The sequence below is a fragment of the Pecten maximus genome, chromosome 7, assembly GCF_902652985.1.
Source record: "Pecten maximus chromosome 7, xPecMax1.1, whole genome shotgun sequence".
Classification (NCBI taxonomy): domain Eukaryota; kingdom Metazoa; phylum Mollusca; class Bivalvia; order Pectinida; family Pectinidae; genus Pecten; species Pecten maximus.
Genome location: NC_047021.1, coordinates 26,926,838 through 26,998,926, shown reverse-complemented (window position 1 = coordinate 26,998,926; position 72,089 = coordinate 26,926,838). Strand labels below are relative to the sequence as shown.

The following is a 72,089-nucleotide window of genomic DNA, read 5'->3' as shown; positions in this document are numbered from 1 at the left end:
TAATATAATGTCCCCAATAAAAGGACTTTATTGCTTTACCTCCAAGAATCTCCGTAAATCCGTACATAAGGAAGCACGTATATAGTTTGGACAAACTATCTGATAAAGCCGGTCGTTGGAGCCGAGGGTGGTCACGAGGCGCGTTCCGTATAGTCTGCAGTTAAGAGCATTATATTTTTTTCTATGCGACTGTATAGACATGTTAAAACTATGCGAATAACACCTTAATACTTAAATCCTTTGCACTTTTATTTTAGAGGTAAACAACATTCATTTCAGAGTTAATATTCCTAAATAAAGTGGATTGCACACCAATCCAGTAAGGCATTAAATGGGACAAACACACCAAACATGTCACTGCAAATGCAAAACACACTGGGCTTTATAAAACGCAAATGAAGACCGGATTCACATCCAACAAACAGAAGTATACATATCCATAGTCAGATCCAAATCGAACTACCGTTTTACAACTCATATAAGTGACTTGTATGATCAACAGTTTTTGCATAAGAAAGTGTTACAAATAAAACTAACTTACTCGTAGTTATCCAATCAAAACGCACATTTTCATCCAGTTATCCAATTGGAACACAAATCACCCAATAGGAGTTCTTGTAGTATAATGATCCTACCACAGGACACATGTTCTTATATTTATCCAATCACAGGACACATGTACTTATAATTATCCAATCAGAAGAAAAGTTTACTTCAATCACAAACAGAATGATATGTCTACTATTTGAACTGAACCATTCATCCTTATAGTCCAAGAATATAATTAAGTATCGTCAGCGTCCTATGATGTGATCGTTGGTATATCAATAAGGTTTGATGTACTTCACACAGTCACACGTCCTTCATTGAGAAGCTGGTGTCGGTAGAGTACAGTCGACCGTCAGTCTGCTATATTGTAGCGTGAAAGGAGTGTATTTGTTCTGGTATAAACCACACTTGTGAGACAGTAACGTATAGGTAACTGAAATGCCGCGAGTAATTTGTCCGGAATGAAAACACACTCTCGTAGACGTATCTATTTACGTAAATGTTATCAATCCTGAGGATATCACAATCAGTATGCTGCAAACAAAACCCCCGATTGAGGAATGACACGTAGCTTGTGATTCTCCCATTGACGATCCCATATCCCGGCCGGAACACCACTAAAACATTTATGGTTACGTTTGTCTTATTTTTACTTTCCTCGCTTCTCTTGTTCGTCTTGTACTCTGTATCAAGCCATCCTTATTGTTGTAATTTCTTTCCGGTTTAAATATGATGGCTACTTTTCTTTTGCCTTTGGCGGAAGAAGCGAAGCTCTTTTCTCGTAACATGTACGAACAAATATAGTCATGGTAACCTCGAAATTCTATTCTTCAAAATTCTTTCGTCACGGAAGCAGCGAGTATGTCCTCGGTCCTAATTTTACAATATGATATATAGTGGGGATATGTTAGTTCGTACCTCAAAAATAGATATCCAAGTCTCCTTCTTATCGAGGTTTTTTGTTGCTGTTTTTTTTAGTCTGAACTGGAAGTAACTACCAAATCCGATTGAAATTCGGATATGTTTCGGCTAATGTGATTCTTTTCTGAAAGATTTAGAGAGATCTATCAAAGTATATCATACACGATTTAGAGACAATCAATGTTTATTTTGTCGAGATAAATAACAGAAATTTAATTACCAAAAGGCTTCATTTTTATAATACAGATAATACAAATTATATTTGATAAACAACACACATTCAAATAGAAAGCCTCTCTATGCGGGGGTATTTAAGTCCCAATAATATCGGTCTTTCCTCTAAACTGCATAATTCATTCGAATGCTAATCTTTATTAATGATTTTTCATCAATCGATAAGTCCGTGTTAAAACGAATGAAATAGATTTTATCTAAAACAATATTATTTTAAATAAACGTTATTAACTGCACTTTGTGTGTACTGTAGACACCGCACTCGTCTAAGCAATGCCTATTTACATATTATCATATTCACTTCCTTTTCTCTCATAGCTACAGGTGAAATACTTTATCCCATGCAATAAACTCATGTTTTCTGTGTCTTTATTAGGAGACTAGCTATGTAATAAAGCTTCTTAATTTTATCATGACGTCACCACAAAAAAATAACATGACGTCATTACATGTACGTCGACAAAATGAAAATCTTCCCATCAATTTTTTTAAAATGTCATTCTCTGAAACAAAAGCTGGTTTTCATAAAAATGACAAAAACAACGGGAAAAGTTTCGATTTTTTTGGCGCAATCTCAGGTTGCTATTTTCGGGTACGGAGAAATCACTTCCAGTCACGTTTTCTTGAAGAAAAAAACAGGCGTTTATGGTTGTAAATTTTCAAAATCGCTGAATATATGAATGCAGAAACGGGGAAAATTGCGATTGGAAAGCCAGATATGAGAGAAAAATACTCTTCCACATGTTTTTGGATTGTCCTGAAATTGCAATTACATTTCAATATTGATTATCCCATAAAAATGCTATAATGGCCACACTGGTAAAGTCTATGAAGAGGGCATCTATATCTTTGGGATAGCGTGCAACGTCTTTGATATAAGGTCGAGGGAAACCACAAGGAATCAATAAAGACTACAGAATGCTCGTCGTTAAAAGAGTCCAACCCTGGACAAAACTCGGAATTACATTGAACTCTCCTGGGTATTGCATCAGTCTGGCATAAAATGTTTCATTGGAATTTCATTCAGGCTTTCATTAACTGGATTATATTCGAAGCAGTAACGTAGCAAGCTGAAACATACTTTGAATTCATCTTGGTGAACTGGCGTTCGCCTCAGCTAACTGACTACCGATAACAATGTATAGGTGTGACCCCTTAGGAAACAGCTCCGGCCAACAATGATCACAAAAAGTAGAATGTAGGCATGCACCTGCGGCAGCCGATAGACCAATCTCGATGTGTCGGCATAGGTGTGAAAAAAACGTGACCCTTATTTATCAAGGCGTTGAGATTCCTATAAAAGTGCTTTTTCCCGTGAAATCAGTGTTCTTCATTGAACTCATTCCTTTAAAAAGAATACTTCTAAGTACATAAAACAGATATACACGTTGGGGCTTTTTAGTAGTTAACAGCGCCTCAACATGCTTCTTAGTAGTTAACAGCACATCAACACGAAATAAGATAGTGAATACAAGGCCTCCACGACCGGGATTTTTTTTAGTAAAGGCAAGAGTGCTAAACGTGCTGCAACCTTTGCGGAAGTTCTAGATAGCCCTTATAACTTATAACAATGGTGAGGTTAAAGTGTCTAGTGAAAATCAGACAAGAGGTTAACATTGGTGTTGAATGATTACTATGCAACTCCTGACAACACCTTTGTTCAAAATTGTTGTTTTTGATTTTTTTTTTTATTCTGAGTAAAGAGAATATCAGTACCAGAGATTTTGTACGAGTAGATACATTTTGTATTACCTTAGACGGTACTTTTGTTGTAACTGTCTTAAGCTGATAAAGATGTGTACATCGTCATCACTTCTTCAGTATCCCATGTCAACACTTTTACTTTCGGTTGATAATGCCGAGTCTTCATCCGTTTGAGACACCAATCCGTTCTTGTTCGTGTAGTCGTTCTATATTTAGTTTAAATAAATGTACATAGAAAATGTACATAGAAAATCATACATGTACCTCGTGATCCAATAAATCGAAATATAACATGTTGTAGCGTACTAAATGTTACAACATGAAGTAACTAATGTGTGTTTTCTTCTTCTTTTTCTTCTTTTGAATGCAGGGTTAATCATGCATTTGTGTGGTGCAGTCTAAAGTTAGGAAAGCTATCTTTGGACCTATTGATGTCGACAACACTGATAAAACAAGACAAGTTTTTTAATGTAAGTAAAAGTTATTCTGAGACATCCATGTCAGAATTAGTTTGAGACTCTTTGTGCCTTAATACATCATTTAACTAGGTTTGCGTCGTATTATTCCCATCAACGTTACCGCCTCGACTAGAAATCGTGGGATTACGGTTGATGTATTCTTTTGCATTGCAAATATATTTCTTTTTGGCGATTTAATGACATAACCCCTGCATTTTTTATTGTTTCCAATATCAAAATGCAAGGCATGATTTTGCATAATCGGAATGAGCATTATCTGTAATATGCGTTTGCGTCATAATTCAAAAAAAAAACATGTATAGGTCTTGGGGTCCGCCTTTCTGGTGGTGAGGGATATCCGCAAAGGCATAGTCAACATGTTTGCTCACATAGCAATAAAACATAGTAGTCAAACGCACGACCTAGTCAATATGCAAATTCGTTAAGTTAATGTCCTTATGACATTTTACCTTATGCATATTCAGATTTCCAATAATCCACATTTGATTCAATAAGAGGGATTCGAATTCAGAATCCAGTTATTTATGTTCAAAATTATGTGATAAATTTTCTACGTAATTGACATAATTGATAATCCGACGAAATCGCTCGTTTTAATAACGACAACTTGTATCGGCGAATGATATTTTCGGAATAAACATGAGTAAAGATGAAGCCGACATTTTATCTACTGAATGTCAAGATGTCGTGGTTTGAGAACGCGCAAAAGCGACAAGGCGACAGCAGGCCAAAGCGACATGGTTACAAAACGACAATGCGACAACACGACATGATGAGATTGCTGTAATCAGTCACCACATAACAATTTGGACGATGAACACTTGAAAACAAGACAAAACATCAGTAATGGCAGCAACTTTCTCTGGTTTGTGTTGGATGTCCGTTAGTGTTTCCTGGCGTTTTTACCAGAATCATGCCACTTCATAGCGTAACATATGGAATTTTAGGCTGACCTTTTGTTGGAATAAACATTTTTATTCTTTCGCAGGACTTGGAAATATTTCCCTGTAAACAAAGTAAAATTGGACAGTTATTCGTTATTCGGAATAACTAATATATTTCTATCTTTTTTTTTATTTTATAGTAATTAATGTATTCAAATGGTATCACTGTAAATATTTTTTGTCGTTCCAGAGTTTCCTTCCTAAATGGGAGTATCATGTTTTTTTTTACGGGTTGGACTTATTGTTTATGATATATTGGTAATGTCCGTCTTCACAAAAGGCGACGCCTGGCCATTTTTTATGTTCTACATACATTTTGTAGCACGTCGCCTAGCAAGTAAGTATCAATTTCGGATCACTAAGAGTTCAGAATAGTTAATGTGTCGTCCCATATCATATTTAAAATCAAAAGCACACTTAAATCTCGTACACTTACTCTAAACTGTACTTTATGAAATAAACAGCGCCGAGCATCAGACCCTCAGACGGTAGATCGCTGTAAAATTGACAGAGAGACTACGTGGTACTTTAAATGCCATGTACCCCAAATCTGGCAAAGAGCTTTCTTTTTTTGTTTATGGGCTTGTCTTTAGTTAAATCTATATAAACTTAAAACCAAAGGGTTCAAATGGCCTCTATACAAACATCGGGCTATTTCAAAAGATTGTGTTATAAACTACCACCATGTTATCGACGATAAACAGAAATTTCCTGTAGATATAGGGGATTACCCTTTGATATTCAAATAAATTATCTAATGACTAGACAAGCATTGTTTTACAAAAAGAAAAATACACTAGTTTATTTCCCATAAATGAAGATTACGTAGATATGTTTTAATGTGTGACAGTTTAATCCTAAAGCATCTGGTTTTAATTGGTTGTTTAAGCACAAATATATCCTTCATGACTTCCTTATCACAACGAATATTTTGGGGGTTTTGAAGAGTTTACATTCACTTCGGTTTAGAATTGAGGTCAGAGTGATTCCTAATGATAGATAAATATATTTGATTATATTTTTCAGTATAGACAATATAATCAATGTCATGGGTGAATACTTCAAATTAAAGTTTATTTTTATTATAATATAGCATTCCTGTCCACATATCAAATAGTTGAATAAAAGTTATATTCATATTAAGCTTTTTTTTCAAATACTATTATGAATACGCTTGTCTTCTTTCAACACAAAATTGTAAGGACAAAAAAAATCTCCAAATTCAATTCAACGCTACTACAAAATGGCCACCAGTACCATCGATTAGAGAAGGTTCAGTTGGAATTTAACAGTTAACATTTCACAAACTAGCATTATATATCTCTTTTAAGATAACATTTCAAATGGGTGTAATGCGACAAGGAACTCGCACAAATAATGAGTGTTGACTGGATGAACATATGCTGACATTTTGTCCTAGACTGAATTCATGTTAATCTGTATCAGACTAAATTTGTATTGAAAAGTTTTAATGTACATTTGTATTGCGTGTACAACCCTTTGGCATTGTAGATGGAAGATATAGCTTAGTCCCCGAGGTTTGCCGTAATCTACATGCCGCGTTTTAATTGATTTGAATAGTGGCACCATACAGATGATACACATGTGCTTTGGTAGTGAGAGAACAACTACATGTACTTACTGAAGAATTTATCGCGGCTTGTGGATTATCGAAACATATGTTTAACCTATGGAAACAACCAGATAAATGATAAATAACATTGTGGTTCCCAGAAGTCCTTTTTACACTCAGAGCTCGCGATATCTGCTCGTGGTATTCTATTGTAAACCTCAGTCAATACTGGAAAACAGACATCGCTGAAGGGATCGTCCCGGGGACGCCAAAACTGTTAAATGTGCTTGTAAATATGGAGTATATATCATATTTTCCCGAGCTACAGACACGATGAAAAGTGTTCAGAATAAGATTAAACACAAATTCAAATATAACTGATGGACAAAGGTGTTTTTCAGTACAGAAAAGACACCGAAGTGTCTGAGGATGGAGTTTAACGACAAACTGTAAACAGTGTATTACGAAACCCACCGAAACATATTACATGTATATAGCGTTTTCCACTTCTAGATTGCAATCCTTCATTATATTTTATGGTGACAAAGTAATGATAATGTGATATTATACAGGCCTAAATTATTATATACTAATGTAATCTTGTTAATGACGTGATAGAGGCGATTATGAGACTGGTGGTTCGTACTTGATATATAACCCAATTCTGGTGTGGTGAACGACGGGGGACGTGCTGCCAGGTCATCTTGCTTATTTCGCTGATTGCTGATTTTGCGCTGACTGTATACTCATCCGGTTTGTTCCAGTTTATGTCAGTTAAAACAAAGAAGGTGTTCCTGTACTGTTTTGTTTTAGTTTGCAGGATTTCAAAACATTCCGAGTTATTTTTTACCTGTTTTGTTATTACATGGTTCGTTAAACAACCACTGTACTTAAGTATGTACTATATATATAATTTGTCTTCTGTTTGTTATTTAATCCAGAAATCTACCGAAGGGAGTGACAGGGCCAACCCTAAACCACGTTATATCAGTACACTAGACAGGAGGTAGTGACGGGGCCAACCCTAACCACCTTATATCAGTACACTAGACAGGAGGTAGTGACGGGGCCAACACTAAATCACCTTATATCAGTACACTAGACAGGGGGTTGTGACGGGGCCAACCCTAAACCACCTTATATCAGTACACTAGACAGGAGGTAGTGACGGGGCCAACCCTAAACCACCTTATATCAGTACACTAGACAGGAGGTAGTGACGGGGCCAACCCTAACCACCTTATATCAGTACACTAGACAGGAGGTAGTGACGGGGCCAACACTAAATCACCTTATATCAGTACACTAGACAGGGGGTTGTGACGGGGCCAACCCTAAACCACCTTATATCAGTACACTAGACTGGAGGTAGTGACGGGCCCAACCATTAAACCACCTTATATCAGTACACTAGACAGGAGGTAGTGATGGGGCCATCCCTAAACCAGCTTATATCAGTACACTAGACAGGAGGTAGTGACGGGGCCAACCCTAAACCACCTTATATCAGTACACTAGACAGGGGGTAGTGACGGGGCCAACCCTAAACCACATTATATCAGTACACTAGACAGGAGGTAGTGACGGGGCCAACCCTAAACCACCTTATATCAGTACACTAGACAGGAGGTAGTGACGGGGCCAACCCTAAACCACCTTATATCAGTACACTAGACAGGAGGTAGTGACGGGGCCAACCCTAAACCACCTTATATCAGTATACTAGACAGGAGGTAGTGATGGGGCCAACCCTAAACCACCTTATATCAGTACACTAGACAGGAGGTAGTGACGGGGCCAACACTAAACCACCTTATATCAGTACACTAGACACTAGACAGGGGGTAGTGACGGGGCCAACCCTAAACCTCCTTATATCAGTACACTAGACAGGAGGTAGTGACGGGGCCAACCCTAAACCACCTTATATCAGTACACTAGACAGGAGGTAGTGACGGGGCCAACCCTAAACCACCTTATATCAGTACACTAGACAGGAGGTAGTGACGGGGCCAACCCTAAACCACCTTATATCATTACACTAGACAGGAGGTAGTGACGGGGCCAACCCTAAACCACATTATATCAGTACACTAGACAGGAAGTAGTGACGGGGCCTACCCTAAACCACATTATATCAGTACACTAGACAGGAGGTAGTGACGGGGCCAACCCTAAACCACCTTATATCAGTACACTAGACAGGAGGTAGTGACGGGGACAACCATCAACCACCTTATATCAGTACACTAGACAGGAGATAGTGACGGGGCCAACCCTAAACCCCCTTATATCAGTACACTAGACAGGAGGTAGTGACGGGGCCAACCCTAAACCACCTTATATCAGTACACTAGACAGGAGGTAGTGACGGGGCCAACCCTAAACCACCTTATATCAGTACACTAGACAGGAGGTAGTGACGGGGCCAACCCTAAACCACCTTATATCAGTACACTAGACAGGAAGTGGTGACGGGGCCAACCCTAAACCACCTTATATCAGTACACTAGACAGGAGGTAGTGACGGGGCCAACTTAAACCACCTTATATCAGTACACTAGACAGGAGGTAGTGACGGGGCCAACCCTAAACCACCTTATATCAGTACACTAGACTGGAGGTAGTGACGGGCCCAACCATTAAACCACCTTATATCAGTACACTAGACAGGAGGTAGTGACGGGGCCAACCCTAAACCACCTTATATCAGTACACTAGACAGGAGGTAGTGACGGGGCCAACCCTAAACCACCTTATATCAGTACACTAGACAGGAGGTAGTGACGAGGCCAACCCTAAACCACCTTATATCAGTACACTAGACAGGAGGTAGTGACGGGGCCAACCCTAAACCACCTTATATCAGTATACTAGACAGGAGGTAGTGATGGGGCCAACACTAAACCACCTTATATCAGTACACTAGACAGAGGGTAGTGACGGGGCCAACCCTAAACCACCTTATATCAGTACACTAGACAGGAGGTAGTGACGGGGCCAACCCTAAACCACCTTATATCAGTACACTAGACAGGAGGTAGTGACGGGGCCAACACTAGACCAACTTATATCAGTACACTAGACAGGAGGTAGTGACGGGGCCAACACTAAACCACCTTATATCAGTACACTAGACAGGAGGTAGTGACGGGGCCAACACTAAACCACCTTATATCAGTACACTAGACAGGAGGTAGTGACGGGGCCAACCCTAAACCACCTTATATCAGTACACTAGACAGGAGGTAGTGACGGGGCCAACCCCAAACCACCTTATATCAGTACACTAGACAGGAGGTAGTGACGAGGCCAACCCCAAACCACCTTATATCAGTACACTAGACAGGAGGTTGTGACGGGGCCAACCCTAAACCACCTTATATCAGTACACTAGACAGGAGGTAGTGATGGGGCCATCCCTAAACCAGCTTATATCAGTACACTAGACAGGAGGTAGTGACGGGGCCAACCCTAAACCACCTTATATCAGTACACTAGACAGGGGGTAGTGACGGGGCCAACCCTAAACCACATTATATCAGTACACTAGACAGGAGGTAGTGACGGGGCCAACCCTAAACCACCTTATATCAGTACACTAGACAGGAGGTAGTGACGGGGCCAACCCTAAACCACCTTATATCAGTACACTAGACAGGAGGTAGTGACGGGGCCAACCCTAAACCACCTTATATCAGTACACTAGACAGGAGGTAGTGACGGGGCCAACCCTAAACCACCTTATATCAGTACACTAGACAGGAGGTAGTGACGGGGCCAACCCTAAACCACCTTATATCATTACACTAGACAGGAGGTAGTGACGGGGCCAACCCTAAACCACATTATATCAGTACACTAGACAGGAAGTAGTGACGGGGCCTACCCTAAACCACATTATATCAGTACACTAGACAGGAGGTAGTGACGGGGCCAACCCTAAACCACCTTATATCAGTACACTAGACAGGAGGTAGTGACGGGGACAACCATCAACCACCTTATATCAGTACACTAGACAGGAGATAGTGACGGGGCCAACCCTAAACCCCCTTATATCAGTACACTAGACAGGAGGTAGTGACGGGGCCAACCCTAAACCACCTTATATCAGTACACTAGACAGGAGGTAGTGACGGGGCCAACCCTAAACCACCTTATATCAGTACACTAGACAGGAGGTAGTGACGGGGCCAACCCTAAACCACATTATATCAGTACACAAGACAGGAGGTAGTGACGGGGCCAACCCTAAACCACCTTATATCAGTACACTAGACAGGAAGTAGTGACGGGGCCAACCCTAAACCACATTATATCAGTACACTAGACAGGAGGTAGTGACGGGGCCAACCCTAAACCACCTTATATCAGTACACTAGACAGGAGGTAGTGACGGGGCCAACCCTAAACCACCCTATATCAGTACACTAGACAGGAGGTAGTGACGGGGCCAACCCTAAACCACCTTATATCAGTACACTAGGAGGTAGTGACGGGCCAACCCTAAACCACCTTATATCAGTACACTAGACAGGAAGTGGTGACGGGGCCAACCCTAAACCACCTTATATCAGTACACTAGACAGGAGGTAGTGACGGGGCCAACTTAAACCACCTTATATCAGTACACTAGACAGGAGGTAGTGACGGGGCCAACCCTAAACCACCTTATATCAGTACACTAGACTGGAGGTAGTGACGGGCCCAACCATTAAACCACCTTATATCAGTACACTAGACAGGAGGTAGTGACGGGGCCAACCCTAAACCACCTTATATCAGTACACTAGACAGGAGGTAGTGACGAGGCCAACCCTAAACCACCTTATATCAGTACACTAGACAGGAGGTAGTGACGGGGCCAACCCTAAACCACCTTATATCAGTATACTAGACAGGAGGTAGTGATGGGGCCAACACTAAACCACCTTATATCAGTACACTAGACAGAGGGTAGTGACGGGGCCAACCCTAAACCACCTTATATCAGTACACTAGACAGGAGGTAGTGACGGGGCCAACCCTAAACCACCTTATATCAGTACACTAGACAGGAGGTAGTGACGGGGCCAACACTAGACCACCTTATATCAGTACACTAGACAGGAGGTAGTGACGGGGCCAACACTAAACCACCTTATATCAGTACACTAGACAGGAGGTAGTGACGGGGCCAACACTAAACCACCTTATATCAGTACACTAGACAGGAGGTAGTGACGGGGCCAACCCTAAACCACCTTATATCAGTACACTAGACAGGAGGTAGTGACGGGGCCAACCCCAAACCACCTTATATCAGTACACTAGACAGGAGGTAGTGACGAGGCCAACCCCAAACCACCTTATATCAGTACACTAGACAGGAGGTAGTGACGGGGCCAACCCTAAACCACCTTATATCAGTATACTAGACAGGAGGTAGTGACGGGGCCAACACTAAACCACCTTATATCAGTACACTAGGAGGTAGTGACGGGCCAACCCTAAACCACCTTATATCAGTACACTAGACAGGAAGTGGTGACGGGGCCAACCCTAAACCACATTATATCAGTACACTAGACAGGAGGTAGTGACGGGGCCAACCCTAAACCACCTTATATCAGTACACTAGACAGGAGGTAGTGACGGGGCCAACCCTAAACCACCTTATATCAGTACACTAGACAGGAGGTAGTGACGGGCCCAACCATTAAACCACCTTATATCAGTACACTAGACAGGAGGTAGTGACGGGGCCAACCCTAAACCACCTTATATCAGTACACTAGACAGGAGGTAGTGACGAGGCCAACCCTAAACCACCTTATATCAGTACACTAGACAGGAGGTAGTGACGGGGCCAACCCTAAACCACCTTATATCAGTATACTAGACAGGAGGTAGTGATGGGTCCAACACTAAACCACCTTATATCAGTACACTAGACAGAGGGTAGTGACGGGGCCAACCGTAAACCACATTATATCAGTACACTAGACAGGAGGTAGTGACGGGGCCAACCCTAAACCACCTTATATCAGTACACTAGACAGGAGGTAGTGACGGGGCCAACACTAGACCACCTTATATCAGTACACTAGACAGGAGGTAGTGACGGGGCCAACACTAAACCACCTTATATCAGTACACTAGACAGGAGGTAGTGACGGGGCCTACACTAAACCACCTTATATCAGTACACTAGACAGGAGGTAGTGACGGGGCCAACCCTAAACCACCTTATATCAGTACACTAGACAGGAGGTAGTGACGGGGCCAACCCCAAACCACCTTATATCAGTACACTAGACAGGAGGTAGTGACGAGGCCAACCCCAAACCACCTTATATCAGTACACTAGACAGGAGGTAGTGACGGGGCCAACCCTAAACCACCTTATATCAGTATACTAGACAGGAGGTAGTGATGGGGCCAACACTAAACCACCTTATATCAGTACACTAGACAGAGGGTAGTGACGGGGCCAACCCTAAACCACCTTATATCAGTACACTAGACAGGAGGTAGTGACGGGGCCAACCCTAAACCACCTTATATCAGTACACTAGACAGGAGGTAGTGACGGGGCCAACCCTAAACCACCTTATATCAGTACACTAGACAGGAGGTAGTGACGGAGCCAACACTAAACCACCTTATATCAGTACACTAGACAGGAGGTAGTGACGGGGCCAACACTAAACCACCTTATATCAGTACACTAGAAAGGAGGTAGTGACGGGGCCAACACTAAACCACCTTATATCAGTACACCAGACAGGAGGTAGTGACGGGGTCAACCCTAAACCACCTTATATCAGTACCCTAGACAGGAGGTAGTGACGGGGCCAACACTAAACCACCTTATATCAGTACACTAGACAGGAGGTAGTGACGGGGCCAACCCTAAACCACCTTATATCAGTACACTAGACAGGAGGTAGTGACAGGGCCAACCCTAAACCACCTTATATCAGTACACTAGACAGGAGGTAGTGACAGGGCCAACCCTAAACCACCTTATATCAGTACACTAGACAGGAGGTAGTGACGGGGTCAACCCTAAACCACCTTATATCAGTACACTAGACAGGAGGTAGTGACGGGGCCAACCCTAAACCACCTTATATCAGTACACTAGACAGGAGGTAGTGACGGGGCCAACCCTAAACCACCTTATATCAGTACACTAGACAGGAGGTAGTGACGGGGCCAACCCTAAACCACCTTATATCAGTACACTAGACAGGAGGTAGTGACGGGGTCAACCCTAAACCACCTTATATCAGTACACTAGACAGGAGGTAGTGACGGGGCCAACCCTAACCACCTTATATCAGTACACTAGACAGGAGGTAGTGACGGGGCCAACCCTAAACCACCTTATATCTGTACACTAGACAGGAGGTAGTGACAGGGCCAACATTAAACCACCTTCTTTACGAAGACTGATTGATAAGTTGTGAGCCTCATATTGAAGAATTTGAATTTTGCCGGACATATTGTATTATTTTCTAACTTGCCAGAGGTGTTTAATGGCCTGAATGCCGCTTTTTTAGAATTCCTTTAATTGGCTGTGGAGAAAGTCATCCACTGCATGTTAGGGTTAGGATGCTTGAAAAAGCTGTTTTCAGTTTTGGATAAGGTGGATGCTCAATCAATTTAACCCTTTCACCCTAACCCTAACCCTAACCGATTTTGTCCATTTTGCAAAAGCCGCTTGTCTTGTTAACGTTAGAGTGCTACCTCGTCGATATTAACTAACCAAATGAGACCAGTCCATAGGTACACGGCCCTATATAGTCAGAGAATATTTAGAATCTAAAAAACACCCTTGCGTACCTCCTTCAATACGAGGCTCACAGCATATCAATCAACTCTCGTAAGAACACTAGACGGGGATATTTCCTCTGCGTTCTAAAGTCTACTGCCCAAGGTATCGTGCCATCTTCTTGACGATTCCTGCCTCTCTGATATTTTCGTTGTCTTAGATGAACCGTAACGCGCGATGCTGGATGCGTTCTAGTGTGTCCATGTCTGATCTTTGATAGGTATCCCATATAGCGGTACCGTATTCCATTACAGATCTTACCATTGAGATATACATAAGTATGCTGTTTTCCTACACTCATCGGTACAACATTTGAGATTCCTGCATATGAAGGCAAGATCTACGATCTCTTGGCTACTTTACTTATGTGTGTCGTCCATTTTAGGTCTGATGATAATTGTAAACCAAGATGTTTTCTTGTGTCTAATCATTATGTAACATTTCATGGCATTAAAGTGATAGCCCAATCTGTTTCTAGGTTTTTTGCAGGCGTGTGTGGCTTTCAAACGTTTTGATTGTGCGACAAAATAGGCAGTCATCGGCGAAAATTCTAATTTTAAATGTTGTAATATCTGGTGGGCCGTTGATGTGACGGAGCAACATGAGAGGTCAGAACACTATGCCCTGGGGGGAGCCCGGAGTCCACTTTCACTTCCTCCGATTTCATCCCTTCAGCGATTGTCTTCGTTGGTTTTTGCATAAGGAAGTTGGTGAGCAATTTGTGTATGTTGTTTCCTATCACATATTGCTGCAGTTTGTTTAACAAAATTAGTTTGGAGTTTGTCACATCGCAAAGGCCTTTGTGAAGTCTAAGATGGGTATGTCAATTTGGCTGCCTTTTTCGTATTCTCCGACAAAGTCGGTCAGTGTAATTAATATACATTGTACTGACTTTCAAACGAGTATACTGACCTGAAGCTGTGGTTTAATTAGTATATCATTTCTCTATAGTGTTTTAGAATGTGTCTGAATATGATGTCTTCTAGTAGTTTGCTGGACACTAATGCTGGTGAAACCAGTCTATATTTGCGTCTCTCCAATCTGTTGATAGTTGACCCATGTCTACAGACAGTTGGAAGATGGTCGAGAAACTTATAGATGATTTGTACAATCCTTCAATACTTTGTTTAATATGTTGTCCGGTCCCGATAGTTTGTTTGGGTTTACTTTGTTGAACGGTTTCTTCACTCCCTCCATATCAACATCAAGAGGTGGAATCTCTTGTTTTGCTGTTTTACTCGTTGTTGATTGTGGGCCAGGTCCTTCTTTTGTAAATTCTGATTCATAATAATTTACCAGTACTGAACTTTTTGTTTGCTGTCACTGTTTAGCTTGTTTCCTGATTTCAGTGTTGCAATCGCAAAGGATTTTTTTTCACGTACTTGGGGAATAGTTTGGTATAACCTTAGGAAATGTCCTCTATGGTGTTACTGTTGACATAGTTCCACTCGGCCTGCCTGAGGTGAGGTTTGCAGTCCTTTTGGTAATACCTGTCTTTGGTCTATTTATTTCCAGTCTGTTTGTAAAGATTCTTGAATTCGATTTTTCTCTGTTTGTAAAGATTTGACTTTTCCTTCATTTCTTTCTTTGTGCATTTTCCACTGTACTGAACATTGTGTTTTTGTTTCTCTTGAATGGATGAAGTCATCAATACTCATATTTTCTTGAAATATTTTAATGCTTCTCTCATGCATTTCCTTTGCGGTACTTGCCACCCTATCTAAGGCCTTATTTAGTTTGTCTAATCAGCTCTTGAAAAATTAGCACTTTTAGCTGTGTCGGTTGGTAATAGGCCGTGTTTACATGACTGTTATGACGATGCCGTGGTCTGATATTAGTGGTACACTTATGGATGTTTTAATGATGGATAGGTTTGTTGTTAGTACGATATCTGGTATGTTACCCTAGTTTAAACGTTATTTAATTCAATACACAAAAACATTACGTACACACAAATTACAAATGGATGGGAAAACAAGCTTAAAGATTATATCAATTTCTTTCCCATATATGTTATCTACTCTCGTGGGTTGGTTGTGTAATTAAGTTAGGCCCGCATTTGTTTTAAGGTCTACAAAACCGCTGTTGTTTGTTGATTTTTCCCAGTTTGTATCTGGGCGGCTGAAGTCCCCTGCCTGTATGATGTTTTTGTCTTTAAATTTTGATGTTTTCTTCAAAGATCTTTCAAGTTCCTGTGGGCCCTTCCTTTGTCTATGTGGCATAAAGAAACTAGATTTATAAATATTATTTTTGTTGGTTGTTTTTATACTTTTGGTCCATTCTATCTCAGAATCTGCTTTGAATTCCGGTTGTTCCTCTCGGAGATGGTGTTTTTGTCGATTGACTTAACATTTCTGTATGGGCAGCATATTCATGGAATCCAGATTTTGTGGCGTCACCAGATGCGTTTGCTTCTTTCTGGTTTTATTCCTTTTAACCATGAATCCGTCCCCCAAATTACAATGAGATTAATAGAATCGTTTATCCCTTTTGGGTGAGATAGGGGGATCTCAACCTGAGGTGGGGGTGAGGAGGGGGGGGGGGGGGGGGGAGGGGGAGAGATATTTTTTAACTTAACAATCTGCTCCGAGGGTTGAGATATCCCTATCTCATCCCAAAAAGGGGTGAATGATTATTATTCTCTTATCCTGTTTTCCAATAGTTGTGTGAACCAAATTCAAACGTATGTTAACAACAACACGTGGACGGTAAATGACAGTTCATATGTATGTGTGTGACCCCGTAAAATTAGTTCCGGGTCAGGTCATAGTGACGTCACCCTATCGAGAACAAGAGCATCTTCAAAGAGCACGTGTGGCTTGTCTTTTCCCTAGGGTGAGGTAAGAAAATCTCACCCCGGTAAAACTGCGGATATCCCTGTCCAGGGTAAAAGAAAAGCGTATTCTAGGACTATCGGTTGTTTACATGCGTGCACTCCCTTAGATAGAATACCCGTTTCCAGCTAACACCAATACACACGCCATACAAACTAATCAGCATTTTAAAAAAAACTGAGAGGTCAAACTTAAGTTTGAACCTGGGACATCCGGACTCCCAGACGGATTTTCTGCCAATCTACACTTAAGCTGGTCCCATGAGATCGGTCTAAATCCGTACCTAATCTGTCTGGAACTGTTAAAGCATATAAATTGCCCATGCACCGAAGAAGTACATGCGCGATTATGCAGAAAGGGCATATTTACTTTAACGTTTTGCTTTGCTTGCCGATTTTTCTGCTTTAAATCCGATTATTTCGTTATATAGCAAACAGTTTTTCTTCCTCTACACACATCCAACAGTAAACAAAATTATGTATACACTCTCACAAATTGTTTCAACCCACGATCCATATCACAGGGACTTGACACGTTCCTATGACCCATAATGAAAATATAACCCTATGGTCCGATCCCTAGATAACTATTGCTTCAATAATAAGACACGTTCATGTGACCCATAATGGAAAAAAAAAGCACTATGGTCCGATCTCTAGATCACTTATTACTTCAATAATAAGTGATCTAAGAATAGGACACTAGGGCTTATCATTTTCATTCTGTGTCAAACCCCTGTGGTCATTATTTAACATATAACTATGTTACATACATGATGTATTGGATGAGTGCGTGGGTGTAAAACCCCTGTGCACTCAATAATGTTTCATTACTCAGTTCAGATGAGCGTAATTTGATAATCTTACCTAGAGTAATTTAGTTTCAGATATGTTGTAATCCATATAAATTGTGTATAATTACTCCTCTGTGGTGATATAGCTTTTGGCTTCTCTAGACAACTATATCAATGAGATTGTTGATTTCGACACAGAATATTTTGAAAATCTTGATTTTATGTTAGCTTGCCATATCTTATCATGTATCAGAAAACGAATTGAATCTCATTAAAAACGAACCATTTGTTGATTACTTATTGTCTTGTTAGTTTTGATACAGCCATATTTTCATATCTTTCCAGAAAGGTCGGTTTTGAAAATACACTTAGAAGCAAATATGATGGCATGAATGTTCTGTTAGTAGCCTCTCTAGTCCTATGTCTACAAACAGGCATTTAAGTCCAAACATATATAGATATCATACATGCAAAGCAATAAGCTACATTTTTTAATCCTTTAGGAAAAGGAGATAAAAATGTTATGTATTTTGAGCAGGAACGTGCTCTTTTTACATTAAGCGAAATGTTCTGAAGGTCAAAAATACAACTTTCTATTGCAGTCCATTCGTAATTTTAGACTAAAAAACAATTTCAAAAGGTATAAAATAAATTGCCCAAAAACAGTAATTAGGAGTTCTGTGCGAAATAATTAAAATTGATTGACAATATTATTATGTATTTTTTAAAAGAAAAACAGGCGTATGAAATATTGTAAAGTGAATCGAAATAATGTGTTTATACTTGGTCTAACAACCCAATAAAGTGAAGTTTTCACTTTCAAAATGGCCGCCATGTTCCCTGATAACCAGAAATATTAAATGTTTCAAAAATGCTGATTTTTGACAAGAACACCACATGATAGATTTGTTGGTTTCCACATTAAACCACCTAATCTGGAATCAAATATGGCTTCCTCGCCCTAGAATCTGATTGGCCATGTCAGTATTAGACTACATCGTAGTTCTTATCGAGTCGATCATACCTAATACATGGAAGATGATGGTTGGTAGCGATATCTACATTACTTATGGTTTGTCTTAAACATTTTGACGTTTGGATGCAAAGGCTTACTGGTTTCCAAATACATGTATTATCCTAAATAGTATATGATACTGGCTACATGGGATCAAACCCCCTGGCTCTCTGTCCAGTAGTGGCATTAATAATTATTTATGCATGATGAATGGTGTCAGAGCTGTCATGCTGGATCCAAACATTGTACTTTACACTATTCTAACGCCTTCAGTGGATCTAGCATCGTTGTATTATATCCCGTGAGTGCCAATAGATTCAGATCTCGTAGTCACCATCATGACTGAAGTGCTCACTGATGTAGCCACCTGCCAGTGATACTACAGTATTTGGTATGTGCCACAGGATATCGTCCGAAGGTATTCCATGTCTAACTTTGGAAAGTCAAAATGTATCCGTAGTCGCATCTAAATTGACAAATAGTGACTTGGCCCTTCTGGTAAGATCTGGCTCATCTTTCACACGCTGAGCTAAGATGTTGTGAACAATAAGGCGCGCTTTCATTTTGTCACCAAGCGCCATATCCTTTGCATCTCGCTCTAGTGTTCTAACATACGTACATGGGTCCTCGGATTCCATTGAGACAGGCTCTTACTATTCTAACGAGTACGTCGATGACATAAATGAAATAGTTGGAGGCAAGTTGCGTTTTGAAAAACAGCCACTTCCCATCTGAATTGAGTTACAGATTTATAAAGGTAAGCTTTTAGGTCATCATGATGAGTCTACCCAGGCTTTAGATAAGACGGCCTCTTTGTAATCAAACCACGTGATTCGAAATCAAAAACAAAACATCCGTAAGCCCTCGATCAACAACGACATTGTCAACTATTTCCGCCAGCTTTCCAAAATATGAAGTACAGCCTCGCCTGTCCAGGCTTTACAATCGGCATCATCTAGAGAGGAGAAACGCAAAGTAAAGGAATACTCTTACTTTGATAGCATATGTGATATCTCCAAAATATTATTGATGATTTACTGTGATCTGGAGGGTAGTTGGGAAGTCAACATTTCTCTTTTATCAGTGCGAATTTCACCGTTAGGTTTAAGATCTTTCCCTGTGACGTGACATGAACAAATATGTGAGGACCAAGGACACCACAATTTGGATTGAAAGATGAGTTGGTGTTTTGCGCATTTGAGCAAAATGGCCAAGTTTTGATTGAAACTCTTCAAAAATAGAGTGCATTTGGCGTGGGAAAACTGGTCATAACATAGATCATCTATGGATTATAATGGGGTGTTCGCCACGTACAATCATAAACACGATCTCAGGTTGCAGTTTTCGTTTCTGATAATTCTTGAAAAATTTCGCACACATGCCAATCTCTTGATCCTCAGTAAAGTTATTGTCATCTGCTTTCAAAACGTCAAGCAACCAATTGTGCTGGGAAGTCTTAGGTGTCTTGCAGATTTCTTGGTTTTAGTGTCTCTCCTAAAGACAACTTTACAACCTGCACTTACACACCTAGCTTTTATTGTGAGAACGGTACTGTATCATGTATCTAAAGCCTCCGTCAGGCGCCATTTTATAAATAGGATAGAAGCACTTTAATATAATATTTCAAATCATGGACATATAAGCTATTTACTACAAAAAAGAAATGTCAACAGAACAATGAAATTGGGATGTATAAGGCACATTGTTGCAAGACTTGTTTAGTAACTATCGGTCATTTGATATATCGTATTTAATGTCCTAATTATATATATAATTACAGTGATGTCATTTAAGGACGTGGCCATCACATGACGGCATTGTTTGTATACGTGTTGTGGATTATATATTAGGAAAGTCACATGTCACAGGGTGGTCTGTTATGTCACACCAAAGCCAAACATTGACACTTTAAACAGATGGTAATGTTTTTATCTCTGGGCAGAGTTAGGGTAAGTGATAAAGCTTTCTATGCTCTAAATGATTTTTAATTATGGAATATTATATGGAAGACATTCAAAATGGCATTTGTTACCAAAAACAATCACGTTTTTTTCACATAATGCTTGAAAAATATTGTTTTCAGCGGTATACTAACTGTTTTAGTATTTTGGTTTTTAGTTGATGGCACAAACTTTCCTATTTCGTTGAAATAAATAATTATTTTCCATCTGTTTTGTGACGACCCGCGTTCTTAGTACGTAAGAAGAGCCAGGTTCATCCTCGATTTATTTTGGTTAAATGTATAGCCAAGAGCAACAACTTTGATGGCACAAATTAAGCAATGTATCGGCGAGTGGTCTCTTATGGTAAGCATTCGTTAGGTCGATTCCCTTATGGGAAATAAGCTTTGCTGGAAACCCAACCTTTCCGTTCTCACAGAGCGGTACAGTGTAATTAGCGTTCTAAGAAAGATAACTCGCAGTTTTATGCTAGCACAACCATGTGAATATTTGAGAATTTATTCTAAAATGTTGGCTCTTTTGATTTCCGGAAACATTGTGTACATCAATATTTACCTTTGTTTCAATACGATAAAACTACGTACACGTTTGTTTTGGGGTTATTGGCCTATGAAGGAATTGAATTACAAAGATAAAATACGCGCAAATGAATCTGTACAAAGTAACCAATGGTTCTCATAGACGGTGGAAATTGAGACTGGTAATGTATGAAATGTATGTTATGAAAAGCTATGGTTCAGCAGAGCGAGGCGAAACATTTTTGAGACAATAGTAGCCGACGATCAAGTATTTTTTTCTAAACAAACAAAAACAAAAAACAAAAACCACGCGAGAGAACAACATAATTGACACCATGCAGCTACTGTATTTTCCATCGCCATGGCGATTTCTTATTATTGCATGTTGGGGTAATTCTCGCTAGAGTCTGGTGGTGGGGGAAACGGAACTCTGGCTTCGTGTCCGGACCTTTGTCCGTCAAAGTGTTGAAGACAGACGAAGCTGGCAATTGCCATCCACCACCGCAAGGTAAACTTCACTTTGAACAGCTAGCTAAAGGTCTCTGGCTATTTTTTGGTTCTGACGCCAACCGACCATTAGCAACCGAACCCTTTTTCATAACTATTTGACACTGCGCAAGTTCCGCCCCTATTTAAAGGCGGAAAGAAAGGGACTATAATATCGTCATTTATAAGTCTAAACTTGGTGACAACGGTGTGTACTTACAGTTTAGTCATTATATGTCCCATTTAAACAGTCCAATCACTGATTCACACCAAATTGATAATTCTTTGACACAAAACACTTTGCTACACCATTTCGCCGCTTCAAGTAACCTATTTCGAACATGGTGACACTGGTTATCCTCTAACATGGTTGGTGTAGGAAAACTTGTGTACCTTCCTTGCTACCGACAAGTTAACCTTTGACAGGTACCATAACTGAACGCGCTAGCTAAGCCTAGTCTGGTAGTGGCTCGTGTCCGACATTTGTTTGTCAAAGTGTTGAAGACAGACGTAGCACATTACCGCAAGGTAAACTTGTGTACCTTTCTGGTTCTTCAAGACTTGCCACTTCCGTTTTACCGACAACCTTTGGCAGGTACTATAACTGAACGACTTATCTGTATCCGTGTATGCTTACAATGACTAAAACTATACAAACTTCGTTGTCTCGAACTCTCATAACTCGAAGACTCTGCTAAACTCGAGGTATCGATACAAAATATACTTGGGATATATCGAAGTGTTTTCGTGTTCCAACTAAATTTGAAATAAATAGGTTCATTGTAATTACGGATTACGTCATGGGATATATATTTGTCCTTTTTCAATTTTTGCAAGTGCAGGAGTGCAACCCTGATGGCTATGTCTATGTGCTAATGGTTTAACTCGTGTTCTTTTCCAACTGTTTCCTCAATCGTGATATGACCAATTTTACAGGGAGAAATACACAAAATAAGATACCAGCATATGTATTAACAGCATTTATTTATTGCTATGTAGAATATATAATAACATTATAAAATACATATTTATAACACGGCTCCTTTTCCAAAGCATTACTGATAGAATCACCTAGGCAACTGAATAATTAAAAACAAAACTTATCTGAATCGTATTAGGTTACCAAAATATAAATTTGTGTTTACTCATGATTATTTGAAAAATCACAAAGAACTTTGTCAATCCCATTTCCTCAAAATTTCAAGGTAGGAGTTGTATTATTTCAATGTTCAGTTAAACAATGAACTTGTTCAAACAAAGACCATTAAAACAAAAGATATGTGTGTTGTTTATATGGTATTATAGTTAAGACTTTGGTAGTCAGAGCTCAAGATTCCTTCCATCTAAATAAAATCTGTAATGAATCAGATCAACAGGAAATTATTTTTATCAGATTGCATATATTGCTTGTGGAATCTCATGAAGACAATTATGACATTGTACCTAAAGCTTGACCAAGTGCCATACATCTACTTTGGTGATTCCTTCAGGGAATCTCTCAATATTGATGTTAACATTGGTGGTTCCCACTTAGAATCTACTATAATGTTAACCTGTTGACTACTGCTTACAGAATCATAGCTACATATCACGATTTTAAAGCTTACTAGATTGTAAAGAGATTGGTCAAAAACATGAGAGATGGAATCTACAGACAAGGTTTTAAATACTATCACAAAAGGGCAATAACTCTTTCAAAAAATAGAGAAATGTAAACAAGAAACCTACTTGTTCTAAGCAAAAAATAGAGAAATGTAAACAAGAAGCCTACTTGTTCTAAGCGAAAAATAGAGAGATGTAAACAAGAAGCCTACATGTTCTAAGCAAAAAATAGAGAAATGTAAACAAGAAGCCTACATGTTCTAAGCAAAAAATAGAGAAATGTAAACAAGAAGCCTACTTGTTCTAAGCAAAAAATAGAGAGATGTAAACAAGAAGCCTACTTGTTCTAAGCCTTTGTTTAAGTTAATGACAGAGGATATATCCTCCGTTGTACAGCTTCATTATAACATTTCTAGCACTGTTGATATGGAATGATTTGATGATTAAATGTAAGTAATAAATACAACATCCGTCTGAAAACGACAGTCAAACTTCTAACAAACACTGTATAACATCTATACATTCATATATATCCATATGTGTGTATAACTTATATAAATAGTTGGAAATATCTTAATAAGCACTGATTTGTATGGAATGAATATCATATTTTTTGTTTTCTAATTCTGTTATAAACATACTACTTCCAGGGGATTTTACATAAATATATCACCCTTTTCACATTCATTACAAAACATAAAATCAATATTTGTAATATTCTTTAAAGATATGTGGATAATTGTAAAAAAAACAAACTTAATATACTTTAAAGCTACAGAGATGTATTGTCATTAAAGACATTTTGATGCTTTTCAAAGATGATGGAATGTGTGGGTTTTTATTTTTCATTTTCCAATGAAATTTTCATATTTCGAGATAACCCAATAAAATATATACAAATTAGGTTATATGTATTTCTTAATTAAATTTTAGGCTTTTAACCATTATAAAGTCCACACATTTAATTATCAGGGGTCATTGTTTTTGATTTTTCACTCCAGCCAGCCATGTCAATAATAGAAAATGATAGCCTGATGGTGAAGGGATCTACCACATGGTAGATTTATACAGCTGTCAGGATCTACCACATGGTAGATTTATACAGCTGTCAGGATCTACCACATGGTAGATTTATACAGCTGTCAGGATCTACCACATGGTAGATTTATACAGCTGTCAGGATCTACCACATGGTAGATTTATACAGCTGTCAGGATCTACCACATGGTAGATTTATACAGCTGTCAGGATCTACCACATGGTAGATTTATACAGCTGTCAGCTTAACTTATGAGATCATTACTGACAATCCTACTGGATACCTACACAGCTACATGATCCAGATGACCGAATCATATACCTACCACAATAACACATTACACAGGCACTGGTTGCCATGGAGAACAGAAAAAGCACCATGAGTGACATGAACACGCCTGTCCGACAGAACACTATAGCCACACTTATAAGTTATAACTACCTTGACAGAGTTTTGAACACACATATCATGTTTCATCATTAATGAGCATATTATATAAATATGCCGACTGACAAAAATAAACAGGAAGTATGCTTGTAACATATGTTCTGAAATTTTACATCCATGTCCAAAATAATTTGTACGACCCTGTATGATATTAAATACAATAATGTATTAGGCTTTTATAAATAAGTTCTAAAATTAGTGTTTTACAAAAAACAGTCATGCTGAAATCAGTGCTTTTCAAACAAGTGCAATCAATGATTGCGAAAGCTCACCGGCGGCAGCAATCACACTATGCATTCATTTTTTACGTATGTATAAACTAAATTAGAAGGGTGTGAGGTGTATACTTTTGGACTTACAAGCTTTCCAAAAACCCCAATCTTTCCAAAACTTACCCAAAAAACTTTAAAGTGGGGTGGGGTGGGATGCCGACGCCGACGCGGACGCCGGGGTACAGCATTAGCTCATGGTTACTCGTAACTGGTGAGCTAAAAACAGTCATGCTGAAATCAGTGTTTTACAAAACCAGTTACATTGTATACTGAAATCAATGATATGTGTTATCATTGGCCAATACTACAGACTACAGTATATGATATAGACTGTAGCTTTATTGATACAAAGGCTGATAGGTAGTTCCTTGATGTTTTAACTTGTTTACCTACAAGGGCTCAAAGTCACAGCTTCCAGTACAGAAAGACACAGAAAAGGACATGGGATAGAATGAAAGGCTTCTATATATCACACTTCACAATCAGTGTTACAGTGGTATATAGTATGTATATTACTCATTTATCAGTCTGCATTAAACATTAACAAATTAGGCAATCCCCATACAGACATTATATCAAACATTAACTCTCCAAACACATATACCACATATAAATATACTACTGGATGAAGCTAAAAATTAACACCATGTTTAAAAACAATATCATATATAATGCTTCAAACAACTACTATTCAACAAAGGAATATAACTGAGGTACAGAGAAAGTTTTGTAAGTTGTACAAGTTATAATGCTTATATCTTTGATTTAATTTCTTTCAGTTTGTGATTGATATCCAAAGTGTGAAATTTAATATTGAAGCTTTGGGGGCTGTTATTTCATGAACCATTTTTTAGCTTACTATTTTGAAAATGAAAATTATACAAAAATGAAGGGGCTTATAAGGACAGGGGCTTATTTGTGTGGACAGGCTTATTTGTGGACATGGGCTTATTTATGGATTAGGGCTTGTTTGTGGACAGTGGCTTTTTGTGAACAGAGGCTTATTTGCAGATTAATTCCCTTTATTTACTGAAGTAATGTTTGGTCAATTGCTGCACTTCAATGAAAATGAAAACTACAGTAAATTTAATATGTATAATTTTTACTTTTGACTGTCACTCATTAAATTTTAATGAACTTTTTTTTTTTTTTTTTTTTTATCCAAAAAGTCTGTGAATAAAAAATATACTTCAAAGACTTGATATAAAACTTTAAATATGCACTGAATTATATACTTCTGTCATATTTCTATACTTATAACTTACATGATACAATACAATACGATAGGGCATCAATATTACAGATTTCAAATTGTCCTTGGTTCAGCTATTTGACCAATACTAATGTACAAAACTCGTTCCCATGGTTTATACATGGTTCACCATTTAAAGATCCAAGTAGAATCTTCAAGCAAAGTGAAGAGTTTTGCATAAACATTTTTATAATGTAAATGGTATTCTAAAAAAACAGGTATATAAATATAAACATGCCATTTACATATTTTCACATCTACATGTATATATTTTATATATAAAGGCACTGTCTTATTAATAACACATACCATTTTTTTCCTATTATAAGCTCAGGTGGCTAACAAATGAACTTTTAAACAGAAGTAAGGTTGGTTTATTTCAGGATAAACCTGGTGATTTATTACCATAAATATAGTATACCTGATATAGTCACCTGTATATAGTATACCTAATATACTCACCTGTATATAGTATATCTGATATACTCACCTGTATATAGTGTATATATATCGTGTAAGTTCATACAAATTTTAATATAAGTCATGAAATGTATACAGAGAACTATATATATTTATAGCTCCGGTGTGTATTCTCTATTTGTCCCTACCAACGAAATTGACATTTACACTTCGGTTAATTTAAGACAAAACATAGGAATACATTGTTGACACTGAGGTTATGGCAGACAGGCAATTCAGTATACACACAATTTTTTTTCTAATTTTCACAATTTGTGAATTCATTTTTTTTTGTAAATTATGATTCAAATTCAAAACAACATGTGAATTGAAGCTGTACATTTTTTCAAATTACTCAAAGATATGGAATAAAAAGATGTCATTATTGTGCAAGTATAATCCTTTTTCTTCCTGTAGTTGGGAGCCTTTTCCCTCTTTGAATCAGCCGTTTTGCCATTCTATCAATTGTCAGGTTGTTCCGTTAGTGCGTATGACGTCAAATAAATGAAGTTTCATTTTAAAGTAATGTAAATAGAAAACATGTCAAAATGTTAACTGAGAACTACTTTTCCTTTATCTGTTGTATACTCGTGTGCAAACAGATTTTTTTACAGGTGTTTCAAAGTGACACGCCTCAGCGCGACAATTCAAATACAATACAATAATGTACAAATACAGTTTACACACCAGTAAACATGACCATATTGTTTTTACTATACTATTAATGTGGTGGTCAATCTACATATGTAGCTACACACCAGTAAACATGACCATATTGTGTTTACTATACTATTGATGTGGTGGTCAATCTACATATGTAGCTACACACCAGTAAACATGACCATATTGTGTTTACTATACTATTGATGTGGTGGTCAATCTACATATGTAGCTACACACCAGTAAACATGACCATATTGTTTTTACTATACTATTGATGGGGTGGTCAATCTACATATGTAGCTACACACCGGTAAACATGACCATATTGTTTTTACTATACTATTGATGTGGTGGTCAATCTACATATGTAGCTACACACCAGTAAACATGACCATATTGTTTTTACTATACTATTGATGTGGTGGTCAATCTACATATGTAGCTACACACCAGTAAACATGACCATATTGTTTTTACTATACTATTGATGGGGTGGTCAATCTACATATGTAGCTACACACCAGTAAACATGACCATATTGTGTTTACTATACTATTGATGGGGTGGTCAATCTACATACAAGTATGTAGCTACACACCAGTAAACATGACCATATTGTGTTTACTATACTATTGATGGGGTGGTCAATCTACATACAAGTATGTAGCTACACACCAGTAAACATGACCATATTGTTTTTACTATACTATTGTGTTGGTCAATCTACATATGTAGCTACACACCAGTAAACATGACCATATTGTTTTTACGTATACTATTGATGGGGTGGTCAATCTACATATGTAGCTACACACCAGTAAACATGACCATATTGTTTTTACTATACTATTGATGTGGTGGTCAATCTACATATGTAGCTACACACCAGTAAACATGACCATATTGTGTTTACTATATTATTGATGTGGTGGTCAATCTGCATATGTAGCTACACACCAGTAAACATGACAATATTGTTTTTACTATACTATTAATGGGGTGGTCAATCTACATATGTAGCTACACATCAGTAAACATGACCATATTGTGTTTACTATATTATTGATGTGGTGGTCAATCTACATATGTAGCTACAATCCAACATCTCTGGATCATTCCAACAAGGCAGAAATATTCAGTGCTCACAAGAAAAATCTCAAGATGTATTGATTTTTATGGTTCATTACTTAATAATTAAGCACATGTGGGTTATATAAAGGGAGATAACCACATAACAAGGCATTACAAAGGGAGATAAAGCACGATTAATCGAAATTAGAATGAAAAACCATTATATTTGTTTACAAACAAAAACAAAAAATATCACAAATAAAAATGAACATGTTATGTATAAATGATTTGATTCTCATATGATTCTCATGTTAATAGTAAAAACATGTCATGTGTATAGCACTGAGTTTCTCATCTCAATACTGAAAAAACATGTCATGTGTATAGCACTGAGTTTCTCATCTCAATACTGAAAAAACGTTATGCATAGAGCCGAAAGTAACATAAGTTTCACAAACACAATAGAAAAATACACTTATTTCAAAACACCATTCACAATGTCAAGATTTTGTATATAATAAACACATGGATTTGAAAGACTTGTAATAGTAGGTCGGTTAAAGATTATTTACTTTTAAACATCTTCTTCCATCCTGATGGTTCCTCTTTCTTTCCCATGGGTTTTTGTCCTATTCTCTCATGGAATCCTGAAAAACATGGTCAAATGTCTTGTTTTACCTTAAGTTGCTTTGCCTTTATTCTCAATTTCTGTCTAGTATGTCTATATAATACAACAATCAAATGGAACAACAAACAAGCAAAGTGAAAACAAGAGGCACAGAGGGCCTGCATCACTCACCTGGATATTTCAGCACTTATAACAAAATATTCTCATTGAGATTTAAATCCTCCATTTATACAATATTAGATTTCCTTTGGCAAATGATGGTCCAGACTAAATTTCATTAAAATCCATTGAGATGTTCAGGACTAGTAGGGATTTAAAGGATTACCAGGTAAACTCAATTTCCTCTATTGGGCCCAACCCTCCATTTATCTCCTTTGCCAATGTAATTTAAAAATCAAATTTCATCACAATCCATTCAGACTTTCAGGCCTAGTATGGACTTAAAAGGATTTAAATAAATTTCCCCTATTCGGCCCTGTCCCTCAAGTCCCACTTTGTCAATGTAATAAGTTTTAAGCAATCAAACTCCAAAATTCGCTAAAATTTTATTATTTTCCCCCAAAACTGCCAAAAAAACTCCACTTGATGTATGGAAGCACCCTGTATATATTATACATGAGGAAATGTTGATATATTGTAAAACAAATATCAAATTTTGCAAAATCACTAATTCTCAAAATTCACCCATGTCATGTTTACCCCCAAAATCATTCTTTATGAAAAATGACAGAAAAATACATCTGATGTATGATATGATTCATTACAATTTGTACTCGTACCTATAATGTAAACCAACTGGAGAAGCAATAAAGATGTTAAATCAATTTCTGAATATCTAAGCTTTTTAACGCTTTTTAAAACAGGGAAACATTTTTAGGCAATCTGTACAGTGTAATACAATGCAACTATATTCTAGATTTGGTTCACACACTTATGGGGAAATTGAGCTAAAAATGAACTTAAAAATCCAGATTCACATTTCTAATCAATAACATCCCTGATTTCAAGAGTCACTGGACCATAAAATCTGTATGATATTCCATGAATGAAGGCTGAGTTGAGATGTCCACTATGTGATCTAACTACATATTATATACAAACTTTGGTTAAAGTTGGATTTAAACTTTTTGAGAAACAGAACTTTAAAGTGAAATGTTAACAACAGCACCTTCACTGGCGGAAAAGTAATACTATAGCCTCGGGTTTTTTTGCGACTTTGTTGCAAGTGAGATACAAGGGCCCAATGGGCCCGAATTGCTCACCTGCAATGCAGTGATCTTTTCATATATGGATCCTGCACTTATTTGAAAGCATGCTACAGGACCAATATAATGTCTCTTGGCACTTTGGCTATTCAGAAGTCATTCAAAGATTTAAGCATACTTGATCGACGTGACCTTGTTATTGAGAAGAAGTTGTTTAAAGATTTTAGCCTTTTTGACCCCTGTGACCTTGAATGAAGGTCAAGGTATATCATTTGAACAAACTTGGTAGCACTTCACCCTAGCATGCTACAGACCCAAAATCAACTCCCTGGGACTCTTGGTTATTGAGAAGAAGTCGTTTAAAGATTTTAGCATTTTTTAACTATGTGACTTTGAATGAAGGTCAAGGTTGTTCATTTGAACAAACTTGGGAGCCCTTCACCACAGCATGCTACAGGCCAAATATAATGTCTCTGGGACTCTTGGTTATTGAGAAGTCGTTTAAAGGTTTTAGTCTTTTTGCCTCCTGTGACCTTGAATGAAGGTCAAGGTCATTCATTTGAACAAACTTGGTAGCCCTTCACCCCAGCATGCTACAGACCCAATATTAGGTCTCTGGGCCTTTTGGTTATTGAGAAGAAGTTGCTTAAATGGAAAAGTTGACGCCGGACGGACGGACGTACCGACTGACGGACGCCACGCCACGGCATAAGTTCATTTGCCCTTCGGGCAGGTGAGCTAAAAAACCTTGTTGCTGATTTCAAATGATCATAACAAGATCAGAACAACAAAGACATCAGTACAATAAAGCATTTACATCGAGTCAACATATTAAAGACAGAATTTAGTCACCCATATTGAGAAATGTTAATTTTTCCTAGTATGGCACATACGTGTGTACCACTATTTCAGGTAAATTCTCCCAGTATTCAGTGTCAGACACACAGTATAGCTCCTGTTTATAGTTGTAATGGCTTCCTACATTGAAGTACTCCAGTACATTGTCATGGGATTTTAATGATCTTCCTGATCAGGTTTTGTTGTATACATTTCCTTATGGTATAATGTAAAATGACTGTTTTGGGTAGAACACATGTAATTGCTCACCTTTGATATTGCTTGTATCTGTGTATTGGTGTTCTGTAACATAAAACAGAATGATTTAAATTTTAAACACATAAAATTTATTTGTCTTTTTTTCCCTTGATAAAATTATTTCCAAAGTAACATTAACCCAATTATTTGAACCAAGGCATGGCAGCAAATTATGTTGTAGTCCCCCAATGGATATGAAATAACATGGCAAAAATTCATAAGTGATCATTTTTTAATACTGGTAGATTAGGTGAAACTATATCTCATCTGACAGATATCTGTCATTTATTATGTCATCTGATTAGGTTGTATCATTTGTTATGTCATCTGACTAGAATGTGTCATATGTTATGTCATCTGACTTGGATGTGTCATATGTTATGTCATCTGACTTGGATGTGTCATCTATTATGTCATCTGACTAGAATGTGTCATATGTTATGTCATCTGACTTGGATGTGTCATTTGTTATGTCATCTGACTTGGATGTGTCATCTGTTATGTCATCTGACTAGAATGTGTCATATGTTATGTCATCTGACTTGGATGTGTCATATGTTATGTCATCTGACTTGGATGTGTCATCTATTATGTCATCTGACTAGAATGTGTCATTTGTTATGTCATCTGACTTGGATGTGTCATTTGTTATGTCATCTGACTTGGATGTGTCATCTGTTATGTTATCTGACTTGGATGTGTCATATGTTATGTCATCTGACTTGGATGTGTCATCTGTTATGTTATCTGACTAGAATGTGTCATATGTTATGTCATCTGACTTGGATGTGTCATATGTTATGTCATCTGACTAGAATGTGTCATCTATTATGTCATCTGACTAGAATATGTCATCTTTTATGTCATCTGACTAGAATGTGTCATCTGTTATGTCATCTGACTCGAATGTGTCATCTGTTATGTCATCTGACTTGGATGTGTCATATGTTATGTCATCTGACTAGGATGTGTCATATCAGGGGTCGACATTAACTTTTTTCTGCACTTGTCCCTTCGGACAAGTGATAAGATAAATTCACTTGTCCGAATGAAATAATCACTTGTCCTACATGTGTTTCTACTTTCCATCTGTTATGTGTAAACAGCGAGATGATTTATTATAAAGTAGAGGTAAGCACTGCAAGCCATAATTTCGACTCATAATAATTACTAACAACAATAAAACAGCAAGAAAGTATTATTACAAGTTATTTAAGTTTTACTAAACCATCCTTTTTTTACCTAAAAGCAGATGAATGAAGTACTTTAAAATAATTAACTTTCATGAAGAACTGTTCGACTAAACTATAAACAAACTTACTACTGTGAAAACATTAAAACATGTCACCGTTTTCTAGGGCACGGCAGTCTGCTTCATCTGTAGCCTCCTTAATTATGTCAAAACTGATTCATTTTTATTACGATTCCAGCAGACGGTATCTGTCGTAGTATCAATGCTCTCACATGTACAGCAATGCATGCGTTTCAAACATACTAGTGATACCGATTACATGTTTTCGAGAGCCCTCGGAAGTCTACCATCATTTCTATGTAGTTCCGAATGAAGCTTTAATAAGCATGATCAACTCACTTCCGTTCGATGGTTAACACAATTTAAAGGAGTTTTTACTCATTTTACAGTGAGTATTGAATCAGTTTTGACTTCAGAATATAACATAAATAAAACACAAAGACAGATTTGTTACTTGTCCCGTCGGACAAGTACTTAAATGATTTCACTTGTCCGACATGAATTTCGTCTGGTACCGGACAATCGGACAAGCGTTAATGTCGACCCCTGCATATGTTATGTCATCTGACTAGAATGTGTCATCTGACTAGGATGTGTCATCTGTTATGTCATCTGACTAGAATGTGTCATCTATTATGTCATCTGACTAGAATGTGTCATCTATTATGTCATCTGACTAGAATGTGTCATCTTTTATGTCATCTGACTAGAATGTGTCATTTGTTATGTCATCTGACTGGAATGTGTCATCTGTTATGTCATCTGACTAGAATGTGTCATCTATTATGTCATCTGACTAGAATGTGTCATCTTTTATGTCATCTGACTAGAATGTGTCATTTGTTATGTCATCTGACTCGAATGTGTCATCTGTTATGTCATCTGACTTGGATGTGTCATATGTTATGTCATCTGACTAGAATGTGTCAAATGTTATGTCATCTGACTAGAATGTGTCATCTATTATGTCATCTGACTAGGATGTGTCATATGTTATATCATCTGACTAGCATGTGTCATATAGTATGTCATCTGTCTTGGATGTGTCATATGTTATGTCATCTGACTAGGATGTGTCATATCTTATGTCATCTGACTAGCATGTGTCATATGTTATGTCATCTGTCTTGGATGTGTCATATGTTATGTCATCTGACTAGAATGTGTCATATGTTATGTCATCTGACTAGAATGTGTCATATGTTATGTTATCTGACTAGAATGTGTCATCTGTTATGTTATCTGACTAGAATGTGTCATCTGTTATGTCATCTGACTAGAATGTGTCATATGTTATGTCATATGACTAGAATATGTCATCTTTTATGTCATCTGACTAGAATGTGTCATCTGTTATGTCATCTGACTCGAATGTGTCATCTGTTATGTCATCTGACTTGGATGTGTCATATGTTATGTCATCTGACTTTGATGTGTCATTTGTTATGTCATCTGACTAGGATGTGTCATATGTTATGTCATCTGACTAGCATGTGTCATATGTTATGTCATCTGTCTTGGATGTGTCATATGTTATGTCATCTGACTAGAATGTGTCATATGTTATGTTATCTGACTAGAATGTGTCATCTGTTATGTCATCTGACTAGAATGTGTCATATGTTATGTCATATGACTAGAATGTGTCATCTATTATGTCATCTGACTTGGATGTGTCATTTGTAATGTCATCTGACTAAGATGTGTCATTTGTTATGTCATCTGACTTGGATGTGTCATATGTTATGTCATCTGACTTTGATGTGTCATTTGTTATGTCATCTGACTAGGATGTGTCATATGTTATGTCATCTGACTAGGATGTGTCATTGGTTATGTCATCTGACTTGGATGTGTCATATGTTATGTTATCTGACTAGGATGTGTCATCTGTTATGTCATCTGACTAGGAAGTGTCATATGTTATGTTATCTGACTAGGATGTGTCATCTGTTATGTCATCTGACTAGGAAGTGTCATATGTTATGTTATCTGACTTGGATGTGTCATCTGTTATGTTATCTAACTTAAGGAAAGGTCATCTGTTTTGTCATCTGAATAGAATGTGTCAACTGAAATGTCATCTGTTTTGTCATGTGACTAGGATGTGTCATCTGTAATGTCATCTGTTAAATTTCCTCGTTTAATGAATAATCTTACCTGAAGTTCCTCCCTTAATCTGCAAGAGAAAATTAACAATCATTAATAGGCTCAAATGCTGTCAGTGGCTGGCATTGATAACAAAGCCAAATGTCTGACATAGAAATATAATACAATGCACATCATCTAAATCTAATGCCATTAAGATTCAATGTCACAAAATAATCACTTTTTTCAGCATGTAACACTGAATTAGCAAAGTACGACATTATTTGTACAGTACAGCGATATATTATCCTGACCCTTATATTAAACAGAAAAATAAATTCAGTGTTATTTCACTTCTCAGTATGTACTTTAATTGTTAAGGTCTAGAGAAAACATGAACCATTTGTAGTATAATCTAATGATAAATAGGGTACCATATATATACACCTTAGGACCATATTTTTCTAAGACTGAAATTTTAAGGAAACAAATCTCTGGTTCTGGTTCATCAAAATTCTATAGTACTGAACATTCATTAATATGACTGAATGCTTTGTGCAATTAATAAATAATAAATGTAGGGTGAATTAATAAGCACTGGCTCTGTAACTACTGAAAGTTGGAGAGGCTGGATTGAGGGGGGATGGGGGAGGGCAGATATGGGGGGGGGGCAGATTGGGGGAGGGGGCAGATTGGGGGAGTGGGGGCAGATTTGGAGGGGCAGATTGGAGGGTGGTAGATTAGGGGCCAGATTTGAAGGGGGCAGATAGGGAGGGGGCAGATTTGGAGGGGGGTCTTTGTGGACACTGTAAACCTGATCCCTCGTTAATTACAACGAAAAGGTGAGATCTAGATGTAGCCAGTGACATTTTCTAAGGACTGATTAGTTATAAAGTGATAGTATGGAAGCCCCTAAGTGTACATTGGGCAGACATTTGTAAAGTGACCCTCAGGTAAACACTCTGACACAATCTTATCACAAAATAGAACAAATTCATATATATTTTTTACGAAGCATAGCTGTGAGAACTGTGAAATATTTATTAGGATTATTAGGGTACATTATGGACGCATTCAGGCTTACATAACCTCTCTATCTTGATCTCAGTATATTACAACAACAACAAAAACTAAATCAAAACAAACAAAAAATATCAATAAATTGTTGATTATGAAGTCACCTAAACAATACTAGAAATTACTTGAGAAAATATTTGATGACTTTGACATCATGATATGAGTGGTTATAATGATTATAATCTGTAGTGTTATGGTAGTCAAGATAGTGCTGTCCCATAATACACCTCCATATTAAATTTGGTTAAAACTGAACCTAATTCAGATCAGAGACAGATAACAAACTTATAAATATCATATAATATATACAGTGTACATACATAGCAGATGTATACTTAGTAACGCTAACACAACAAGAATATATAGGTATATGTCGTCTTATACATTGCATAGCAGTGAAGTTAACATAACAGTTAAAACAAGCTAGCCAAGGAATTTAAATCACTGGAGATACAGAAAATACTAAAACTGTAAACACATGTGTCATGTGTGGAAAAAAATCATTTAGTTTACCCGCGATTATAAAACCCCTACATTGACAAGTTAGGCTGGCTTATCTCCCTTGCAGCATACATTAGTATCTGGATTTATGTTGATTATATTGGCCTTTGATCCATTTGTAAGGTTATGGTATAGGTTTTTAACTATTTTCAGGATTTCCAACCTTCATTACGTGCCTTACAATTCAGAGTACCAGAGTACTTTTATCAAATTAAAGGATATGCAGACGTCTATCCAGAAAACTTCACAAAGGCTAATGCATGGTTTGAGTGTTTTTGTCTGTCACTCACTGTGTCAACAGCATGTAAGAATGAGAGGCAGATTTCCAAATACCAACAGAACAAATAAGCTGTTTTCCTACCCTAGAAAAAAGGGTCCATACAGCTGTCATGCACATGGAAGTGTGAAATCAACTTAATCAATTTGTCACATGAGGGTTATAATTAACTTGCTATGTTTGTTTATCTAAACATTTAACTGAATGATTAAAAAATCATTTACTGAAGCAGAAAGGAATTATGATCAACACCAACTGTTGTTGTGATATGAAGGATGTTTCAATGTGGCCTTTGTTATTTTTTTCCAACATTTCCAAATCATTGTCATATAATATATTTCGATAAAAAAGAAAAAAAATATATATATGTAAAGTATGCACACCAAAGTTGGTTACCGTAAAAAACCAGTGTAATTTACGCACCAGTGTAATTTGCACAGGTATTTTTTGGGGCTGAAAATGCTGGGAAAACCTTCTATCAGTATATTTTGCGCATGAAAAAAAAAGGTACTTATCAGTCAAAAAAAGATCTGTATATCCATCAGTGTTTGCAGTCAATCCAGTGACTATTCTTTAACTCAATGGTGTTTAAATTTGTGTGTATGAACATTAATAACACTTCAAGATAATATTTTGCTTGTTTCATGAAAAAGCAAGAAAAGGCTGTACATTGTATTAAGTGTTACTTATAATATACAGTTTCATGTATAGAGTGATAACCCTTGTATATATTTTATTCCTTATTTTCTTTTAATTTTTTCTTTTTTTTCTTCTGTTTTTTTTTTTTTTAGTTTGACACTGTTTACATGAAAATGAAAATTTTACACATGTAATCAACAACATGATTTGAATCTTTTTTAAAATTTAGTTAGTAGCTAATTAAAAAAAAACATTAATACAAGCAGTTTTACACATAGGAAATCTACTATGTAGTGAAATCTTAGTTACCCTGGATTCAATTGCCCTAATTACATTCACAACCCTGTAACAAGAGGCCCAGAGGGCCTGTATCGCTCACCTGGTTTCATGAGATATGAAACAAGGGCCCAATGGGCCCAAATCGCTCACCTGCAATGCAGTGATCTTTTCATATATGGATCCTGCAGTTATTTGAAAGCATGCTACAGGACCAATATAATGTCTCTCTGCACTTTGGCTTTTCACTAAAAGTCATTTAAAGATTTAAGCATACTTGATCGACGTGACCTTGAATGAAGGTCAAGGTCATTCATTTGAACAAACTTGGTAGCCCTTCACCCCAGCATGCTACAGACCCAATATCAACTCCCTGGGACTCTTGGTTATTGAGAAGAAGTTGTTTAAAGATTTTAGCCTTTTTGACCCCTGTGACCTTGAATGAACGTCAAGGTCATTCATTTGAACAAACTTGGTAGCCCTTTACCCCAGCATGCTACAGACCCAATATCAACTCTCTGGGACTCTTGGTTATTGAGAAGAAGTCGTTTAAAGATTTTAGCCTTTTTGACTCCTGTGACCTTGAATGAAAGTCAAGGTCATTCATTTGAACAAACTTGGTAGCCCTTCACCCCAGCATGCTACAGGCCAAATATTAGGTCTCTGGGACTCTTGGTTATTGAGAAGAAGTCGTTTAAAGATTTTAGCCTTTTTGACTCCTGTGACCTTGAATGAAAGTCAAGGTCATTCATTTGAACAAACTTGGTAGCTCTTTACCCCAGCATGCTACAGGCCAAATATTAGGTCTCTGGGACTCTTGGTTATCGAGAAGAAGTCGTTTAAAGATTTTAGCCTTTTTGGCCCCTGTGACCTTGAATGAAGGTCAAGGTCATTCATTTGAACAAACTTGGGAGCCCTTCACCCCAGCATGCTACAGGCCAAATATTAGGTCTCTGGGACTCTTGGTTATTGAGAAGAAGTCGTTTAAAGATTTTAGCCTTTTTGACTCCTGTGACCTTGAATGAAAGTCAAGGTCATTCATTTGAACAAACTTGGTAGCCCTTCACCCCAGCATGCTACAGACCCAATATCAACTCCCTGGGACTCTTGGTTATTGAGAAGAAGTTGTTTAAAGATTTTAGCCTTTTTGACTCCTGTGACCTTGAATGAAGGTCAAGGTCATTCATTTGAACAAAATTGGTAGCCCTTTACGGCAGCATGCTACAGACCCATTATCAACTCCCTGAGACTCTTGGTTATTGAGAAGAAGTCGTTTAAAGATTTTAGCCTTTTTGACTCCTGTGACCTTGAATGAAAGTCAAGGTCATTCATTTGAACAAACTTGGGAGCCCTTCACCCCAGCATGCTACAGGCCAAATATTAGGCCTCTGGGACTCTTGGTTATTGAGAAGAAGTCGTTTAAAGATTTTAGCCTTTTTGACTCCTGTGACCTTGAATGACGGTCAAGGTCATTCATTTGAACAAACTTGGTAGCCCTTCACCCCAGCATGCTACAGACCCAATATCAACTCCCTGGGACTCTTGGTTATTGAGAAGAAGTTGTTTAAAGATTTTAGCCTTTTTGACCCCTGTGACCTTGAATGAAAGTCAAGGTCATTCATTTGAACAAACTTGGTAGCCCTTCACCCGAGCATGCTACAGACCCAATATCAACTCCCTGGGACTCTTGGTTATTGAGAAGAAGTCGTTTAAAGATTTTAGCCTTTTTGACTCCTGTGACCTTGAATGAAAGTCAAGGTCATTCATTTGAACAAACTTGGTAGCCCTTCACCCCAGCATGCTACAGACCCAATATCAAGTCCCTGGGACTCTTGGTTATTGAGAAGAAGTCGTTTAAAGATTTTAGCCTTTTTGACTCCTGTGACCTTGAATGAAGGTCAAGGTCATTCATTTGAACAAACTTGGTAGCCCTTCACCCCAGCATGCTACAGACCCAATATCAAGTCCCTGGGTCTTTTGGCTATTTAGAAGAAGTCGTCTAATTTTTTTTTAGCCTTTTTGACTCCTGTGACCTTGAATGAAAGTCAAGGTCATTCATTTGAACAAACTTGGTAGCCCTTTACCCCAGCATGCTACAGACCCAATATCAACTCCCTGGGACTGTTGGTTGTTGAGAAGAAGTCGTTTGAAGATTTTAGCCTTTTTGACTCCTGTGACCTTGAATGAAGGTCAAGGTCATTCATTTGAACAAACTTGGTAGCCCTTCACCCCAGCATGCTACAGGCCCAATATTAGGTCTCTAGGCCTTTTGGTTATTGAGAAGAAGTTGCTTGAATGGAAAGTTGACGCCGGACGGCCGGACGGACGACGGACGGACGACGGACGCCGCGCCACGGCATAAGCTCACTTGCCCTTCGGGCAGGTGAGCTAACAAGAATGATGCTTAAGTATATTTGTTGCTGGTATTGCTAAGTCAATATATATCATTAGCATTTTATATGGGTACCTGTACATTGGTTTTATTTTAATACTACAAATGCCAAAAAGTGCATTAATCCATGAAATTGACTTTTGGCTCGAACCTATAGGGATGCTACCACACAAATGTGAGTGATATCCATTGCTTAGTTTCAGAGAAGAACTTGTTTAGACCAATTGACCCCTTTTGACCCTGCCCTCTGCCCCCTTGGGGGTCAGCTCCTTCCTTTATGCAATCTTGAATCCCTACCCCAATATAGGATGCTACCAGTGAAACCATTGCTAAGTTTCAGAGAATAAGTTGTTTAAATCAATTTAGCCAAATTGACCCCTTTTGGCCCCACCCCTCAGTCCCCTGGCGGCCGGGTCAACCCCAATATTTTTACAAATTTGAATCCCCACCCCATAACCATGCTACCATACATATGTGAGTAATATCCATTGCTCAGTTTCAGAGAAGAAGTTGTTTAAACAAATTGACCAATTTTGGCCCCGCCCCTCAGGCCCCTGGGGGGTCAGCCCCACCATTTGTACAATTTTGAATCCCCACCCCATAGGGATGCTATCAGTAAAATATGAGCGATATCCATTGCTTAGTTGCAGAGGGGAAGTCGTTTATATCAATTCTGCCAACTGACCACTTTTGGCTCCGCCCCTCAGCCCCCAGGGGGGTCGGCCCCGTCATTTGTACAATTTCAAATTCCTACCCCAAGCTGCTGCTACCAGCAAAATATGAGAGATATCCATTGCTTGGTTCAGGAGAAGAAGTCAATTATATGAATATAGCCAGATTGACCACATTTGGCCCCGCCCCTCAGGCCCCTGGGGGGTCAGCCCCATCATTTGTACTATTTTGAATCCCCACCCAATAATGTTGCTACCAGGCAAATATGAGTGATAGCCATTGCTTGGTTTCAGAGAAGAAGTCGTTTATATCAATAGCACCAAATTGACCCCTTTTGGCCCCGCCCCAGAGACTCCTAGGGGGTCAGCCCCATCATTTGTACAATTTTGAATCCCCACCCCATAGTGATGCTACCAGGCAAATATGAGGGACAGCCATTGCTCGGTTTCAGAGAAGAAGTCGTTTATATCAATAAAGCCGGATTGACCACATTCGGCCCCACCCCTCAGGCCCCTGGGGGGGTCAGCCCCATCATTTGTACAATTTTGAATCCCCACCCCATAATGATGCTACCAGGCAAATATGAGCAATAGCCAATGCTTAGTTTCAGAGAAGAAGTCGTTTATATGAATATAGCCGGATTGACCACATTCGGCCCCGCCCCTCAGGCCCCTGGGGGGTCAGCCCCATCATTTGTACAATTTTGAATCCCCACCCCATAGTGATGCTACCAGGCAAATATGAGTGATAGCCATTGCTTGGTTTCAGAGAAGAAGTCGTTTATATCAAAAGCGCCAAATTGACCCCTTTTGGCCCCACCCCAGAGGCCCCCAGGGAGTCAGCCCCATCATTTGTACAATTTTAAGTCCCCCTACCCATAGAGATGGTTCTGACTAAATTTGTTCAAATTTCGATCAACGGTTATGAAGAAGAAGTCAAATAAGTCAATTGTTGACGGACGGACGACAGACGGACGGACGGACGGACGGACGGACGGACGACGGACGCCACGGTATGGCATAAGCTCATCTTGGTCCTTTGGACCAGGTGAGCTAATAAGTTATAAATTCACTCTGCGTTGGCTGAAGTTTCAACATCAGGTACGCACTCATTAAGCACTGACTGGTACAGGATTGGACAGATTAAAGGGCCGACATAGATCCTGAGGGTCAAATACGTATTAGGGCAACAGACTAGAGGACTAACAAACTCTGGTAAACAGTGGTGTCTACAGAAAGCAAAAAACTGTTAAACACCAATCTTATGTAGAAAGTTATGGTGTTATATCTAGAATGTAAATAAATACTAGAGCAGAATTAAACAGAAGGAAACATTGCTGTCCTGTTCGACCACACACAACCATAATCCTTGATAAACACACAGGCATCTATATACCTCGAACAAAACATTCTATTTATGGTAAAATTTTGTTTCATTTAAGTGATTTCTAACAAAAAGTTTAAAGAGAAAGGTGACACTGAAATACTCAGAGTGAGTCAATCAGAAATTAGACAATTGCTTAGGACAGTATAGAAAACAATAGAATATTAATATCATCCTTTCAAAAAAGGAAAATCTGAACAACCATAAAAACTTTGATTAAAAGCTAAAGCTCTCAATTAAAAGCTTATGACAATGAAAAAAGCTTCACAATAGATATATCTACATGTATGCCCAGCAAACATACAGTTTTTACTCAACGTCTTTGTGACCTGACGAGATAGGAGGAACTGATCTGTTGCCACCAATGATAATCTACATAAAAATAAAACCTCTGTTCAGATAAAATTTCTATATTTTATTCTGTCAAATGAATTTCCTCTTGTCCCAGTTTCATCAATGTTCCAGATCTCAAGGAAATTTCTTAACGGAAAACATGATCGAATTTAAGGGAAACTATTAGTTAAAGAAATTTCCTTTAAAGTATGAAATACTTTGCTATGATATTCATATCATAAAATGAAAATTAAGTTAAGTTTATCACAAGGAACGTTATGAAACTGAGGCCAGAATTAAAATTATTTAGTTGTTGGGTGATCTCAACAGATTTCTACAATACAGTAATTGTACATACTTGGTCAGCTGATAACATTCATAAGTGGTCTGTGCTGAATAATTTGAAAGGAAATGTTGGAAAAATAAATGACAAAAGTCAAGGGGAAAGACACAATGTAATTCCAAGTTTCTCGACTGCTCAGTTAGCTTATAACACAAAAATAAACAGTTAAAATATATAACCAGTTGTTTTGTTAAAAAGTGATTCCTTGATGGAAAAGAGTTGAAAAAGGAGGTAGCCAACTTTTTACCCAAAATAAAAAAAAACAACTTTTTTTGGTTTTTGTTTAAAGTTAAGTGGTTTTTGTTGAAGTTATTAACAAATTCATTAATTGGCTTTCACACTTTAATTGAATTTATAAGAATGTTGGGAATAAAACACAAATCATAATGAAATCTGATTTAGATTATCTAATGTATTTGGTATCTGATACCATATGACTGTCAATTATAATTTTCTCAACACCTAAATTACGCAGATTTTAATAGTAATCTATATACTTCATTTTCGCGAAACCCGTCACGATAAAAATTTCATCCAAAAATTACAATGACAATCATAATGTCTAACAGATGACTGTTAGGTAGTATGTAATCATACTACTGTCATCAGTAACCTGATCATTGTAAATTGCCTTGACAACGACACCTGTAAAAACAGCATGAGCACGATAGTACCCTGGGTTTTCCCAGGACACCATAGTTTATACCAGGTTTTCCCAGTATAAAGTAGTTTTACCAGGTTTACCCAGTATAAAGTAGTTTTACCAGGTTTTCCCAGGATACAGTAGTTTTACCAGGTCTTCCCAGGATACAGTAGTTTTACCAGGTCTTCCCAGGATACAGTAGTTTTACCAGGTTTACCCAGGATACAGTAGTTTTACCAGGTTTACCCAGGATACAGTAGTTTTACCAGGTTTACCCAGGTTTACCAGGTTTACCCAGGATACAGTAGTTTTACCAGGTTTACCCAGGATACAGTAGTTTTACCAGGTTTACCCAGGATACAGTAGTTTTACCAGGTTTACCAGGTTTACCCAGGATACAGTAGCTTTACCAGGTTTACCCAGGATACAGTAGTTTTACCAAGTTTACCCAGGTTTACCAGGTTTACCCAGGATACAGTAGCTTTACCAGGTTTACCCAGGATACAGTAGTTTTACCAGGTTTACCCAGGATACAGTAGTTTTACCAGGTTTACCCAGGATACAGTAGTTTTACCAGGTTTACCCAGGATACAGTAGTTTTACCAGGTTTACCCAGGATAAAGTAGTTTTACCAGGTTTACCCAGGATACAGTAGTTTTACCAGGTCTTCCCAGAATACAGAAGTTTTACCAGGTTTACCCAGGATACAGTAGTTTTACCAGGTTTACCCAGGATACAGTAGTTTTACCAGGTTTACCCAGGATACAGTAGTTTTACCAGGTTTACCCAGGATACAGTAGTTTTACCAGGTTTACCCAGGATACAGTAGTTTTACCAGGTTTACCCAGGATACAGTAGTTTTACCAGGTTTACCCAGGATACAGTAGTTTTACCAGGTCTTCCCAGGATACAGTAGTTTTACCAGGTTTACCCAGGATACAGTAGTTTTACCAGGTTTACCCAGGATACAGTAGTTTTACCAGGTTTACCAAGGATACAGTAGTTTTACCAGGTTTACCCAGGATACTTTAGTTTTACCAGGTTTACCCAGGATACAGTAGTTTTACCAGGTTTATCCAGGATACAGTAGTTTTACCAGGTTTACCAAGGATACAGTAGTTTTACCAGGTTTACCCAGGATACTTTAGTTTTACCAGGTTTACCCAGGATACAGTAGTTTTACCAGGTTTACCCAGGATACACACTAGCTTAACCAGGTTTACCCAGGATACAGTAGTTTTTACTAGGTCTTCCCAGGATACTTTAGTTTTACCAGGTTTACCCAGGATACAGTAGTTTTACCAGGTTTACCCAGGATACAGTAGTTTTACCAGGTTTACCCAGGATACAGTAGTTTTACCAGGTCTTCCCAGGATACAGTAGTTTTACCAGGTTTACCCAGGATACAGTAGTTTTTACTAGGTCTTCCCAGGATACAGTAGTTTTACCAGGTCTTCCCAGGATACATTAGTTTTACCAGGTCTTCCCAGGATACAGTAGTTTTTCCAGGTTTACCCAGGATACAGTAGTTTTACCAGGTTTACCCAGGATACAGTAGTTTTACCAGGTTTACCCAGGATACAGTAGTTTTACCAGGTTTACCCAGGATACAGTAGTTTTACCAGGTTTACCCAGGATACAGTAGTTTTACCAGGTTTACCAAGGATACAGTAGTTTTACCAGGTTTACCCAGGATGCAGTAGTTTTACCAGGTTTACCCAGGATACAGTAGTTTTACCAGGTTTACCCAGGATACAGTAGTTTTACCAGGTCTTCCCGGGACACAGTAGTTTTACCAGGTTTACCCAGGATACAGTAGTTTTACCAGGTTTACCCAGAATACAGTAGTTTTACCAGGTTTACCCAGGATACTTTAGTTTTACCAGGTTTACCCAGGATACAGTAGTTTTACCAGGTTTACCCAGGATACAGTAGTTTTACCAGGTCTTCCCAGTATACAGTAGTTTTACCAGGTTTACCCAGGATACAGACTAGCTTAACCAGGTTTACCCAGGATACAGTAGTTTTTACTAGGTCTTCCCAGGATACAGTAGTTTTACCAGGTTTACCCAGGATACAGTAGTTTTACCAGGTTTACCCAGGATACAGTAGTTTTACCAGGTTTTCCCAGGATACAGTAGTTTTACCAGGTTTTCCCAGGATACAGTAGTTTTTACCAGGTTTACCCAGGATACAGTAGTTTTACCAGGTTTACCCAGGATACAGTAGTTTCACCAGGTTTACCCAGGATACAGTAGTTTTTACCAGTTTTTCACAGGATACAGTAGTTTTTACCAGTTTTTCACAAGATATCATAGTTTTTACCACGTTTACCCAGGATACTGTAGTTTTTTCCAGGTCTTCCCAGGATACAGTAGTTTAAAATTAACAAGGTTTTTCCAGAATCTAGTAGCTTTTACCAGGTTTTTCAAGGATATCTTATTTTTCACCAGGTTTACCCAGGATACAGCAGTGTATACAAGGTTTTCTGAGGATATCATAGTTTTTACCAGGTTTTATAAGATTATCAAAGTTTTTAACAATTTTCCCAGGATACAGTAGTGTATACCAGGTTTTCCTATGATATAAAGTATATACTGTTTCCCGGGGTAGTAAGTGTTTTCTGGGGTCTCCAATTGTATAATATACGTACCCGGGTAGTATATACCTGGGATTGAAAAAGCATAAACACCAGAGCAGTCACATACCAAATATCCTCTAATGTCAGAAATAATTACTTGATATTCAAAACTGTTTTGTCTCAAACTCTGATAATTTAAAGAGCCTGAGCATGCTTAACTTGAAGAACTAAGTGAATGTTCTTGCAAACTTGCCGCAAATTTGTTGTAAAAAGAAATTGTTTGCTGGTAAAGGGTGACAAGTTCCTGTAAATACTCAGGAGCTGTTCCATTCATTGTCTTCTATGTAAACATCACATAAGTATGAAATGAAATAAACACTGGTCAGTGGTGTGATTTGCTCCCTCTTACGAGTATGAGTCACCAGGCATGTTGCAGTGTTCTGCACCATCTGCATGCGTCGAATGCATCAGATACACCAAAGTGCAAAGCATTACCGTGGTATCATGCATGGTGTAAGCGAGAAGTAACAAGCAAATGCACCAATGTATTACATGTATCTGTGGTGATGAACTGCCAGATACACCCAATGTTTCTGATCTGGTGATAACAGGATCTTGCGATACTGTTTACCTGTTTTTCCATGTTCGGAGAACTATCAAAGTGTACACAAAGGTTTCTCACAGCTTAGTCTGCCTCAATAGATTGGGCACCAACCTTATAGCTGAAGACCTTTAACAAGCTGATCGACACTTATGGGAAAAGACAATCAGTTCTGTCTTTCCTGATTAAGCTTGAGCATATTGCTGTTCATGCGAGTACTGATGTCATATAGACATTGCATGCTGTTAATGTGTGCTAACTGTCTTGTGGTCTGATAACCAGGGAGAGTTTGTGTGTCGTCGGCATAACAATTAATGCTATGGAAGGTTATGACGAATACATTTAATCTCCCTGATCGGTTTAGAATGACAGTATTGTTTTGGTGCCTGGTTAACTATGGACCCTCGCAATCAAAATACAGAAATACAGTAGTTATATGTATCATAGAAACAGACAGTGGAGCTCCTGCAATACAGACAAGAGGTTTGATGTATTGTGTCACTGTGCTCGTAATAGTAATAAAGGAAAGCTACGTAAAGCCAGGAGCATTTCAAAGTGGCAAGGCATGAAAAAAAATTGTCCTCACCATTTTGTTTAATGTGTCAAATTGCTGAACACGTGTAACAAAATATTAAATGTTACACTGTGACTTCAGCATGATAAATTCAAAGTTAAAAAGAAGTTCTTTAATAAGAAAAATATATAGTAACTGTTGTGTTCATATGAATATATTCATTGTCTAAAAAAGATATTTTAATATAGTGTCAAATGTTTGATTAAAGAACTTCCTGAATGTAATTATCAGTATCTATCTTAACATCTTAATCATTATTTATCAGACACCTGTCAGGGTATATCATACAGTTGAAAACCAGATCAGGTGACTTCGGGCCAGTCAGATAAGTAGATATACATACCTTAGTTATCAAACCCTTAAACCGATTCTGATCAAGAGTTGAACCTGATAAAAAAAAAAACATGGAATCTAATTAACATTCAAACTTGATTGATCAAAATATTAATGCTGATCAACATATGAATTTGATCCATCAAAAATCAATTCTGACCAACATTTGACAGGCACCTGCTTCTGGTTAATACCAGAAAATAATATAATAGCCCCTATGTACTCCTACCACATCAGCAAGATGTAACATTTGAAGATCAGACGATGCATCGAATGTGGAACAGAAAAAGGCTATCTACCTAAGAGCTGTTTCAAAACAGACAGTTTAATTGGTCGACAATTATAGTTAGTATTGTTTTCAGAGCTGTCGACTAATCAATTGCCCCTTGCATACCGCTTTAAAATATACAGACTACCACGACAAAAGAATAACATGTACTGATATTTAAGGAATCTAAACTCAGTTACGTTACTGATGTTTATATACATTTGATATTTCAGTCAGATTGAACTTAAATTCAAAATAAATCGAAGATCATCACCCCCCAACTTCTGACTTAATTTAATTATCAAGTATAGTATTATACACCTTGTCGATATAGTAGGAGTAGGGACCAATATTTTTTTCCTATTAATACTAACCAGAAACAGACACCTGTGTAATAAACAAAATAATGAATTTTGACCAACATCTGAACTTGATCTCACAAAATATGAATTCTGATCAACAATAACCTTAATTTTGTTGTATATATTATATATTATGTATAGTTCCTATTGTATGGATAGAATAACACTGACATACCTTTTTTAAGTGTCAATGTGCTGTACTGGGTATACATATTAACACTGACATACCTTTGTTAAGTGTCATGCCGTGGGTATCTGTTTGGGCTGGACCTCTGGGTGGGGGTTCTCGAGGGGGGTCAATGTAGCCTCGATTCGGGATGTCTGGTGGGGCAGAATCCTAAATTAAATAAAACAAACACATCAAAAATATTTCTTTATTGAAACTCCATCACTGTGTATTATGAGTTGTATACAGTATGGATGCTCCTAAACATTGTAATATACAATCATATACAGTTTGATACTGAAACATTGTAATATACAATCATATACAGTTTGATACTGAAACATTGTAATATACTGTAACTGTGTCAAATTATTTTAAAGTTGTAAGGTCTAGGAATGTTGCCTGTAGAAACGAGAACTTTGACAATACAACTATATATAGTTTGATACTCAAACATTGTATTACACAACTATATATAGTTTGATACCCAAACATTGTATTACACAACTATGTATAGTTTGATACCCGAACATTGTATTACACAACTATATATAGTTTGATACTCAAACATTGTATTACACAACTATAGATAGTTTGATACTCAAACATTGTATTACACAACTATATATAGTTTGATACCCAAACATTGTATTACACAACTATGTATAGTTTGATACCCAAACATTGTATTACACAACTATATATAGTTTGATACTCAAACATTGTATTACACAACTATATATAGTTTGATACCCGAACATTGTATTACACAACTATATATAGTTTGATACTCAAACATTGTATTACACAACTATATATAGTTTGATACCCAAACATTGTATTACACAACTATATATAGTTTGATACTCAAAAATTGTATTACACAACTATATATAGTTTGATACCCAAACATTGTATTACACAACTATATATAGTTTGATACCCAAACATTGTATTACACAACTACATATAGTTTGATACTCAAACATTGTATTACACAACTATATATAGTTTGATACCCAAACATTGTATTACACAACTATATATAGTTTGATACTCAAACATTGTATTACACAACTATATATAGTTTGATACCCAAACATTGTATTACACAACTATATATAGTTTGATACCCAAACATTGTATTACACAACTACATATAGTTTGATACTCAAACATTGTATTACACAACTATATATAGTTTGATACCCAAACATTGTATTACACAACTATATATAGTTTGATACCCAAACATTGTATTACACAACTATATATAGTTTGATACTCAAACATTGTATTACACAACTACATATAGTTTGATACTCAAACATTGTATTACACAACTATAGATAGTTTGATACCCAAACATTGTATTACACAACTATATATAGTTTAATACTTACTTGAGGCGAGGAAGGATCAACAGACACATCTGAAATGTTAATAAACAACAAACAAATAAATTTAGTTTCGTAGAACAAAAATTCAACAAAATCTTTTTTTTTTTAATTTGAGTAATATAACTTCTCTCTCTTTGTTTCCCTTACTATTAGTAATCTATTAGTAATCTATTCAAGTGTAAATGCCTTAACAACAACCTGGATGAAAGCAGTAATACCTTGAAACCATGAAAACCGGTCTAACATACAACTATATCACCATAATGTTACACAGTCTAACATACAACTATATCACCATAATGTTACACAGTCTAACATACAACTATAACACCATAATGTTACAGGTCTAACATACAACTATATCACTATAATGTTACACAGTCTAACATACAACTATATCACCATAATGTTATACAGTCTAACATACAACTATATCACCATAATGTTACACAGTCTAACATACAACTATATCACTATGTTACACAGTCTAACATACAACTATATCACTATAATGTTACACAGTCTAACATACAACTATATCACCATAATGTTACACAGTCTAACATACAACTATATCACCATAATGTTACACAGTCTAACATACAACTATATCACCATAATGTTACACAGTCTAACATACAACTACATCACCATAACGTTACACAGGTCTAACATACAACTATATCACCATAATGTTACACAGTCTAACATACAACTATATCACTATAATGTTACACAGTCTAACATACAACTATATCACTATAATGTTACACAGTCTAACATACAACTATATCACTATAATGTTACACAGTCTAACATACAACTATATCACTATAATGTTACACAGTCTAACATACAACTATATCACTATAATGTTACACAGTCTAACATACAACTATATCACCATAATGTTACACAGTCTAACATACAACTATATCACTATAATGTTACACAGTCTAACATACAACTATATCACTATAATGTTACACAGTCTAACATACAACTATATATATCACTATAATGTTACACAGTCTAAAATACAACTATATCACTATAATGTTACACAGTCTAACATACAACTATATCACTATAATGTTACACAGTCAAACATACAACTATATCACTATAATGTTACACAGTCTAACATACAACTATATCACTATAATGTTACACAGTCTAACATACAACTATATCACTATAATGTTACACAGTCTAACATACAACTATATCACCATGTTACAAAGTCTAACATACAACTATATCACTATAATGTTACACAGTCTAACATACAACTATATCACTATAATGTTACACAGTCTAACATACAACTATATCACTATAATGTTACACAGTCTAACATACAACTATATCACTATAATGTTACACAGTCTAACATACAACTATATCACCATAATGTTACACAGTCTAACATACAACTATATCACTATAATGTTACACAGTCTAACATACAACTATATCACCATAATGTTACAGTCTAACATACAACTATATCACTATAATGTTACACAGTCTAACATACAACTATATCACTATAATGTTACACAGTCTAACATACAACTATATCACCATAATGTTACACAGTCTAACATACAACTATATCACTATAATGTTACACAGGTCTAACATACAACTATATCACCATAATGTTACACAGTCTAACATACAACTATATCACTATAATGTTACACAGTCTAACATACAACTATATCACTATAATGTTACACAGTCTAACATACAACTATATCACCATAATGTTACACAGTCTAACATACAACTATATCACTATAATGTTACACAGTCTAACATACAACTATATCACTATAATGTTACACAGTCTAACATACAACTATATCACTATAATGTTACACAGTCTAACATACAACTATATCACTATAATGTTACACAGTATCTGTGGTAACTTCCTGTCTTAGTTCATCGAATCATGAATCAAACATCACAATAACTAGTAAAGTCCTGACTAATTTCTCTTTACCTGGAGAGTAGTACCAGAGAAGCAAAACAAATCTTTTTGTCTGGTGAGGGAGACAAATGATATACTGTTCTTGTCACCAATATACAATTGTACAACTTAAATCTTTACAATAAGACAAAGCAAAAATAATTATCTTGTATAAATAGAATGGCTTCTTTACAAGATATTTCTTGGTAAACAGAGAACAAGATTGGCCATTTCATTAGCTGAAAAAGGGATCAGAATTGGTTTAGAACAAGAATTAAGAGAAAATCAATTTTTATTGTACTTACAGGAGTATACGCTGTCCTCTACTTTTGCTGGCTGTCCTAACACCACATCCGAGTAGGACCCATCCCCGCCCAGGATATGGCCTTGAAAGACAGCCTCAGGGGTGTGACTAACTTGTGAATATACATCCTGCTGTGAAGCACGAGATGGTTTTGATGGACCTTGACTTGATCGAAGAGGGGAAGATGTTTTCTTATCTTTCTGAACAAGAGAGTAAACGTCCCCTCCAGTATTGGCTGAGAACTGCGGCCCACTTTGTTTTTGATCTCTGGGGTTAGATGCTACTGAGTACAAATTGTTGTTAGGCTCGGTAACTGTTTTATTCTTTGGAGTAGGTGTCTTTGACCCTCCCACTGTGATCTTTGTTACATGTTTGCCATTGCTGATAGTTGGGGCTTTTGTCTCAGCTGAAGGCACACTTGTTGTTTTGACACTTTGAACAGATTGTGGTATTAACTTATCTTCCTTTGGTAGTTTAGCTGATGTTGGTTCGGTGCTAATTGGTTTTGTCTCTGCCTTAGGTAGTTTAGGTGGTTCAGTGCTAACTGGCTTTGTTTCTGCGTTTGGTTGTGCTGATGACCATATAAGTCCTGATTGTTTAGGCACATGTCCAGAAGTAGCAAACATAGGCCCAGAGGAAGCTGGACCAGCCATGGAATAAACAGAGCTACCAGAGGTATCTGTCACAACAGGCCTCTCAGTCATTTTCTTCGTTGATACAGGGCTATCTTTCTTTTTACCTGTTAACACAGGAGTGTCTGTTTTTTCATCTGTAAATATAGGACCACTTGCCTTTTTTTCAAATGGAGAAGAAGGTGGTGAGAGTTTTTTTGCTGTCTTCGGCGAAAATTTTCTGTCTCCTGGTGGTGTAGATTTCGGTAGGAAGGAACTTTCTTGTTTTTCCTCCACCGTCACTAAATCAAAATTCTCATAGGGAGCACCTGCCATAGCCACATTCTGATACTTATTTTTAATAACTGGTTTTGTTTCATTATCAGGCGTAGCATGATAATTTTTTGAAGGAAGTGGTGGCTTATCTGTGGGAAGGGCAGGTTTATTTGTAATTGGGACGGATGGTTTTTTTGGAGATGGTTTATCTGTGGGTTGAGAAACACTGTCAGAAATCTCCTCTTCATTGGTGTAACTGTTAACAGTATCTTGTACACTGTCCTGTAGAACTTTAGTTGCTGAAGCAAAACTGTAAGTGTCCTCATCTTCAAAGTCATCATCTTGAGTCACCATATCTGTAGCAATTAAACCACTTAACTAACAACACACAAACCGAGTTGGATAGTAAAACACATGTATAGATACATATACCACATAGGAAAATGTATACAAGCATGTCCCCTACTAGCCCCTGCTAAAATAGTAACAGTGACCTTGACCTTGACCTAAACATCCTGAAACTCGAACTTGTCAGAGACATTATGCTCCTTTATCATTGTGTGAAGTTAGATAAAAAAATCTCTCAAAGAATGAAGCCGCTAAAGTCTTGACAAACTTTGGCGCTTACCACATATGTAAAAGACGGACGGTGAGAAAACCCAACGGCTAAATGTCATCAAATGATTTCATTCACTTTCAATTATAAGAAGCCTTCTAGATATTAACCTTTGTTTTCCCTTTATGGCTTTAAATCACTCATGTACATTTGTACCTACAAAGTAGGGATGGAAACCATCTCGATATCTATAACTCCAAATCATCTTGGCCCAAAAGTTCCCTACCTAATTATATCTAAATTACTTTATAAATTATTTGGTACTTCAGGAAAGTTCTGCTAAAGATGAACACTATTTTCCTTTTAGGGATATACCCAACTGACCTCTGAAGTGCTACAGTTTCTGTTTTCAAAATAAATACAGTGTATATGTCAGTTACATACAAAACATCAGTCAATTATTTATCAGCAAGTTGCTAGCAAATATTTGTTGAAAAACTTACTTAGGCTATCCAAGGCATCTTGCTGAAAGAGAAGAAACAAAACAATGAAGATTACATCATCGAAAAGCATTGTTTTCTATCTAGTAAACAATATGAGAAAAGTACAAGATAGAATGAAGGAAAATAGCGCAAACAATGGAAAATGGCAATTCACAAATCCAGATTGTAGGAAAATAGCAAAAACACGGAAAGACAGGAAACAAGAGGCCCAGGGGCCTTAACGGTCATCCGACTCTAAATTAAAACCCTTATATTATTGTAGTATGTATTCTCTCTAGCAAGTATATAGTGGCACTGTTGGCCATGGTGGCCATCTTGGATTTCTGACCGACCCAATAAATAACAACACTTGGTCTGGACCATCTAAGGATAATATCTGGTAAGTTAGAGCTGAATCCCACCGGTGGAATTTGAGAAGGTTGAAATAGGTGTTGTTCAGGAAAACCATGATTGCGCAATCATGTTACAAAATGGCCACCATTGCTGCCATGTCAAAGTTTTTACGAGGCCGAAAAAATAACAACACTTTGTTGGCCCTCCTTCCTTAACATCCTCACCAATTTCCAGCTCAATGGCACCAGTGGAACTGGAGAAGAAGTTTAAAATGTGTTTTTCAAGATGGCTGCCATGGTGGCCATCTTGGATTTCTGACTGACCCGATAAATAACAACACTTGGTAAGGACCATCTCAGGATCATTTCTGGTAAGTTAGAGCTGAATCCCACCGGTGGAATTTGAGAAGAAGTTTGAAATAGGTGTTGTTCAGGAAAACCATGATTGCGCAATCATGTTACAAAATGGCCGCCATTGCTGACATGTCGAAGTTTTTACGAGGCCAAAAAAATAACAACACTATATTGGCTTGCCTTCCTCGACATCCTCACCCATTTCCAGCTCAATGGCACCAATGGAACTGGAGAAGAAGTTTAAAATGTGTCGGACTCATCTCAGGAACATTTCAGGCAAGTTTCAGCCAAACAGTACTGGTGGAACTTGAGAAGAAGTTTAAAATGTGTTTTTCAAGATGGTGGTTATGGCGGCCATCTTGGATTTCGGACCGACCCGAAAAATAACAACACTTGGTCGGGATCATATCAGGATCATTTCAGGCAAGTTTCAGCCCAACAGCACTGGTGGAACTTGAGAAGAAGTTTAAAATGTGTTTTTCAAGATGGCGGCTATGGCGGCCATCTTGGATTTCGGACCGACCCGAAAAATAACAACACTTGGTGGGGATCATATCAGGATCATTTCAGGCAAGTTTCAGCCCAACAGCACTGGTGGAACTTGAGAAGAAGCTTAAAATGTGTTTTTCAAGATGGCGGCTATGGCGGCCATCTTGGATTTCGGACCGACCCGAAAAATAACAACACTTGGTCGGGATCATCTCAGGATCATTTCAGGCAAGTTTCAGCTCAATAGCACTGGTGGAACTTAAGAAGATTGAAATGTGAAAATTTTACGGACGGCGCACGGCGCACGGCGGACGACGACGGACGAAGCACGATGGCTATAGGTCATCGTGACTCTTCGGGTCAGATGACCTAAAAAGCAAAAACACACAAAGAAGGAAGGAAAATAGCCAAACTCAGAATGTAGGTGAATAGCAGGATTAGCACAAACTCAGAAAGAAGGAAAATAGCAAATATACAAAGAAGAAAAATAGCAAAAACACAGAATGTAAGAAAATAGCAAAAACACAGCAAGACAGGAAAAAAGCAAAAACAAACAAAGAAGGAAAATAGCACAAACTTAGAATGTAGGTCAATAGCATAAACTCAGAATGAAGGAAAATGGCAAATATACAAAGAAGAAAAATAGCAAAAACTCATAATGTAGGAAAATAGCAAAAACTCAGAAAGAAGGAAAACAGCAAATATGCAAAGGGAAATAGCAAAAAAACACAAAGAAGGAAAATAGCACAAACTTAGAATGTAGGAAAGTAGCATATCACAGAATGTAGGAAAATAGCAAAAACACAGAATGTAGGAAAATAGCAAAAACAGCACACTGGTGAAAATGCACCTCCTCCCCCGGGGCAATGAGGAGATCCCTGGGTCATGAAATTCACAATTTTAGTAAAGCACCTAACCCTTGGAGAAGATTTTTTAAATTTCAGCTAATTTCATCGTTTTTGGGCTCTGCCCCTCAGACCACTGGGGGAGGGACATATCATTCACAATGTTGGTTGAACTTAAGTCATGAAAGCTTCCTGCCAAATTTCATTGAATTTGTTTAAATGGTTTTGGAGAAGTCAAAAATGTAAATTGTTTAAGGACGGACAACGCACAATGCATGATAGGCAACGACAGACAAAAGGCAATTAGAAAAGGTCACTTGAGACTTTGTCTCCGGTGACTTAAAAAGAAAAATACAGGCCTAAGGGTTTGAATACATCCTCACCTCTTCATCAATGCCTCCAACGTTCATATATATGTTTTCTTCCATGATTTCCAAATGTTTCTGGAACAAATCTCTCACAGCCAAATGTGCCATCTCATACTGGTCCTATTAACACAATTAAGACGATTAAGTCAGGTAAATCTCGGGTATAACAACATACAAACATCTATTTAGACAGGTAAATCTCAGGTATGTAACAACATGCAAACATCTATTTAGACAGGTAAATCTCAGGTAAACGTAATCACAAGTATGTCTGTAGACAACAACGGAAACAATAAACACATATGTTTAGACAGTTCAATATCAGGTAAATAATAGTAAAAATATCAACAAATTATATGTATGTATGTATACAGTAAGTAAATATCAGGTATGTAACAACATACAAACATCTATTTAGACAGGTAAATCTCAGGTTTAACAACATACAAAATCTATTTAGACAGGTAAATCTCAGGTATAACAACATACAAACATCTATTTAGACAGGTAAATCTCAGGTATGTAACAACATATATACAATCAGGTAAAATAGGTAAACATCTTATCTTGTACTTACTGGTGTTTGAATCATGGACTGTCTTTCTGTTCTCATCGTCTCAACAATATTATACATGCTGAAGTCTCGCGTCAATTTCTGAAAGGCAATATTTTGTTATGTATTCTGTTATCACAACTTCTAGCTCTACAAATGAATGACACACTGATTCATATCTACTCCACTCTACTTTAAAGAAATCGTACTTCTCATATCAATGTTATTGCAATTTGTAATCCTGTAAGACTACAATCTATGGTAATAAACAAACAAGAGATCCCAGAGGGATCTTGGCGCCCACCATTGAATGATCTTTATAGGTTCCATGTTAGATTGATCTTCTCTCTATTTTTCCCTTCCTCTTACTAATCTGTGTAAATTGAGAAACATCCCTCCAGTACTTTTCAAACAAGGGGAACCTATATATGAAATTTGAAATTTAGCGATAATGGCTGTCTTTTGGCCATGTTGTTTTCAGATTGGTCCCGAAATGCAATATGAGGGACCAAGGGGAACCTACATATGAAATTTGAGAAAGATCCCTTCAGTACCTTCTGTAAAATAGCGATAACAAACATCAATTGCCAAAATCCAAGATGGCTGCCTCTCGGCCATGTTGTTTTCAGAATGGTTCCAAAATGTGATATGCATAACTACAGACCATGGGGAACCTACATATTAAATTTTAGAAAGATCCTTTCAGTACTTTCTGAGAAATAGCGATACCAAAATTTAATGGTCAAAATCAAAGATGGTTGCCTGTTGGCCATGTTGTTTTCCGAATGGTTCGTAAATACAATATGCATAACTAGGCACCAAGGGGAACCTTCATATGAAATTTCAAAAAGATCCCTTCAGTACTTTATGAGAAATAGCGATAACAAACTTCAATTGTCAGAATCCAAGATGGCTGCCTGTCTGCCATGTTGTTTTCTGATTAGTCTCAAAATGCAATATGAATAACTAGGCACCAAGAGAAACCTATATTTGAAATTTGAGAAAGATCCCTTCAATACCTTCTGTAAAATAGCAATAACAAACAACAATTGCCAAAATCCAAGATGGCTGCCTGTCGGCCATGTTGTTTTCAGATTGGACCCAAAATGCAATATGAGGGACCTAGGGGAATCTACATATGAAATTTGAGAAAGATCCCTTCAGTACCTTCTGTAAAAGAGCGATAACAAACATCAATTGCCAAAATCCAAGATGGCTGCCTCTCGGCCATGTTGTTTTCAGAATGGTTCAAAAATGCGATATGCAAAACAAGAGACCATGGGGAACCTACATATTTTTAAGAAAGATCCCTTCTGTACTTTTTGAGAAATAGCGATACCAAAATTCAATGGTCAAAATCCAAGATGGCTGGCTGTCGGCCATGTTGTTCTCCGACTGGTCCCAAAATGAAATATGCATAAAAAGGGACCAAGGGGAACCTACATATGAAATTTGAGAAAGGTCCGTTCAGTTCTTTCTGAGAAATAGTGATAACAAACTTCAATTGTCAAAATCCAAGATCGCTGCCTGTCGGCCATGTTGTTTTCTGATTGGTCTCAAAATGCAATATGTATAACAAGGTACCAAGGGGAACCTACGTATGAAATTTGAGAAAGATCCCTTCTGTACTTTCTGAGAAATAGAGATAACAAGAATTGTTTACGGACAGAGGAACGGCGGACGGACGGACGGCGGACGGACGGCGGACGCAGGGCAATCATCAGATGGTGGGCTAAAAATATGGACTACATTTTTTTTTTTTTTTTTCATGGAATGGTAATCTTGCAGAAGTACAAATAATTCCCCTTCTCACTCCTCCCTATACTTACCCCTCCCCTCAGAATCTCCCTGTCAACTGTACAAATAATTCCCCTTCTCACTCCTCCCTATACTTACCCCTCCCCTCAGAATCTCCCTGTCAACTGTACAAATAATTCCCCTTCTCACTCCTCCCTATACTTACCCCTCCCCTCAGAATCTCCCTGTCAACAGAACAAATAATTCCCCTTCTCACTCCTCCCTATACTTACCCCTCCCTTTAGAATCTCCCTGTCAACTGTACAAATAATTCCCCTTCTCACTCCTCCCTATACTTACCCCACCCTTTAGAATCTCCCTGTCAACTGTACAAATAATTCCCCTTCTCACTCCTCCCTATACTTACCCCTCCCCTCAGAATCTCCCTGTCAACTGTACAAATAATTCCCCTTCTCACTCCTCCCTATACTTACCCCTCCCCTCAGAATCTCCCTGTCAACAGAACAAATAATTCCCCTTCTCACTCCTCCCTATACTTACCCCTCCCTTTAGAATCTCCCTGTCAACTGTACAAATAATTCCCCTTCTCACTCCTCCCTATACTTACCCCACCCTTTAGAATCTCCCTGTCAACTGTACAAATAATTCCCCTTTTCACTCCTCCCTATACTTACCCCTCCCCTCAGAATCTCCCTGTCAACTGTACAAATAATTCCCTTTCTCACTCCTCCCTATACTTACCCCACCCTTTAGAATCTCCCTGTCAACTGTACAAATAATTCCCCTTCTCACTCCTCCCTATACTTACCCCACCCTTTAGAATCTCCCTGTCAACTGTACAAATAATTCCCTTCCTCACTCCTCCCTATACTTACCCCACCCTTTAGAATCTCCCGGTCAACTGTACAAATAATTCCCCTTCTCACTCCTCCCTATACTTACCCCTCCCATCAGAATCTCCCTGTCAACTGTACAAATAATTCCCCTTCTCACTCCTCCCTATACTTACCCCTCCCCTCAGAATCTCCCTGTCAACTGTACAAATAATTCCCTTTCTCACTCCTCCCTATACTTACCCCACCCTTTAGAATCTCCCTGTCAACTGTACAAATAATTCCCTTTCTCACTCCTCCCTATACTTACCCCACCCTTTAGAATCTCCCTGTCAACTGTACAAATAATTCCCTTCCTCACTCCTCCCTATACTTACCCCACCCTTTAGAATCTCCCTGTCAACTGTACAAATAATTCCCTTCCTCACTCCTCCCTATACTTACCCCACCCTTTAGAATCTCCCTGTCAACAGAACAAATAATTCCCTTTCTCACTCCTCCCTATACTTACCCCTCCCCTCAGAATCTCCCTGTCAACTGTACAAATAATTCCCCTTCTCACTCCTCCCTATACTTACCCCTCCCCTCAGAATCTCCCTGTCAACAGAACAAATAATTCCCCTTCTCACTCCTCCCTATACTTACCCCACCCTTTAGAATCTCCCTGTCAACTGTACAAATAATTCCCCTTTTCACTCCTCCCTATACTTACCCCTCCCCTCAGAATCTCCCTGTCAACTGTACAAATAATTCCCTTTCTCACTCCTCCCTATACTTACCCCTCCCATCAGAATCTCCCTGTCAACTGTACAAATAATTCCCTTTCTCACTCCTCCCTATACTTACCCCTCCCATCAGAATCTCCCTGTCAACTGTACAAATAATTCCCTTTCTCACTCCTCCCTATACTTACCCCTCCCATCAGAATCTCCCTGTCAACAGAACAAATAATTCCCCTTCTCACTCCTTCCTATACTTACCCCACCCTTCAGAATCTCCCTGTCAACAGAACAAATAATTCCCCTTCTCACTCCTCCCTATACTTACCCCACCCTTTAGAATCCCCCAGGCATAGTCAATAGCACAGACTGTTCCAGTTCTTCCACAGCCAGCACTGGGTAATAAAAAGTAATGATATGATCCAAAGCAAAAGAAAATTAAAACATTTCTGATAAGATACAACATGTATTGGTTTATTTTGACAGATTTGTGTAGCATATTGATTTATTTTCTGAAGTGTTGCTGATCTTCAATTAAAATGTTATATTGATTTCCCACACTGATTTTGACCCTACCTGCAGTGGACTAATATAGGGGCCTTTGCTGGGTCATTTTCACGAATATCTCGCATGTTCGCAATCATGGTGAGGATAACTTCGCGGTCCTCTGGGATACCATGGTCCGGCCAGCCTGTGTAGTGGTATTGTGTGACCTTGTGGAACTGGTCACCATAGGATGCCTCGAACACACGCACTGTACAGTCTTCCTTCATATCGCTTTCATTTGTCTACAAAGGTCAAGGCCTTATGTACATCAGGATCATTATCAATGGTCAAGGTCATTGCAGTCAGTTTTTTCCATCATATAAAGGTCATAGCCATCACATTGTCTCCTATACATAACCCAATTTGACAGGAATGCTAAAAAATATTCGGATTAAATTCATAATATCTGACCATTTTGACCGGTACACTAACATACATTCAGAAAATCTTACCATTTTGACAGGTACACTACTGTAAATCACTTATATTTCGCAAGTACTTAATTTTGCGAACTCACCTCATTCGACTTATTCGATACATAATTTCGCGAATTCTGACCTCAAAATGACTAAATTCGCAAATGACGTTATGAGGTTGGCGATATTTCCATGTTGGTAGCCATTTTGTTTATGAGAGTCATGTGACAGTACAAGAAAAGTCATGTGATATTGATGCCTGTCTATACTGAATTGTATGTACCGTACCTGTATACGCCTCTAGGCTATATACAAGTGTCACGCCCGTTAAAATATAGTGTTTCTGCATTATTTCACCGACATGACCATTCCACAGATCGCCAATTAAAAAAAAAATAGTAACCCAAGATAAATTGCTGGTCCCAATTACGAAAACAGTGAACAAACATGTAGAATCAAGCGATGTGAAGTACGACATACATGTAAGCTGACATAGAACACAGCGCGGGTAATAAAGTACGATGTCTTCCGGGTGACCATCCGGGATCCTCGGGACGGGACCTACTACACTTAAATTAACTAAGTTGTCGTCTAGAAGGTATTTTATTTCAAGTTCAACTACAATATTACTGTTCAACGGGATTTTTGTGTGAAATTTTGGTGTTTTGTGATATAAAATTACACTCTGATATAATCGATCATTCTATTATTACTTTAATGGCAATGTCTGTTCATCAACTAAAGATTTTGATGGATTCAAAATGGACACCACTCACTCTCCTCGTGAATTAACGCGAAAATAAATCCCACGCGAAATATAAGTGATTTACAGTAACATACATTCAGAATATCTTACCATTTTGACAGGTACACTAACATACATTCAGAATATCTAAACATTTTGACTGGTACCCTAACAAACATTCAGAATATCTTACCATTTTGACAGTGACGTTCCCGTAACTTTCCTCCTCTCCAACAGTCTCTGGCCAATACACCGCACATTTTTTCTGAAAAAAAATTATACAACATGTCAACCATATATATAGAGAATACATGGTCAGTGTCTTAAAATATAAGCTGTATTTTGGCGAGGGTAAAGAAAGACAAAAGTGGCGAGCCTTGGCGAGCCACTTTTGTCTTTCTGTCCCGAGCCAAAAATACAGCTTATATTTTAAGACACTGACCATGTATTCTATTTATCCTGCAACAGTCATGAAAATAATCATCAAAAATAATCATTTTTAAGTGAAACGGTGTCAAAAATGACAGAAATATGTTCGCCTTTCAAACGTAGTTTCACTTTGAAGTAGGTCAGTCGAACTGACGCGCGTGCTAGGATTCCAAAATACAGCTGTTTTCCGTCACTGCCGTATACAGCAAAAATATATACGGTGGGTGTATTCCGACAATGCGGTGGCAGTTGCAGGATAAATATATATATATATATATATAAACAGGGAAGTTTTTACTCACACAGCAGACCAATATGACTCAATTTCAATTGCCCTGATCATCAATTACAGGTCACTGTACAAACAGGATGAACTACAATTCAGGTACTTATATAATTATGACAATTATTAAAATTTGAAGTTAAAACTTCAATCTGGCAGGCTACAAATCAAAACAACAGCTGCAAAATTGAATATATAAGGTTTACTTGATAATCCTTCACATCAACTTCCAAGGCCAGCCAAAGATGCATTGTTAAAGACAGATACAATAATATAGGTTAAAGACATGTACTCTATCCCTGTACAGGAGGGAGAAAAGTATAATTTCCTACTTGTCAATTTCCTGGAATTTCCAGGGTATGATGCTGTGGTGGACTCACCTTGTTACCCTCTACAAGGGTATGATGCTGTGGTGGACTCACCTTGTTACCCTCTACCAGGGTACAAAGCTGTGCTGGACTCACCTTGTTACCCTCTACCAGGGTACAAAGCTGTGCTGGACTCACCTTGTTACCCTCTACCAGGGTACAAAGCTGTGCTGGACTCACCTTGTTACCCTCTACCAGGGTACAAAGCTGTGATGGACTCACCTTGTTACCCTCTACCAGGGTATGATGCTGTGCTGGACTCACCTTGTTACCCTCTACCAGGGTACAAAGCTGTTATGGACTCACCTTGTTACCCTCTACCAGGGTACGAAGCCGTAGTGGACTCACCTTGTTACCCTCTACCAGGGTATGATGCTGTGGTGGACTCACCTTGTTACCCTCTACCAGGGTACAAAGCTGTTGTGGACTCACCTTGTTACCCTCTACCAGGGTACGAAGCCATGGTGGACTCACCTTGTTACCCTCTACCAGGGTATGATGCTGTTGTGGACTCACCTTGTTACCCTCTACCAGGGTATGATGCTGTGATGGACTCACCTTGTTACCCTCTACCAGGGTATGATGCTGTGCTGGACTCACCTTGTTACCCTCTACCAGTGTACAAAGCTGTGCTGGACTCACCTTGTTACCCTCTACCAGGGTACAAAGCTGTGGTGGACTCACCTTGTTACCCTCTACCAGGGTATGAAGCTGTGATGGACTCACCTTGTTACCTTCTACCAGGGTACAAAGCTGTTGTGGACTCACCTTGTTACCCTCTACCAGGGTATGATGCTGTGGTGGGCTCACCTTGTTACCCTCTACCAGGGTACAAAGCTGTTGTGGACTCACCTTGTTACCCTCTACCAGGGTATGATGCTGTGGTGGGCGCACCTTGTTACCCTCTACCAGGGTACAAAGCTGTGGTGGGCTCACCTTGTTACCCTCTACCAGGGTACAAAGCTGTGGTGGACTCACCTTGTTACCTTCTACCAGGGTATGATGCTGTGGTGGGCGCACCTTGTTACCCTCTACCAGGGTACAAAGCTGTGGTGGACTCACCTTGTTACCCTCTACCAGGGTACAAAGCTGTGATTGACTCACCTTGTTACCCTCTACCGGAGTATGATGCTGTGGTGGACTCACCTTGTTACCCTCTACCAGGGTACAAAGCTGTGGTGGACTCACCTTGTTACCCTCTACCAGGGTACAAAGCTGTGGTGGACTCACCTTGTTACCCTCTACCAGCTTACAGGCCATAATGACCACCTTGACCTTTTTTTCCATGATCATCCTCCAGAAGTCATCTACAGTGTGAGGCAGTGGACCCTGGGTTGCGATGTAGCCGTCATTATTATAGGGGTCCTATCAAATAAAGAAATTCATAATAAAAATATCCATACACTACAATTAAATAATACAACCCTGAAAATAAAACAAAGAAAACATTTCATAATTTTTGTCTTGGACCCTATATCCATGCATCAAAAAATGAAAGAATTTTTCTATCATATCTAATTACATAATTTCAGCTCTGACTACCCAAAAGGCACCATTTGCTGACATATTTATACTAGGCCACATCATTATTGATACATATTATGCCATCACAGATTTCCTGTATTACATCAACAATTTTGTTCACTTAACTATGATTCAGAAAACTTGGATTACATGGAGGAAAACAGTAATACACATAAAGGTATTTTCCATGTCACACTTCCAGGCCTCTTACTGAGAAAAAGTTGTTTGAATATTTATACACCTTTAACCTGTGGTCTTAAATGAATCGAAGGTTAAGGTTGTTTATTTGAACAAACTTTGTAGCCTTTTATCCTAGCATGCTACTGGTCCAATATGATGATGCTGGCCTTTTTATTCTATCATGAATATAGCTTTAGTCAGATATCTCTAGTGAAAACTTCACATCTCAATTTGTCTACATTAAAAAGAAAGCAACTGAATTATGGCTTCAATGACTACAAGAAAATTCCTCAAATTAGACAGTTCAAAATTTTTCAACAGTTTGGATGAATCTTAAGATAACAAAAACTTCTAAATTTATTTTTTTGCAATGAAAAGCAATTTCAGAATGTGCAAAAGAAGTACAACAAAATTTTAATACATTTAAATGGATTACCTAGCTAGATCACTTAAACAAACTCCAACATTCAGTTACATTTTCATGTGGAAGAATCTTTTGTTGGTATAGATTTTATAATCTTTACATGAAATGTTCAGTTGTATGAATGTTATTAGAAAATGGCTGTTATTGTGTGTAGGAGAGGTACCTGGATGTTATAAGGGTGTTATTATGTGTAAGTGACATACCTGGATGTTATTAGGGTGTAATTGTGTGTAAGTGATGTACCTGGATGTTATTAGGGTGTTATTTTGTGTAAGTTACGTACCTGGATGTTATTAGGGTGTTTTTGTGTGTAAGTGATGTACCTGGATGTTATTAGGGTGTTATTGTGTGTAAGTGATGTACCTGGATTTTATTAGGGTATTATTGTGTGTGACATACCTGGATGTTATTAGGGTGTTATTGTGTGTAAGTGATGTACCTGGATGTTATTAGGGTGTTATTGTGTGTAAGTGATGTACCTGGATGTTATTAGGGTGTTATTGTGTGTAAGTTACGTACCTGGATGTTATTAGGGTGTTATTGTGTGTAAGTTACGTACCTGGATGTTATTAGGGTGTTTTTGTGTGTAAGGAGACTGGATGTTATTAGTGTGTAAGTTACGTACGCTTGAGTTAGGGTGTTTTGTGTGTAGTGATGTACCTGGATGTTATTAGGGTGTTATTGTGTGTAAGTGATGTACCTGGATTTTATTAGGGTATTATTGTGTGTGACATACCTGGATGTTATTAGGGTGTTATTGTGTGTAAGTGATGTACCTGGATGATATTCGGGTGTTATTGTGTGTAAGTGATGTACCTGGATGTTATTAGGGTGTTATTGTGTGTAAGTGATGTACCTGGATGATATTCGGGTGTTATTGTGTGTAAGTGATGTACCTGGATGATATTCGGGTGTTATTGTGTGTAAGTGATGTACCTGGATGTTATTAGGGTGTTATTGTGTGTAAGTGATGTACCTGGATTTTATTAGGGTATTATTGTGTGTGACATACCTGGATGTTATTAGGGTGTTATTGTGTGTAAGTGATGTACCTGGATGATATTCGGGTGTTATTGTGTGTAAGTGATGTACCTGGATGTTATTAGGGTGTTATTGTGTGTAAGTGATGTACCTGGATGATATTCGGGTGTTATTGTGTGTAAGTTACGTACCTGGATGTTATTAGGGTGTTTTTGTGTGTAAGTGATGTACCTGGATGTTATTAGGGTGTTATTGTGTGTAAGTGATGTACCTGGATTTTATTAGGGTATTATTGTGTGTGACATACCTGGATGTTATTAGGGTGTTATTGTGTGTAAGTGATGTACCTGGATGATATTCGGGTGTTATTGTGTGTAAGTGATGTACCTGGATGATATTCGGGTGTTATTGTGTGTAAGTGATGTACCTGGATGAGGTTAGCGTTGATGTAATCTGATCCATCCACACCGGTTTCCTGCAGTATCACTCGGGAGTAGTCAACTGTCAATAAAGTTTATACATAATTTCAATATACATGCTGACAACAAAAGAAAATTTTTAAAAGGGCATATCTATTGAAGTAGAAATAACAGAAAATGATTATTAAGTTTAAAATATATGTACACATAATGTAAACAATTCAAATAGTAATGATGACAACAGTAGGACAAGACAATTTAACAAGTACAATCAATGATTCGAAAGCTCACCGGCGGCATCAATCACACTATGTATGCATTCATTTTCTATGTATGTATAAGCATGTCATTTTGAAATTGTACATCACATAAATCGCTCCTAGACCTCTAATGGATGTATAAACCAAATAAGAAGGATGTGGACTTACAATTGCAAGCTTTCCAAAACTTACACCAAAAATCTTTAAAGATGGTTTTTGTGCCAAAAAAATTAAGTCCACTAAATGGTAAAATGCCAAAAAAAACCCATTTTTTTCTGCATGAAAAAATAACATAACATCACTCCTGGACCTCTAATGAATGCATAAACCAAATTAGAAGGGTGTGAGGTGTACACCTTTGGACTTATCCCCAAAACTTTAAAGTGAGTTTTGGCGCCAAAAAAGTTAAGTCCACAAAATGGTAAAATGCGAAAAAATCACAATTTTTCTGCATGATTTTGCTATAACATCACTTCTAGCCTTCTAATAATTGTATAAACCAAATTAGAAGGGTGTGAGGTATATACTTTTGGACTTAGAAGCTTTCCAAAAACTGATCCCAAAAACTTTAAAGTGGATTTTGGTGCTAAAAAAGTTAAGTAACCGGTGAGCTAATAAAGGGCAATAACTCTGGATATGGGAAACATAATTTTAGTGAGAAACACTCCCTCATTTCAAGCTAAACAAAGTATGATCATATATTTGGTCTTGGAAAATGGGACTGTGAATAACAATGGTACACACATTTTCACCTCAGCCAAATCACTACCATGGTAAGTGGCCACAGTGGTCATGTCTTAAGAAAAGTAGCCAGTGGTCAGTTCATGATGATATTAGCAATGTATATATGTATGAATTAAGCATAGGATCTTCTAAATCAAATTGTTTAAGTTTCCTTGCAAATGCAATGGATTGTGATGTAGAAATTGTCATGAAGCGATGAGGCGTCCGGTGATGCCCGCTGTTAAAGGGTTTTGGACACATAGGGTATTTTTCCATTTTGTTAGCCCGACCCCATAAATGTTGGCTGACACAGGTTTTACTTCGCCTTACAAAGCTGTTTATCTATTTAAGGCCAGTAGGGGGATATTGCTGCTGGCTGAAAAATTTAATGAGCTAGGTGGTCACGTGGTCCGACGCGTCATCTGGTTCACCTCACCAGTATCACTAGGCTAGAATCTGCCTCATTATATGCATTTATAGAGGGAAACTTCAAAGAGCCCCATATTATTTTGTAAACATTGAAAGCAATGACAGTGAATGTCCTGATTTTATCATCTTACATGTTTAGATTTTCTTTCCACACCTCATGTCTGTAATTGTATAATCAAAATAGTAGACCAGCGGACAATATCATAACCTTGGTAATTTACTAATATCACATGTCATCTTTTTATTTTTTTTTTATTTTAAAAACTCAAACAATGGCATATACACTATAGGTCTACTCAGAGATGTAAATATCACTATACAGTGAGGTGACAAAATGATCTCACTTGTGCAGTCTTTTTACAGTGATTAATTTTCCTAGTCTTTATTTTTGGCATAATTTGATAAGATTTTGTACACTTTTAAGAACATGTTTTACCCTTTCCTGACATAATATTAACATAAAAATATCCATTTCTTAATTTTGCAAGATAAAGATTTAATTGATAAAAATGCAGTAGCTTTGAAATACAGTTGTCTCATCCTGATGTAATTTAATTAGATAGTACGTAATCACAGAACTGATTTTTTTTTATCTGAGACGATACATGGGTTTTTTGTACATTGAACTTTGAGGATTTCCTTTGTACATATTAAATCAAGAATTTTAAAATATTGGTTGAAATTAAAGCGTCCAGATAATTTTTTACTCAAAGCATGTTATGATGACATGTTGGAAACTAAAGATCCTTGGATTCTTTATTTAAATCAGTAACTTTGAACTGTCAGTCTTGGGTAAATGTTTGAAGAAATCAGTTACTGTTCTGATCAATTTTACAGTAATGTATTCAAACAACGTCCTTTTTTGACAATTTCCTTAAAGAATGTTTTATGAAGGTTATGAAGGAAATGTTTTTGATGTGGTGATATGTTACGCAGACATTCGTATTGATTTGATTATCATTTTAAATACTATAGTATGTTTAAACGTATTCAGTTACTCAAAGTAGAAAATATAAAAGAACTTAACAATTTAGGAAAATATTTATCACTAGCAAATAAACTAAAGGAAAGATTTTTTATAAGATTTTAATTAGAATATATTCGTTTTTAATGATTATTTCTCTGTTTCCCTGTAACAAAATCTGACAAATTAGCTTATTGAATTATAAATCATGTAAGAGTGGATGCCTTTGTCCATTAATGTTATATACTATTTTATCCAATAAGTTGTAAAACTTACGGAATAAAGTTGAATTTAATACAGTTGTTTAATGAATAACGGGATCATCACTGGAGTACATGTAACCAATTCACTGTTGTAACCCAATATATTAATGTAAAGTATTCCCACATCACAAAACCTTTGGTAGATATAGTGTGTAAATAGTGATTTAATGCGACACACATTTGGGTGTTTATAACGTTAGCTACACAATCATCTCCGCAGCAGTGAACCTGTGACGTAGGAGGCTGACCGACCTCTTGTGTAGGAGGCTGACCGACCTCGTTATCATAATCAGAATGAAATTTTGCATATAGGTCAGTTGTCCAGATGGGCCCATGCTGTGCCCTGTATCTCAGCGTGTATATACACAACCCCAGGAGTGTGAGGTAATTTGACTGGCTTTTCAGAAAACCAACCTATAGACAACTTTAACCTTTTTGTGTCTAAAACCCTTTAATATCTGTACATGTATGTCCAAGCCCCCAGCTCTGGGTTGCGATTTCGAAACCTAGGTGGGGCAGTTGCCAGGTACTGACTGTAGGCCGGTGGTTTTTCTCCGGGTACTCCGGCTTTCCTCCACCTCCAAAACCTGGCACGTCCTTAAATGACCCTGGCTGTTAATAGGACGTTAAACAAAAACAAACAAACATGTCTGAGCCCCTGTCTCCAAAAACTTGTACATACAATGTTATGTGTGTCTGTACAGTAACATCGTCTGAGGACAAAGTGTGCAGATAACTAGACACTCACAGGCAATGATGTCCTTGTATCTGTTTTTCTTCATGTTGAAAGGCTCCCTTCCATACTCTGCAGGGAAAGTTTTTTTCTCTTTGTCTTGTGCTGCCTTTTCACGTAGATCCTGAAACAAAATCATGAATATGTAAAAAGTCTTCAAAAAGAAACTGATGTAATACGCTATCATATGATTCAGATATAAATCATAAAATGGCACTTTCTCCTTCACCTAGTAACCATTCAGGCAGTATTGAAATATTGATTAAACAGTATTTTATGGAAAATCAACATCGGCTCAACACTGAATGATCTTTAATGGATCAATGTAATTCTTAATTGTTTTCCTTTTTATCAGGGAGAAACTTGTTGTAATTGAAATGGGAAAAAGAACCATGGAGAAATTTCAATTGACAAAATTCAGAATGATGTGTTGATGTGTGGTGTCAGGTATCATGTTATACCTGTATGTGGTGTCGGGTATCATGTTATACCTGTGTGTGGTGTCAGGTATCATGTTATACCTGTGTGTGGTGTCAGGTATCATGTTATACCTGTGTGTGGTGTCAGGTATCATGTTATACCTGTGTGTGGTGTCGGGTATCATGTTATACCTGTGTGTGGTGTCGGGTATCATGTTATACCTGTGTGTGGTGTCAGGTATCATGTTATACCTGTGTGTGGTGTCAGGTATCATGTTATACCTGTGTGTGGTGTCAGGTATCATGTTATACCTGTGTGTGGTGGTAGGTATCATGTTATACCTGTGTGGTGTCAGGTATCATGTTATACCTGTGTGTGGTGTCAGGTATCATGTTATACCTGTGTGGTGTCAGGTATCATGTTATACCTGTGTGTGGTGTCAGGTATCATGTTAAACCTGTGTGGTGTCAGGTATCATGTTATACCTGTGTGTGGTGTCAAGTATCATGTTAAACCTGTGTGGTGTCAGGTATCATGTTATACCTGTGTGTGGTGTCAAGTATCATGTTAAACCTGTGTGGTGTCAGGTATCATGTTATATCTGTGTAGTGTCAGGTATCACCTGTGGGGTATGGTTTTTTAACCGTATCATGATCGATATGTGATGCAGACCTGGATTAAATAAAGATTAGATATACAAATTTAAACAAACGTGTGTGATTAGCTGTGATAACAAGTACATCTCTGAGGGATACTCCTATAACATAAGAGGCCGTTGGTCGGCTCTTTTTCTATCGGATATTATTTTGCCGACTGCGACGAGGTTACACGGCGCCTGTCATAAGTATCTCGCCGTGTAAAACCTCTAACATTGTAGGAGTACTCTGAGGGACAGTTTTATTTTTATATAGCCAGTCTATTGCATCTGTCAAAGAAGTAAATGAACGTAGCTCTGTATGCAGTTATTAAGTAAATAATATTTTCTGATGGATGGAAATTAAACATTTTCTATAAAACAATTCGTATAAACCGTATTAATTGTTTACCAATTGGGGGGCATTTCGTGCTCGTCTCTGTTCTATATTTAGCAACAGGATGCTAAGTTAATATGATACACCTGTGACAAACTGCATGTGTTGGTGTTTAGTACCCAATTTTTACCAATTATATTTTGTTTACTGTTGGTTTGGGTTGTCATATACTGGTACATATATACTACGTCCGGTGACCACGGTCCAGTATACCAGTGTATACAAACTGACCTGTTTACCTGGGTCAGTGGTACCTGTCACCTACCCTATACTCCCGGTGGAAGCCATTCCCTGCCGGGTCCTCCTCATTCGTGAGATCGTCCACATGGTTGATGAACTTATTTAAGTTGGTTTGAAGCTGTATCAGTCTATCCTCCATCGCGTAACAAAACCACAAAACCTCACAACATTTCCCTCGATAAGGAAGTAATTTCTAATCACGTGACTTGTATCTTTTGTGTTCCTGTTTGTCGGTATAGTGTAATTTTAGACTACCATATATATATACACACACACAATATCAGCATATATCATGTGTGTGTATTATACTTCCGGTATCTATACATGTGTATCTATTTATTGCAGGAAATCGTGACTTTAGAGTACTAAAACATACAACATTTACCTCGGACGTACACCGTACCTTAAAACCATGTGTACGGACATGGCATTTGTCTATGTTTACCTGTCCATTATAGCTCCCATACTAGAACTATATAAAGCTAAAACACATTACTACATC

At 37.7% G+C, this 72,089-nt stretch overlaps 1 protein-coding gene and 1 long non-coding RNA gene across 4 annotated transcripts; one reads left to right on the top strand and one right to left on the bottom strand.

Moving 5' to 3' along the window:
- Positions 1 to 22,784: 22,784 nt before the first annotated feature.
- LOC117330419 lies at positions 22,785 to 24,850 on the top strand. The gene is made up of 2 exons (XR_004533342.1): positions 22,785 to 24,492; positions 24,667 to 24,850. It is a non-coding gene; the product is annotated as an uncharacterized LOC117330419 (long non-coding RNA).
- A 3,383-nt stretch (positions 24,851 to 28,233) lies between these two features.
- LOC117330418 (tyrosine-protein phosphatase non-receptor type 12-like) lies at positions 28,234 to 71,825 on the bottom strand. Of its 3 annotated transcripts, none has more exons than XM_033888692.1 (18): positions 71,613 to 71,825; positions 69,912 to 70,020; positions 66,533 to 66,606; positions 64,227 to 64,361; positions 62,110 to 62,181; positions 60,786 to 60,997; positions 60,538 to 60,604; positions 56,924 to 57,001; positions 56,362 to 56,466; positions 53,959 to 53,980; positions 52,014 to 53,255; positions 49,731 to 49,759; positions 48,390 to 48,498; positions 47,542 to 47,585; positions 47,211 to 47,234; positions 34,979 to 34,997; positions 31,579 to 31,611; positions 28,234 to 29,285 (listed from the first exon to the last, which is right to left on the bottom strand). In XM_033888692.1, exons 1-18 carry the CDS (start codon positions 71,724 to 71,726, stop codon positions 29,203 to 29,205), a joined length of 2,571 nt encoding a protein of 856 aa, XP_033744583.1. In that variant the 5' UTR covers positions 71,727 to 71,825; the 3' UTR covers positions 28,234 to 29,202. The 3 variants fall into 3 exon arrangements, 2 of the variants coding, with proteins under 2 accessions (XP_033744583.1, XP_033744584.1); XR_004533341.1 differs by lacking the exon at positions 47,211 to 47,234 and adding an exon at positions 42,428 to 42,495 and having other exon boundaries at positions 29,221 to 29,285; XM_033888693.1 differs by lacking the exon at positions 47,211 to 47,234.
- Positions 71,826 to 72,089: the final 264 nt, after the last annotated feature.

Excerpts from the sequence above, each read along its gene's own strand:
- LOC117330418 (XM_033888692.1), bottom strand. The coding sequence starts at position 71,726 with ATGGAGGATAGACTGATACAGCTTCAAACCAACTTAAATAAGTTCATC. Across the intron at positions 64,362-66,532 it reads TCAACGCTAACCTCATCCAG|GACCCCTATAATAATGACGG; the intron begins GTACATCACTTA and ends TTTATTTGATAG. Across the intron at positions 62,182-64,226 it reads AGCTGGTAGAGGGTAACAAG|AAAAAATGTGCGGTGTATTG; the intron begins GTGAGTCCACCA and ends ATTTTTTTTCAG.